The sequence below is a fragment of the Salvelinus namaycush genome, chromosome 27, assembly GCF_016432855.1.
Source record: "Salvelinus namaycush isolate Seneca chromosome 27, SaNama_1.0, whole genome shotgun sequence".
In the NCBI taxonomy this organism is placed as follows: Eukaryota; Metazoa; Chordata; class Actinopteri; order Salmoniformes; family Salmonidae; genus Salvelinus; species Salvelinus namaycush.
In genome coordinates this window covers 34,156,790-34,228,878 of record NC_052333.1, presented here as the reverse complement: position 1 = coordinate 34,228,878, position 72,089 = coordinate 34,156,790, and the positions used below count along the sequence as shown (strand labels likewise).

The 72,089-nt window shown below is 42.7% G+C and overlaps 1 protein-coding gene across 2 annotated transcripts; it reads right to left on the bottom strand.

The window, feature by feature from the left end:
- Positions 1 to 14,504: 14,504 nt before the first annotated feature.
- LOC120022754 (angiopoietin-1-like) lies at positions 14,505 to 71,212 on the bottom strand. Of its 2 annotated transcripts, none has more exons than XM_038966746.1 (9): positions 70,315 to 71,212; positions 48,844 to 48,999; positions 47,515 to 47,636; positions 46,230 to 46,462; positions 41,389 to 41,516; positions 40,303 to 40,404; positions 37,847 to 38,013; positions 22,336 to 22,466; positions 14,505 to 16,982 (listed from the first exon to the last, which is right to left on the bottom strand). In XM_038966746.1, exons 1-9 carry the CDS (start codon positions 70,726 to 70,728, stop codon positions 16,819 to 16,821), a joined length of 1,617 nt encoding a protein of 538 aa, XP_038822674.1. In that variant the 5' UTR covers positions 70,729 to 71,212; the 3' UTR covers positions 14,505 to 16,818. The 2 variants fall into 2 exon arrangements, with proteins under 2 accessions (XP_038822674.1, XP_038822675.1); XM_038966747.1 differs by having other exon boundaries at positions 41,389 to 41,513.
- Positions 71,213 to 72,089: the final 877 nt, after the last annotated feature.

Here is a 72,089-nt window from a genome sequence, read left to right as displayed (position 1 = left end):
TTTACAGACCAAAAAAATATCCCACCTTATCTAGCATATTTTGTTTTGTCGAAAAAAGCTAGATTTCCAACCAAATGGATGACAGATTTACATATTCTAAAATCCGCATAGAAACAATATGCGCATTTTCCATGTTGTTTTCATATTGTTGCAGATAAAAGTCACTGCGTAATGACAGTGCACATTAAAAAAAATACTTTTGTAGTTCAATTCACATTGAATAACAAATACAAGTTAAAGATGCACATAATTTCCTGGTTGCAAAAATTTCATTTTATGTGACAAAACAAGCAAGCAAGAAAGTCATTGTTCCATCTAAACCGCTGTGAAATATCTTTTCCATAACCACAAATATTGTATTTTCAGCTGTTTGAATATGGTGTACAAAACCAAAAGTTAAAGAAGCAAAAAATGACGCTTAAGCACGTGAAGCATAGAAATGGCACACATAGAACAGATCTACCGCTTCATAGATTTTCTATGTGAATTTGGTCAGGTCGTCCAAAAAATGACATATGAAATGGCTTTACACAGCATTTTCAACTCTACTAATGGTTTTGTCACCCAAAAAATTACATATATAGCGAATGTGCCCACTCTGGCATGGAAACGTGCTCTAACAAACAACTCGCAGATACAGTGCGGGTATAGCCTACACATGATGAGATTATTATGGACAAAAGTGTCAGATTATCGTTCATCATGTCACCAGAATAAAACCCCCGAAATGTATTGGAAAGAAACATCAAGTTCGTCATTGTGCAGTTTCACCATCCTGTGAAGTTCATAATATATGTCATCTGTAGACTAATAACCTGAATGCTTTCCCGAGTCTAGTGGGAGAACCATACAACATATAGGGTGACTTCCAGTTTACTTCGATATGATGGTTATGACATCAATATTTGCGCATTAAAGTGTTTCTTGTAGAATACATTTTACCGTCACAAAAATACCTTGTCTAGCGCATTTTCTTTTGTCGACATTTGGAAAGTTTACAGACAAATTTGCTGTTTCCTTCAGTCCTGTCATGAGATTTTTAATCCGATGTACTTTACTCGCATATAAAGGTTGGATGGAAACCTGGCTTGTAACCAAGATGTAGCTTCAATAGGATGATCATAGAGTACCACAGTATGAGTCATAATACCCATAAAATCTAGCGGTCACACAGGGAAATGGTTAGCAGATCCCAAAGGAATCCCCTAACATGATGTCTACTTTGGTGCTAATTAGCATTTTCAAATCTGAGAGTAAATTAGGCCAAATATATTGATAAAAGTCACCATGTCCGAGAGATTTACATGGTTATCAAAACGTCAAGTCGGGGTAAGCCCGAAACACAACTCTTATTATAAGTGTTTCGAAAAATTTATGGTGGAAAAACGATTGGAACCATTTCCCTGTTTGACCACTAGGTTTTATGGGTATTATGACAACTGAGAGGTCAAATCGCATTTAAAGGGCCTGTGTGTGGTTAAAACGCAGATAGTTTTTCCCCCTCCAATGCAAAACTCAAGTGGGGAGTTACATGCAGCTAACGTTGGCTATAGCAGGAGGCGGACAAGCAGTCAAAGTATTAGTGTTCTTTTTCAGCAACTCTGGCTTTGATATGACAGAAACTATAAAGATTAGCCTACATCATAACACAAAATTAGGATTGTTTTTGCTCAAATGCAATGTGTAGGTACTGTGTCCGGCTTGTGCAATTGCAATATTCGTTACTTTCAGACAGAGAAGGTTGTAGCCTTCATAATACACTACATGAACAAAAGTATGTGTACATTAATATGGTGTTGGTCCCCCCTTTGCTGCTATAACAGCCTCCACTACTCTGGGAAGGCTTTCCACAAGATGTTGGAACATCGCTGCGGGGACATTCAGCCACAAGAGCGTTAGTGAGGTCGGGCACTGATGTTGGGCAATTAGGCCTGGCTCGCAGTCGGCTTTCCAATTCATCCCAAAGGTGCTAGATGGGGTTGAGGTCAGGGCTCTGTGCAGGCCAGTCAAGTTCTTCCACACCGATCTCGACAAACCATTTCTGTATGGACCTCGCTTTGTGCACGGGGGAATTACCATGCTGAAACAGGAAAGGGCCTTTCCCAAACTGTTGTCACAAAGTTGGAAGCACAGACTCGTCTAGAATGTCATTGTATGCTGTAGCGTTAAGATCCCCGTTCATTGGAACTAAGGGGCCTAACCCGAACCATGAAATACAGTCCCAGACAATTATTCCTCCTCCACCAAAGGTTACAGTTGGCACTATGTATTCGGGCAAGAAGAGTTCTGGCATTCGCCAAAACCAGATTCATCTTTTGGACTGCCAGATGGTGAAGCATGATTCATTAATGCAGAGAGCTCTACACCATTCCAGCCGATGCTTGGCATTGCGCATGGTGATCTTAGGCTGCTCGGCCATTTCATGCAGCTCCCGACTAACAGTTCTTGTGCTGATGTTCCTTCCAGAGGCAGTTTGGAACTCGGTAGTGAGTTCTGCAACCGAGGACAGACGATTTTACGTGCTACAGCTCTCGGCAGTCCCGTTCTGTGAGCTTGTGTGGTCTACCACTTCATGGCTAACCGTTGTTGCTCCTGGAAGTTTCTACTTCACAATAACTTAACAGCACTTACAGCTCTAACAGGGCATACATTTGACGAACTGACTTGTTGGAAAGGTGGCATCCTATGACGGTCCACGTTGAAAGTCACTGAGCTCTTCAGTAAGGCCATTCTACTGACAATGTTTCCTATGGAGATTGCATGGCTGTCAGCTCAATTTTATACACCTGTCAGCAATGGGTGTGGCTGAAATAACCAATTCCACTAATTTGAAGGGGTGTCCACATACTTTTGTATATATAGTATATAAGAAAGGTCAGGAAGTATTGGTTTATTATACAGTATATATTTTTACATGTATTTAACCCCTTATTTTTTGCACTAAACAGTTTCCAGATACACAGTACCAGTCCAAAGTTTGGACACACCTACTCATTCAAGGATTTACCTTTATTTTTACTATTTTCTACATTTTAGAATAATAGTGAAGACATCAAAACTATTAAATAACACATATATGGATGCATGTAGTAACCAAAAAAGTGTTAAACAAATACAAATATATTTTATAGTTGAGATTCTTCAAAGTAGTCACCCTTTGCCTTGACAGCTTTGCACACTCTTGGCATTCTCTCAACCAGTTTTACCTGGAAGGCTTTTCCAAAAGTCTTGAAAGAGTTTCCACATATGCTGAGCATTTGTTAGCTGCTTTTCCTTCACTCTGCGGTCCAACTCATCCCAAACCATCACATTTGGGTTGAGGTCGGGTGATTGTGGGGGCCACGTCATCTGATGCAGCACTCCATCACTCTTCTTATTGGTCAAATAGCCCTTACACAGCCTGGAGGTGTGTTGGGTCATTGTGCTGTTGAAAAACAAATGATAGTCCCACTAAGCGCAAACCAGATGGGATGGCATATAGCTGCAGAATGCTGTGGTAGCTATGCTGGTTAAGTGTGCTTTGAATTCTAAATAAATCACTGACAGTGTCACCAGCAAAGCACCCCCACACCATCACACCTCCTCCTTCATGCTCACGGTGGCAACCACACATGCAGAGATCATCCGTTCCCCTTCTCGGCGTCTCACAAAGACACAGCGGTTGGAACCAAAATTCTCAAATTTCACTCATCAGACCAAAATACACATTTGAAACCAGTCCAATGTCCATTGCTTGTGTTTCTTGGCCCAAGCAAGTCTCTTCTTATTATTGGTGTCCTTTAGTAGTGGTTTCTTTGCAGCAATTTGACCATGAAGTCCTGATTCACATAGTCTCCTCTGAACAGTTGATGTTGAGATGTGTCTGTTACTTGAACTCTGTGAAGCATTTATTTGCGCTGCAATCTGAGGCTGGTAACTCTAATGAGCTTATCCTCTGCAGCAGAGGTAACTCTGGGTCTTCCTTTCCTGTGGTGGTCCTCATGAGAGCCAGTTTCATCATAGTGCTTGATGGTTTTTGCGACTGCACTTGAAGAAACTGTGTAAATATTTGTATGAACATAACAAGATTCAACAACTGAGACTTAAACTGAACAAGTTTCACAGACATGTGACTAACAGATATTGAATAATGTGTCCCTGAACAAAGGGGGGGTCAAAATCAAAAGTAACAGTCAGTATCTGGTGTGGCCACCAGCTGCATTAAGTACTGCAGTGCATCTCCTCCTCGTGGACTGCACCAGATTTGCCAGTTCTTGCTGTGAGATGTTACCCCCCACTCTTCCACCAAGACACCTGCAAGTTCCCATTTCTGGGGGGAATGGCCCTAGCCCTCACCGTCCGATCCAACAGGTCCCAGACATGCTCAATGGGATTGAGATCCGGGCTCTTCGCTGGCCATGGCAGAACACTGACATTCCTGTCTTGTAGGAAATCATGCACAGAACGAGCAGTATGGCTGGTGGCATTGTCATGCTGGAGGGTCATGTCAGGATGAGCCTGCAGGAAGGGTACCACTTGAGGGAGGAGGATGTCATCTCTGTAACGCACAGCGTTGAGACAAGAAGCTCAGTCCGATGATGCTGTGACACACCGCCCCAGACCATGACGGACACTCCACCTCCAAATCGATCCCGCTCCAGAGTACAGGCCTCGGTGTAACGCTCATTCCTTCGACAATAAACGCGAATCCGACCATCACCCTTGGTGAGGCAAAACTGCAACTCGTCAGTGAAGAGCACTTTTTACCAGTCCTGTCTGGTCCAGCGACGGTGGGTTTGTGCCCATACTCGACATTGTTGCCGGTGATGTCTGGTGTGGACCTGCCTTACAACAGGACTGCAAGCCCTCAGTCCAGCCTCTCTCAGCCTATTGCGGACAGTCTGAGCACTGATGGAGGGATTGTGCATTCCTGGTGTAACTTGGGCAGTTGTTGTTGCCATCCTGTACCTGTCCCGCAGGTGTGATGTTTGGATGTACCGATCCTGTGCAGGTGTTGTTACACGTGGTCTGCCACTGCGAGGACGATCAGCTGTCCGTCCTGTCTCCCTGTAGCGCTGTCTTAGGCGTCTCACAGTACGGACATTGCAATTTATTGCCCTGGCCACATCTGCAGTCCTCATGCCTCCTTGCAGCACGCCTAAGGCACGTTGGTGTTTTTCAGAGTCAGTAGAAAGGCCTTTTTAGTGTCTTAAGTTTTCATAACTGTGAGCTTATTTGCCTACCGTCTGTAAGCTGTTAGTGTCTTAACAACCGTTCCACAGGTGCATGTTCATTAATTGTTTATGGTTCATTGAACAAGCATGGGAAACAGTGTTTAAACCCTTTACAATGAAGTTCTGTGAAGTTATTTGGATTTTTACGAATTATCTTTGAAAGACAGGGTCCTGAAAAATAAAAAAGAGTTTCGGTCCTGGATGGCAGGAAGCTTGGCCCCAGTGAGTTACTGGGCCATACACACTCTGTAGTATGCACACTACTCTCTGTAGTGCCTTACGGTCAGATGGTCAGATGCCAATCAGTTGCCATACCAGGCGGTGATGCAACCGGTCAGGATGCTCTCGATGGTGCAGCTGTAGAACTTTTTGAGGATCTGGGGACCCATGCCAAATCATTGTTCCTTGGCTGAGATGGGAGAACAGTCTCCACAGCACTTCACCAATCTGGGCTTTATGGGAGAGTGGCTAGACAGAAGCCACTCCTGGAAGGCAGATGAAAGCACGCCTGGAATTAGCAAAAAGTCACTGGAAAGACTCTGAGGTCATAAGGCAAAAGATTCTGTTGTCTGATGAGACAAAAACTGAACATTGTGTCCTGAAAGCGAAGTACTACGTCTGGAGAAAACCAGGAAAAGCTCATCGCCCGTTTAACACCATCTCTACCGTGAAGCGTGGTGGTGGCAGCATCTCACAATGGGTATGCTTTTCAGCGTGACTGGGAGACTGTTAAGGATAGAGAGAACAATGAATGGAGCCAAATACAGGCAAATCCTTGATGAGAACCTGATTCAAAGTGCCAACAACCTTAGACTGGGGCGAAGATTTACGTTCCAACAGGACAATGATCCCAGGCATATAGCTGAAGCAACACTGGAAATGCTTCAGCACAAGAATGTGAAAGTTCTGGAGTGGCCCAGCAAAAGCCCAGACTTGAATTCCATTTCAATGTTTTTATTTTATTTAGTCATTATGGGGTATTGTGTGTAGATTGGTGAGCAATTTAAAAAAAATTGTATCCATTTTGAATTCAGGCTGTAACACAACAAAATGCGAATTAAGTTAAGGGGTAAAGAATACTTTCCGAAGGTACTGTTAACCTAAGATATCCTCAAATGTAGCCGCTACGTGATTTATGTTAGGTTGCTTTGACGGAGTGCCGTGTCTCTCCAGCAGCGCCCGGGGCATGGACAAGGGTTCTACACAACCCCATGTGCTACATTCACCTCCAAAACTTACTCCACAGCAATAATCTGAGCACTACTGCACATCCGAGTCACTGGCACCATCTGTAAAGGACGTCAAGCGGATTGCTTAGCGTGTCCCGCTTCGGCTCATACCAAGGCTCAAACCCAGGACCTCCTTTTTGCTAGCACATGTGACCGCCCTTCCATAGCACCTTACCAGTTGCACCACATGAAAAACTAGCTACTGTATTCAGCAGTGCAAGTAGGGACACTTCAGGCTCAAGAGAAAGTTTCACACATCTCCATGTGCTACATAAGCAGTTTATGGGCAAGGTATAAAAGCAATCCATGCTTTGGTTTTCATGTCCAAATCATCCTAAAGCAGGGAAGCATGGATTGCTGAGGGAAACGTATGTATTCATAAGAGTCTTATCACTCAGTGATGGGGTCATGATATTTTGTAGCTTAAACAAGTTAGAGCCACATTTGTATGAAGAAAACAGAACCCCCTTTTTGATATGTATTAATAATAAAAAAATGTTTTATTGAATATTAAAACATACAATATACTTACAGTGAAGCCGCCATCTGGCTCCCGAATGGCGCAGCGGTAAAGCGGTAAAATAATAATGGAACAGACTCCATCCAGAGCGACCAGTTTGTAAACTAGTGGCTACCGGATGTTACTGACCGAACCCTGGTTCTACGAACCAATCTCTCGTGACCCCATTTTCAAATCAGGCAACCCCACATGGTTTCGTGATCCCAAGTTTGGGAAACCCTGTCCTAAAGTATCTAAAATTGATTGTGTAGCTCAACAAAGTCACAGATGATTTGGACATGATACGCGTAAAATGCTAATATAGGTACCCTGACTTGAATGGGATTTGTGCCAAAAATGCTACAATGCCTGGGAAAACAAAACCAAAACATGGATTGCTGTCATCCCTTTTCCATAGACTGCTTACAGGGTAAGAACATCAATATGTCAGTTTGTAATTTGGGTGAACTATCCCTTTAAGCCTTGGTTTTGATCAAGCAGCATTGGTTCTGACCTCAAAATACTTTTCAAACTAATATTATTCCACGTTCTAAAAACTCAATTATAAATCGAGCATGAGCACTTGCAATCCACCATTTGCAAAGCATTGCATCTCTGCCAAAAGCAACCAGCCAGAGCCGCTGGCTGAGCAGAGATAATGGGGGAATTTTCTATACCGTAACATTTTCTATAGCTTTCTATACCGTCTCGGACATGGTGTCTTTAATTTTGGTGACACTCACAATAAACCAGGGATGCCGTTCTCAATTTCTCAACTCAATTACACCTACTACGCGACTATTGTCTTTGTCCTCTTTACTGTACACAGTAGACTGTAATTTACTGGGAGAATTGTGAATTGTGCTATTTTTGTTCTATCCTAATGTCACATCTGAGATAAACATTTTAAAAATCTATGAGAAAATTTGGGCTTTTATGAAAACTACAAATCTCTAGATAACTGATTAAAATATGGCCTATATAATCAGAAATCATTGTGTTTGATTTATATGCTGAATTTTTTTTTCTTAGGTAGCAATTTGGTCAAGTGAACTTGAACTTTTCCAATGTAATACTTCAATCAATCAATCAATCAATAAAATGTATTTATTAAGCCCTTTTTGCATCTGCCGATGTCACAAAGTGCTATACAGAAACCTAGCCTAAAACCCCAAACAGCAAGCAATGCAGACGTAGAAGCACGGTGGCTAGGAAAAACTCCCTAGAAAGGCAGGAACCTAGGAAGAAACCTAGAGAGGAACCAGGCTATGAGTACAGTACATGGCCAAGAAGTTCAAACGTTCATAGATGACCAGCAGGGTCAGATAATAATAATCACAGTGGTTGTAGAGGGTGCAACAGGTCAGCACCTCAGGACTAAATGTCAGTTGGCTTTTCATAGCTGATCAGTTAGAGTTAGAGAGAGAGAGCTTAAATTCACACAGGCACACTGGTGTATGGGTACTGTATGACACCTGATAAAGGGCCCTGGGCCCCTGTCTGCTACGTTATTAAGCCTTATGTGCCTCAAGGTACGAAGAGGATTAAGTAAGTACGCATTGCTGTACTGGTTCTCATCACTACGGCTACACTCAAGCAGTTGTCGTCCCCCAAGTTCTAAGGATAGATATCATTGGAAAGTAATGGTCAACTGAAAAAGGCTCTGTTTCAGTCATTTGTTTGTCCAGGGGAGAGAAAGGAATGGTTTGAATGTGGTTGTCAGGCTTTGGCAGCCTCGCTCCTTTAGTGCGTCAGTCCCGGGTCTTGTTGGTTGTCCTCTGTGAGTGTGTTCCCGTGGTAGTGTTCTGTGCTCGACAGCCTAATCCGTTTTTAATTGGGGCATGAGGTTGTCTTTGGATGAGGGGCTTCTCCTTTGTAATACGGGGTCTTGTAAAGAGGTGTTGCTCTGGGCATGTGATTCTTTGTCAACCGTCACACCTCGTTATCTGCGGCCACGCCAGGGTCTCTGTCAGGTCCAGAGCATTTCATAATCAGCCGCATGCTTTTCATCCTTCATGTCCACACGTGCAGCACATATATCATTTTTTATTGAGTTGGAGAGAGCCAAATAATTCAAAACACAACCCAATAGTTTAATATCTACATCGATGTGTAATAGATCTTGAAATGTACAGAGTCACTTGAAAGTTTTCACCTAGCAACACATACATTTTCATTGTTTCCCGTTTCATCCATCACATTCAGTGAAAACCCCCAAAAACAGTCATAACATCCCCCCCATACCAGTCTGGTGTTTGGTATTTTATTAGGATCCCCATTAGCTGTTGCAAAAGCAGCAGCTACTCTTCCTGGCGTCCACACAAAACATGGAACGTGACATAATACAGAACATTAATAGACAAGAACAGCTCAAGGACAGAACTACACCCCAAATTTTTTTTAAAGGCACACGTAGCCTACATATCAATACACACACACAAACTACCGAGGTCAAATAGGGGAGAGGCGTTGTGAGGTGTTGCTTTGTCTTGTTTTTTTTAAACCAGGTTTCAAACCAGTTCATTTATGCTTTGCAATGTAAAGAATGTCTTGGACATTGAAAAAAGGTAGAAATGTCATCATGTAATCAAACAAATAAAGAAAGGCCATTCCCAAATAAAACCCAGCAATGTGTCAAAGCGGAGCCCTAAAACATGACTCGGGGTCATTATAGAGGGGCTACCCAGGGTCTGATTTAGCCTTCTCTAACATTGGAAAGAGCAGCCACCGCCTTGCCTCACCTCGCTCAAGCGCCATTCTAAACCAACTGTCGTTTCCACTACCACAAACCATCCGTCATGATGAACACCTATTGAGTTCTTCAAGACGGAGAGGGGGTTCCGTAACCTCACCTCGTGTTTATACTCTTGTTCCTTTCTATTTATTTTGCTTAAACCAAACAGGAGTTTCTACTCAAAGCCGACGCAACCCAACGTTGCTCTAGCACAACATTCTTGTGGGTTTTCTCCCCATAGCCAGACAAGAATATCTATTACTCTAAAAACCAATAGGGTGTGCCAATAGCGACCACTTTATTAGCAAAAGTCAAGAATGTAAGATTGAGGATCGGTGGTGACCTTTTGATGTTTTCAGAGCAGTTTACAGGCAGACATTGGTGTCGCAATAGGATCTTGGATTTTTTTAAAGAACATTGTTTATTTCATGAGAGGTGCATATTTATTTTACACATGGTACAGGTCCAGCACAAGTGTAACAAATCTCTGAAGTACATCAACTTGATATGGTTGGTGTCTCTGATGAAATGAAAAAATAAAAATGTCTTTGCACATTTCCAGGAAAACAATGATTCTTTCATTTTCTAAGATCCGTTAACCAAAAATGCATGACCTAACACCTAATCTTTACAATTCTACAGAGACCACTGAGAAGGTTTTGGATTTCAGAGTCTGCTGCAATGAACAAGGGAATGACTTGGAATTTGTGTGTGTTGATGTCAATACTTGATGTAACGGTTTTCAGTAGACTTGCATGTTATGAATTTTATGAGCAGACTTTGTTTCAAGTGCTCGGTTAACCCTTGTCAAACCTGCAACTGATTCATTCTGGGATATCTGTTTTGATAGTCCCGTCGAAGAACCTTGGAGAAGGAGATGAAGGACTGTGGCTTGTCGTGGAAAAGTGCCCTCAAAAAGACTGAAGATCGGAAGCAGTGGCGCTCTCTTGTGTAAGCCTTGTGTCCCACATAGGAACGAAGAGGATTAAATAAGTTTTGATAGTCGGTTAAACCGTATCAGCTGTATAGTTTGCATCCAACCGTCTTACGCTGTATCTGTGCTAGAGGACGATCAGAAGCTTCTTCATTGACTCTGTTGGGTTTTGTATTGCAATATGTTACTGTACCTCAGCGCAGCTACAGACATCAAGTCAGTCATTCAGGAGTTAAGAGTGTAGGATCAGCATCAAGCGCATCTTGTTGCACAGACTCCAAGCATTGGAATGCCTTACAGACAGATGCCACAATCTCAAACAAATCTAGTAATGCTATTTGTTAAAAATTCCCCTTGTTTAAGGACCCCAGGGGGAGGACCCGAGACATTGTTATGCAGTAGTTGTTATTGAATCTGAATTTCTGGACCGACGTTGGACGCACACAGCGCTGAACAAGCTGCTTTTCATTGTCTACAAATAAGGTGGACTAATATTTGACAGATGGCCATTTCCCTCTGTGGTAAACAGCTGCCATTGGTTAAGTAAATGTAATCTATTGATGTGACTAAATTAGCCTCCTTCGGTAAATCAGATAACATTGCAGCGATGCAACTGCCTCTGCGCGTGAGCATGGATAGACGAGAGCACCCGTTCCATTGTTTAAAGCTAAATTACACTGAACAAAAATATATGTAAAACGTTGGTCCCATGTTTCATGAGCTGAAATAAAAGATTGCAGAAATGTTCCATATGCACAAAAGGCTTATTTCTCTCAAATCTGGTGCACAGATTTGTTTACATCCCTGTTAGTGAGCATTTTATGTGTCAAGATTATACATCTACCTGATAGACGTTTCATTACACAGGTGCACCTTGTACTGGGGACAAAAAAAGGCCTCTCTGAAATGTGCAGTTTTGTCACACAACACAATGCCACAGATGTCTCAAGATTTGATGGCTTTGAGAAGTCAATGTTCATTTCTCTACCAAAAGCCACCTCCAACGCCATTTAATTCTTTTGGCAGTACATCCAACCGGCCACACAACCATGCCAGCCCAGGACCTCCACATCTGTCTTCTTCCCCCACTTTTATGGGGAAAAGCTCACTATGATTGGCTGAGCCTGGCTCCCCAGGAGGTGGATCTATGCCCTTCAAGGCCTGCCCATGACTGAGCCCCGGCAAAGTCATGTGAAATCCATAGATTAGGACCTAATACATTTATTTCAATTGACTGATTTCCTTATATGAACTGTAACTCAGCAACATTTTTGAAATTGTTAAGTGTTGCGTTTATATTTTTGTTCAGTATAGATATCCCCCAAGAAAGTAAATACATCATTTTTATTCACACCCTTCAAACATGAAGGCACCCAACTGTTGTATCCAACTGGCTATACCCTATTTGGAACCCTTAAAGTACTTGAAACCAAAACGTTTTTTTACCTTGAACCAAAAAGGGTTCTTCTCCAGGTTAAACCGTATAAAGAAACTGGCGAACACATCATATAGGCTATTCGTAAGCATGTAACAGCAAGCGGCTCCATTTGTTTTGTCACTTATGACAGCAAAGTCCTCTAAACTTCTGTAGCTATCAAAAAATAAATGAACATTTTTTCCATTCTGAGTTTTAATACCAGTGGTTCTTAGTATTCTGAACATCATAACTTTTCAGTTTTTTTCCTTCAATGACATATCCATTCAAAATAATGTTTGAAATCTAAGTCGGAAGTTAGCAGGAGTTTTGACGTCTAAAAAGTTAATGAGGGGGCCAACAGACACATTTTGTTTTCATCAGTAGATTTAATTTCTTCCCGGTATTGGACCTCCTGTATTTTTTATGGGCCTAATCATAGAATTCCATATAGAACCCCTCATTAACATATAGAACCCCACACACGTTCATCTACTCGCACATTATTTCCAGCCTCCAAACAGTGGTGAATGGAAAGAGACATTTTTTACACAAAAAGGGTAATGACATTTGGCGATCGTCATTAGGCCAGAATTTATACGTCCCCTGCTGTCCACGCGTGTCTTTGTGTCGGCTACTCATCTCTGCCTTGGCAAAATGTCAGTGTTCTCATCTAACCACATCACATTGTGGAGCGTAGGCTATACAATCCGTTTTCAAGTCCATTTGCAAATTTTTCATTCGTCTGACATGCGGAAATAGCCTACAGTTTTCTTGACATTTTGTTTTAACTTAACTTATTGTGATTAGGCTCATACCCACGCTATTTATTTTGTCTGGACGCCGTACCAGACCGCCTTACTTTCACCCCTGGTTTTCATACAGATGTCTCAATTTCCGTTTTCCCTTTATTTTTCATATTCTTCATGTGAGTAGGTGGTCTCAGGGGGTTGAGATGCCTCTCTGTGTTCACACTGCAGGTACTGTCTTTCCTCTTATCTGATCTGGTCTGGGCCAAGCACTGTCTGCAGCCCAGGCACAGCAACCTCCCCATCGGCGCCCAACTCCCTCGCCCGCCCTTAGAAAACAGGAAATGATCCGTCTTCAGCACAGCTAACAGGCTGTGGAGGCAGGAGGCGGGGAGCGTTAAGAGGGGGGCCTAGGGTCAGACTACACTTCACCTAACATCCTGAATATGTGAGCCCCTAGTTGGACTTCTTTCTACTTCTGTCTACTTCTGAAGACATCAAAATCCTCTTTTTGAAGAAAACTTCCATGCCTCCTGCACAGTGGAATGATTCCCCATCCTTCATCGTCCATCCTGTATCCTGCACTTCTATAGTGGGGGGAGCCGACCTCATTGCTCCTGTTCATTGTGTGTCTGGACCCTTCCTCACCCCCCCCCCCCCCCAACCTAGCCCCTGTATGGAGGACATTCCAGTAAGGGTGTCAGGTCGGCCCAGGAGCTAAGGGATAAGCAGCTGTTTGCAGGCAGACGTAATTTGTTCAACCTCTGATTAGGCCCCAGAAATGTCAACTATGAAGAGACACCAACGGTGTCGGCAGCATCATTTGACACCTCTGTAATCTGTCATGGCAGAGAGCAGCAGTGTATTAAGGGGCCGAGTCGAGGTGGAGACAAAGGCAGCTGCCTTGCGCACATGGGTCCTCATAATCTCAGCACCATTTGCCTAATAGGAGGACTCACTCGTGTGCCATTCCTCTGTGTTTCTCCTCTATTTGACTTGGTGTGAAAGACAAGGTATTGTTATAAGAGAGAGTGGCGAATTGCCTCTGTTTGGTAGAAATGTAGGACCCCGCTGGGCACACACTGGTTGAATCAACGTTGTTTCAAAGTAATTTGTCAGTGTATTGTGACGTGGAATTAATGTGGAAAATACATTGGATTTAAAAAAAAAACAGTACTGGTTGTCAACCAGTACTGTTTTCATTGAACATTGAAATTAGGGCAAAACTTCAATTTAAATACATTGACTTAATTTGACTAACAGGTTGTTACATCAATCTAATTTCCACATAATCATAAGAACTATGTATACATTGAATTTGTGTCGAAAATTCCACGTAAAAAACATCAATATTTTTTTATGCTATATTCAATATATTAGGTGGTTTAAATTGTGTTGAATTTCATGTTTAATTAGACATATTTTATTTGACCATGTTCTCAATGTTGATTATAAAATGGTATATTTGAATCAATGTCATTGTTTCAACATTACTATCGACCTAAATAAAGAGGTATGTTGAGATAAAATTCCATGTCACAATACGCTGACAAATGATGTTGAAACAACGTTTATTCAACCATTGGGACCTGAGTGTGTATGTGTCAAAGGATGTTGTGGTGAGAGAGACTTGTGAATGAATACATTGTAATGTGACCCCAAAAGCGGTCTGTTTCGAAATCAGCACATCGTACATAAAAAAAAACGGCCAATGTATACCCAGATTGAAAACATTAGTGCATCACATGCTTTTTATTTAGTTTAACAACTTGACATTTTGACCACTTGTTACAAAAAAAATGTAGTTGAATTAAAATATCAAATCTACGGTTTAATGAGGTAAAAGCAGAGTCATTTAAGGCACGTTTCTCAACTCTTATTATTATTACTTCTATGGTTTATGCTCAATTTCAAAACACCACTGTGGTTCTGGAGGAATAAAAACAAAATGGAGTGGCTTTCCTCAGGAAAGTTATTTTACATATTCACTTAAATTATACAATTTTAGTATGTTAATAAACATGTCATTTCATAGTTTTACAAGTTCCATGTGTCTTTCCTCAACATGTAACCCACCTTTAGTAACATTGCATATTAAACCGTGCATTCTTTCTTGTTCTTTCATGCTGGTAGTAATGCAATACAAGTACACACAGTACACTTAAAGGAATCCTCCATTTTATGCCTCAGCCAAACGTTATTAAAACAACCGTTTCTAAGCTGCAATGATGAGAGAGAAAAAAACCTGTCTGGATCTGGGGTTCAGTGCGGTTGTATGTCTAAGCAAAGACACATTCGAAGGACGTTGTGAGGTGTTTCCAATAAAATGGGACTTATCTTTTGGTCAGTGGTTAGAGTTTCAAAATTTGGACAGACCACATTTCTGTCAAGGCCCTGTAGCCACCTCCGGTCATAAAAAAGTGATTATTCATAACATAACCTCTTCCCCTTTTTTAAAAAAAAACATTGCGAAAGCAAAGCAAACTGAGGAGTACCATTTGAAAGGAACATTTATGAAGCTATGATCCAATGGCTAGGTATTATTATTTTATTTATGTGGTCTGAATGGGTCAAATCATCTACACTTTGCTGTACCCAAATACTATATACTGTACAGTGTTTTCAAATGAAAAATCACAATCTGATGTTCAAAAGGTTCCAAAACGCTCAGAAAATGTATAATAACACCATCCATTTCTTTACGCTTTAGGGGGGTAGATGACAGCAATACTTGAGATGGAAAACTTACCATATTCATACAACATCTAGAGATAAATAGTGCATAATGTGCACTACCTTCAATTGGTTTGGTGTAACACACAATGTTGTCCTTCTTATACACAGTTTTACTAGTTACGGTATGGCAATGCTTTAATATTATATATATATATATATATATATATATATATATATATATATATATGCATCTGTATTCATTACAGTATATTATTTTTCATATTTAAATGAGGAAAGAAGATCACCACATTTTTTGCCTTGGCAGACATTGTTTGTCAGCCAATACCAAATGCAGATAAATCTCCGTCAGTTGCCAAATCCAATAATAACGTGGCATTTTGAACTTTGAAAATAATCAGCGCACTCTGGCAGGACAACAACTATATAAGTGGCAGCAAAACCATTGACTGAGCCAGGCTTGTTCTCAGAACTGACTTTGGAGTCCGCAGTACATATAAGACCAACATTTTATACTGACGGTGACCTTGTGACCTTGTGACTTTTCCTCTCCAGAAACGATCCAGAGTGACTTATGTAAAAAAAAACATCATGTCATTCCAAATGTATTAGGCTATATAGGAATAAAAAGCATGAAATACAAAACATTGTTCAATGTCCCAATGTCTTGGTGCAACACCTCTATAAAAATGCCTATATCTCCCATTTGGTTGTGAGAACATTCCAGATGCGCATAGGGAGTCGTGTAGTCTGAAGGCGTCTATGCAGTCTGTCATGTAGTCTATGGGTAGTTGCGTAGTCTGTCATATAGTCTACATATATGCAGACAAAGCTGCAATGTTGCAGTCAGTTCCCAAAAAGGAGAGAAGTCTACCCCAATAGTCCACAGGCCTGGGGTGAGAGTCCACAGGCCTGGGGTGAGAGCTGAACTCTACTTGAGTTCATGCGTCAAATATAAGAAAAGAGCGAAGCAGTTTGTCCTCCAACTTCGCAAGGAGTTCATCACTCACAGTTTAGCTCTATGATAAGACGAGATCCTCTCTCATTCCACAAGCCCTCTTCTCTCCAACCACACTTCCAGGCTGACTCCTGGAGTAACGTTACCAAGCAACAGCCAGGTGGTGTAGAGTTCCCCTCCGGACAAACTCCAAAGTCGTTATGGTGAGACGATAGTAACAGGGTAAAGCAGGAAGCATTCCTCCTAATATAGTTGTCCCATTGGCCTTACAGAGAGTGTGGGGAGAAACTCTAACGTTGCATCTGAAATGGTATCCTATTCCCTATATAGTGCACTAATTTAAAAGTATTGCACAATATAGGGAATAGGGTGCCATTCTGGACGCACTCGATGTCTATGAGAAGTCCAGCGGACGAATCATCATGGTTGTTGCTCGTAGCGAGTAGCTGGGACCCTTAAAGTAGTGCCACTTGATGCCATTTAGCTTCCCGACGTGTTGCCCTTTGGTGAAGTACATTCCGTTGAGGTTGGACGGGCCGCAGGCATCAAACCACCAACCTGGGCAGAGCAAAGAACAGATGGAGGGAATTAGATAATTTTATAAGCCCCTATGACAAAAAGTTTAAAACAACCAAAGACAGACATTAGTGTGTATGAAACGCCGTTGCTTAAAGCTAAAAGAAAGCAGAAACTTTACACCAGAAGGTCCTAGACTGTAAACTTTGAGTTTCTCTATTCTGGTTCTGCAATGTTGAACCTTGACAGAATGCCACAGTAAACTCCAACAGCAGCAATGGAGCAGTTGTTTAGACATAATTGCAAAGGTATTTAAGCATGTTAACCCTCGCAAGGCTGCCGGCCCAGACGGCATCCTAGCCGCATCCTCAGAGCATGCACAGACCAGCTGGCTGGAGTGTTTACAAACATATTCAATCTCTCCCTATCCCAGTCGGCTGTCCCCACTTGCTTCAAGATGTCCACCATTGTTCCTGTACCCAAGAACGGAAAGGTAACTGAACTAAATGACTACCGCCCCGTAGCACTCACTTCTGTCATCATGAATTGCTTTGAGAGGTTAGTTTTAAGGACCTGTTAACTCTCAATGGTATTTCGAGAAAGAGTAGATGTGCATAGGCTCAAATAAGCTCGGTTGGGATTGGCATTCAGAAGAGTTGAAATTCCCTGCATATAATGCTGTTTGTATGTACTTTTTTTATCCTCTTACTAATTTCTCCCTCAAAGGTAATGTATTGCTTTACCCCTAGCACCAAAGAGCACATGAAAAAAAGCAAGACAAATATTTTATTTTCAGGTTGGCACAGTGTGGCTGGTGTGGCATGTGTCAATCGATGGGTGGTATATGGTGGGGCACAGCCTTTCCCCTCAGGTCTAAATACCAGTGCCAGTGTGAGCTGTGACATTTCACAGAAGACCTAACACTGGGTCCCACAGTTCGTACTGTTGTTCTTGTCTTGGCATGGGGTCAGGGTGGCAAAGGTTTTCCCATTGGTTCTTTGTGACTAAACCCATGGGGATGTATTTCCGATTTGATCAGTATCCTCTGTGTTTCCAGTGCTGAGCTTTTACTCTCTTGTAAAAACAGATGCCCCTGCTAGAAACACTTGGTGATCTGTTTCCAGACCGGATAGTCTTTTGTCATTGTCACCTCAGTACACTAGTGAACATACAGTAGGACTGGGTTAGGTCTGTTCAGTATGACTGAGCTTGTGTGTACAGTACCTTCAGAAAGTATTCACACCCCTTGACTTTTTCCACATTTTGTTGTGTTACAAAGTGGGATTCAAATGATTTTAATTGTTATTTTTTTTGTCAATGATCGACACAAAATACTCTAACGTCAAAGAGGAAGAACAAGTCTAACATAGTGTTTTCTTTTCCAGTAATTAAAAAAAAACTATTATCTCTTGTTTAGAGAAGTATTCAACCCCCTGAGTCAATACATGTTAGAATCACCTTTGGCAGCGATTATAGCTGTGAATATTTCTGGGAAAGTCTGCAAGAGCTTTGCACACCTGGATTGTACAATATTTGCCCATTGTTCTTCAAAAAATAATTAAAGCTCTGTCAAGTTGTTTGTTGATCATTACTAGACAGGACATATTTAAGTCTTGCCATAGATTTTCAAGATGATTTAAGTCAAAACTGTAACTAGGCCACTCAGGAACATGTCGTCTTACTAAGCAACTCCTGTGTATATTTGGCCTTATGTTTTAGGTAATTGCCCTGCTGAAAGGTGAATTTGTCTCCCAGTGTCTGTTAGAAAGCAGACTGAACTAAGTTTTCCTCTCGGAATTTGCCTGTGTTTAGCTCTATTTCAATCATTTTTATCCAAAAAAGAAAACTGACAAGCATACCCATTACATGATGCAGCCACCACCATGCTTGAAAATATGAAGAGTAGTACTCAGTGATGTGTTGTGTTGGATTTACCACAAACATAACGCTTTGTATTCAGGAGAAAAAGTTAATGTCTTTGCCACACATTTTGCAGTATTACTTTAGTGCCTTATTGCAAACAGGATGCCTGTTTTTTATTCTGTACAGGCTTCTTTCTTTTCACTCTGTCATTTATGTTAGTGTTTTGGAGTAACTACAATTGTTTTTATTTGAACCTTTATTTAACTAGGCAAGTCAGTTAAGAACAAACTCTTATTTTCAATGACGGCCTACCGGGGAACAGTGGGTTAACTGCCTTGTTCAGGGGCAGAACGACAGGTTTTTACCTTGTCAGCTCAGGGATTCGATCTAATAAACCTTTCGGTTACTGGCCCAAAGCTTTAACCACTAGGCTACCTGCCGCCCTCTAACCACAAGGCTACAATGTTGTTGATCCATTCTCAGTTATCTCCTATCACAGCCATTACACTCTGTTACTGTTTTAAAATCACCATTGGCCTCATGGTAAAATCCCTGAGTGGTTCCTGTCAGAACCAACGCTGGAGATGAGAAGCAAGTATGGAGAGTGAGATTAAATTTTGCACAGACATAGGACAGGAACAGCATCAGAACTGGGTAACACCACGACATACGACAATTAATGCAGAAGCGGGGAACAGAGCTGGGGAACATACAGATATAGGGGAGGTAATAACTCTGGTGATTGACTCCAGGTGAGTCCAATGAATCGCTGATGCACGTGACGAGGGAAACAGGTGTGCATAATGATGGTGGCAGGAGTGCGTAGTGCTGGGCAGTCTGGCGCCCTCGAGCGACAGAGAGGGAGAGCAGGAGTGACACTTCCCTTCTTCTCCGGCAACCGAGTTAGGCAGGGTGCCTGTATCATAGTAGTGACTTAGTGTATTGATACAACATCAAAAGTGTAATTAATAAGTGCACCATGCTCAAAGGGATATTTAATGTATTTAATGTCTTTAAAAAAAAATATATATATATATATATATATATTATAGGTGACCTTTGCGACCCATTGGAAAACTTCCCTGGTCTGTGGTTTAATCTGTGCTTGAAATTCACTGCTCGACTGAGGGACCCTAGAGATAATTGTGTGTTGGGTACAGAGATGGGGTAGTCATTTAGAAACCACGTTTAACACCATTATTGCACACAGAGTTAGTCCATGCCACTTATTATGTGACATGTTAAGCACATTTGTACTCCTGACAAAAGGGTTGAATAGTTATTGACTCAAGACATTTCAGCTCAGATTTTTTTAATGAATTTGCAAATAATTCCATTTTGACATAAGGGGTATTTCAATTTAATCCAAAAGTAATCCATTTAAATGAATTTAAAACAACAAAATGGGGGTGTGAGTCAGGGGGTGTGAATACTTTCTGAAGGCACTGTTTGTTTTTCTCCTCTTTGGTTACTAATGTGTTTCTTGCTGTTTCTACTTCACTGATAATATATACATGTTATTACAGTGAATATGGTAAAAACAATCTATGTCAGTGCTCTGCTAAACACACTGCTGGATTGTGAGACTGGCTTGTTGAATTAGGGGAAATACGCAGTCCTTAGATCGGGTTGGACAGAATTCCCCGATCCCCGATATTGTCTTCTCTTGCCACTGACCATAAACGGTTTACAAGCCCAGTCCTCCACTGGGGAACTGTCATACAGTGAGTAGGGTCACCTTGTTCCACTTACACAGCCAGAGAATTAGAGTCATGTTGAATCTCCCTGACACTTGGTACCCGGCCCGTGGACATTTATGGTGCTAATCTGAAACCCCAAATGTGTTGTAGTGGGAGTGCAGAAGTTAGGAGATGCAGTAAGCTCCACACACGCCTCATTACGCTGTACTGTGGTACAGTGCCACCTGCACAGGTCCGTGTTAAAATGACACAACCCAGTCTCAGGGTTTGAGCTAGGAGGAGTCAGGCTAGTCTTGTAGTGGAACCAAGTTCTCTACAACAATTGACCAGGATGCATTACAAAGATAAATCTTCCTTTCTGCCATGATGTAGTGGTTTGTGGGGACTCTTCTTGTGCCATCTCTCAGTGTGGTGCATTATTGGGTCTCCCCTACCACATCACTAAATAGTACATTATTGGGTTCTCTTTGTACCATGTCACAGTGTGGCAGTGTTGGGGAGTAGTGAACTTTATGTATACTGAACAATAATACAAACACAACATGTAAAGTGTCCCATGTTTCATGAGCTGAAATAAAAGATCCTAGAGCTTGTTTCTCTCAAGTGTTGTGCACAAATTTGTTTACTTCCCTTTTTAGTGAGCAATTCTCCTTTGCCAAGATAATCCAAACACCTGACAGGTGTGGCATATCAAGAAGTTGATTAAACAGCATGATCATTACGCAGGTGCACCTTGTGCTGGAGACAATAAAAGGCCACTTTAAAATGTACAGTTTTGTCACACGACACAATGCCACAGATGTCTCAAGTTTTGAGGGAGTGCGCAATTGGCATGCTGACTGCAGGAATGTCCACCAGAGCTGTTACCAGAGAATAGAGTGTTAATTTCTCTACCATAAGCTGCCTCCAACATCGTTTAAGAGAATTTGGCAGTACATCCAACTGGCCTCACAACCGCAGACCATGTGTAACCACGCCAGCCCAGACCTCCACATCTGGCTTCTTCACCTGTGGGATTAACTGAGACCAGCCACCCGGACAGCTGATGAAACTGAGGAGTATTTCTGTCTGTATTGAAGCCCTTTTGTGGAGAAAAACTAATTCTGATTGGCTGGGCCTGGCTCCCCAGTGGGTGGGCCTGGCTCCCAAGTAGATGGGCCTATGCCCTCCCAGGCCCACCCATGGCTGCGCCCCTGCCCTGTCATGTGAAATACATAGATTAGGGCCTAATTAATTAATTTAAATTGACTGATTTCCTTATATGAATTCTATTTCAGTAAAATATTAAAAATTGTTGCATGTTGCGTTTATATCTTTGTTCAGTATAGTTCAACTAGTAATTTAACTACATTTAACTACATGTAGTAGCTTGGTGGTAGTTGAACTCAATTCACATCTTGATAGTGTTTTCAGTAGTTAATTACGCTTTTTTTGCCATGTAGCAGTGTAGCTAACTACTGGAACTATACACACTTATTATTTTGCCAAAAATACAATTAAATATGGGTAAAGTAGGCAAGAATGTTTTTGTTTTTTCAGCATCAGACCTGCCTAATTCTCACTTCAAACATAGTTTTTGTGTTTAATAGGCTAAATTACACATTCTGTTAACATTTGACCCCAGAGTGATATGGTCTTGCAATATGTAGTCTGACATTCAAATTTAGATATGATAATTTATCACTAAGTATTTTGTAGTTACTTTTTCAATGTAACTTTAAGGGTAGCTTTACTTTTGCTTAACTTCTTCCATTGTGAAGTCATTGGTAGCTTGGTAAACAATATTTTCAACAATGCAGTGTGGTGCACTATGGGGACACCCTGGTACTTACCCCCTGTGAGCATGAGGGCACACTTGCAGATGCAGTTGTCGTTGTCCATGTCTTTGGTGCTGAAGTCTGCCCCGTGGATCACCAGACTGCTCTGCCTGCCCGCTGTCCCACTGTGACTCTTCAGGAACAGTCTGAGAGGAGGAGGTAGAGGATGACAAGAAAAAGGGGACAAAAAAGAAGATGGCGATTAGAGGGAGAGAAGAAGACATAACACACTGGAAGAGACCTCCCGAGAAAGTTGCACTTTCAGCAGTGATTGCCTGTGTAAATCTGTTCTGCAAACAGTCTCTCCGCCTGGGTCAACATGAATGAAATAAAGAGAGAGAATTGTAGACAAAGTTGTCTGGGAAGCACCTGCAAGCCTCAGAGCAGCTATTTACAGTACAACAGGAGCAGAGAGACCAACGACCAGGTCATTAAGGGCTGACCCAGGTACAGCCCAATGAGGCACCATCATGTAGGCTACATAACTCCCCTCCCACTGATCCTTGTCATGTACTGTATGTCTCAGATACAGTGTCCCTCCTTGTGTGTATGCAATGCACTATGCCCACTGTCTTCCCTCCTGTGCTCATACAGTACGGTGTGATACATTCTTCTCTGTCAGAATTATCAGAGGCCTGCTGCGCTTACTATGGCAGGCCTTTTGGTGGAGAGAGAGCATATTAACCCAAAGACGTTGTATGTTACAGTATTGCAGGCCTGCTGCCTGCAGGGCTGCTCAGTCTAACCTACACATGTGGTACCTGTAAATCAACCAAGGCCCCAGCTGTACTGGTGAAAGACATAGTGAACCAGCGGACACATACAGGAAGGGCAGGGTGGACCAGTATCATGGAACCCCTGTCTAGGGGCACCGTGGCTGGGGTGGGTTGAGATGGATGTCTCTGGAAGGTTGGTTGGGTGGAGGGGTAACATAATGTTGTTTTCTCGTGCCGTGTCGCTAGAATAGTATGTTTTGTGGAGTTCTATTTTTAGGTTGAGTGACTGGCATTGCAAGGCCACAAGGCATTGTCTATTGATGAGGTGATTTGGCAAGCGTAATCTTACATCTCAAAGTTCAGATTTGTGCAATGATGTCATTAGCATGCTTGACATCAACTAATGTTGGAAGCTGGTTGAATATTTATTCCATGATCAAAAAGAGTCAATGACTCCAAACCATACACCTTGGTGTCTTCCTCATCGATCCACCCACTCCATGACTACCTTTCTCAGATCCAATCACCACTATCTTTCTCACCACTCAACCCCTAACAATTCTCCCCAACTGGGAATTGAATAGGGTCTAAGAGAGTCAAAGGGTGGCTACTTTGAAGAATCTCAAATATAAAATATATTTTGATTTGTTTAACACTTTTTTGGTTACTACATGATTCCGTATGTGTTATTTCATAGTTTTGATGTCTTCACTATTATTCTACAATGTAGAAAATAGTTTTAAAAAAGGAGTAGGTGTGCCTAAACACACTTGAGGGTGTGTCATTGTGAATTGTGAAATCACTCTTGGTAAGAGAGCAGAAATGCTGTAGTGTCAAGCCTCTCTTTCCTGCTGTGACCTGCATCATTAGGAGCTCATTCTGTGGCCTGCCTTTCTCTAACCCACATTATCACACGCCTAAGAGTTTTCTCTCACCAAAGATGGACTCTCAGAGCCAAGGAACTCTGTCAGAGGACCATGCCAATGTGTCTGCTCTGTGCTCTGAAACATGTTCTGTTAAGCAAAATCATTTCCTGAGACACATTGCCGTCAATCAGAATGGACAGGGGAGTAGGCGGGTAACAAGTCTTCGTCAAGTTTTGTTTTCTCCTATGAGAACGGTTGGAAAGGCTTTTAAAAATATATATCTATATAAAGTACCAGTCAAAAGTTTGGACACACCTACTCATTTAATGGTTTTTCTTTATTTGTACTATTTTCTACATTGTAGAAGTATAGTGAAGACATCAAAACTATGAAATAACACATATGGAATCATGTAGTAACCAAAAAAGTGTTAAACAAATCAAAATATATTTGATATATATACACGTAGAGTTCCACATATTTTATTAGAGAAAGTGAAACTTAGAAAAACCAAAAGAATAAACGAACCGTGACGACAATGCAGTGCTAACAGGCAACTAAACATAAACAATATCCCATAACCCACAGGTGGAAAAAATGCTACTTAAGTATGATCCCCAATTAGAGACAACGATAGCCAGCTGCCTCTAATTGGGAATCATACCAAAACCCCAACATAGAAAATAAACCTAGAACCCCACATAGAAAATATAAACTAGAACAACCCCTAGTCACGCCCTGACCTACTCTACCATAGAAAAGAAATGCTCTCTATGGTCAGGACGTGACACTCAAACTGTAATTGACTGACACATCTGCTTGTAGCTGTGTGGTTTCAGGTTAGATTCACGAAGTGGAGACACTGGTCAGTGGTGTGTATTCTTGGAGCAAGTCTTTTAACATGAACATGACTCCTGTATTTAGACAGCTGTGTAAATGGATGATTTGTACGGAGCGAAAGAGGAAAGAAGTGACTGTATCACTGTTGGGAATTCAACTAAGCCACTAATCCAATACTGTATTATGTAGTGGAGAGTCATAGCTCTAATCAGTGGTTTTATCTGAATCAAAGGTGGGTTGGATGAACATGCTGAAATTAGACATGGTAGTGGGGTGATGAAATAGTGTAGGGAGTTGTGTGTGTGTGGGGGGGGGGGGGGGGGGGGGGTGCACTTGTTTTCCTACATTATCTGGACCCCAATATCATAACATTTCACCTTAATGTCCTGAAAAGTGATGGAAAGCAATAACTTTTTTTTTTAAAGTTTTTTTTCAGGTCCTGAATTTGTTCAAATGTATTTTAAGCTTAAGGGTTAGGGTTTTGGGGTTAAGGTTTAGGGTTAGGTTTACGGTTTTTGGGGTTAGGGAAAATATGAAAAAAAGAAAAAAGGTACACTCCAAAAAGTCCTGAAATTTCACGAAAACACAGCTGTGTGTGTGTGTGTGTGTGTGTGGGTGGGTGTGTGGGTAGTGGAAGGGTGGGTGTAGTGAGTCTTCATCTGTGACACATGCTGAAGAACGACTCTGACCCTTTAAGACTACAGAAGTTCTTGCAGATACTCTATTATACCTCTCATATCACAAAACACAGCTTGAGTTCCTGGCAGTTTAACTTCTGTTCCTGACCCACACAATCCAGGATGTAGCCTGCTACTGCTCTGATAAAGAACAGACACAAGCTGTGTATTTAGAAGACATTTACACAGCCTTTCGACCGCACACAGAAACATCGCCAAGACATGTCATAAAGAGGGATTCTCCGCATGACACTCGTCCGAACCTTAAAATAGTTTTTGTCTGTATTTACTGGGTGTGTTGTGTATTTACCAGATAATCCACCTCAATTGACATCTGCATCCTGTCATGTCAAGTCCGTTATGTGCTTAACTGATAAGTAGGGTGATCCAAGGCAGCAGTCTTCAAGAGGAAAAGGCGGGTTTTCCTGCGTGAGTACAGTTGTTCTGCTGTCTCTGTTTCTCGGCAGAAACGTTTAGCGTGTCATGTAACGGGCTGTATTTCATCTCCGGGGTCAAACATCTGCGCAACCGATGCGGGCCCTTACAGACTTTGAAGGCCAACTGTGCCGATCTGATTGGCTCTTGTTGGAATAACTCGAGCAAATTAGATTGGCCAAGGCTCATTAATAAGCACAATGTTGGATTGTGTGGGATTGTTTTGAGCTTTCTCAATGACAGCCTGAAGGAAGAAGTGTTGGTGTCTTGCCATGTCATTCTGCTAATATCCAAAGGGGATGCTAATATCCAAAGGGGATGCTAATATCCAAAGGGGATGCTGGTTTGTTGGTGTTATTTCTTTGCTGGATGTTGGAAATATAAAACATTTATACAAATGCTAATAGTATTAATACTACACATCATTATTACCGCTTTGTTGCAGATTTGATTTCAATCGCAATACGGAAAGGACTCTGGAGTATTGCAGAGTACAAGTGGGAAATTACCAAAATTGGGATCAGTTGAGGATCATTGTTTTATGATAATACATGATCATTTGAAACTTGAACAATTATCAAGCTTTCCCAAAATATATCCTTGGCAAACTAATTCAATTACATCTATTTTCAAATAGAGGATTCTATTGTGCTAAACTACACGGTATGCATCGACTAGTCCACTGCAGTCTTTAACAGTCCACTCCAATATGCATGAGGGAATGCATGAGGGCATCCCTATCATTACCGCAAAGTTTGCAAACTTGCAACACCATGTTGAGAGACAGTGGCGGTCGGTGCTGTTTAAGATTAGGGAAGACATTCTTCTTTTTTTTGGCGCATGGCCATATTTATATGAATCAATCAAATGTATTTATAAAGCCCTTTTTACATCAGCCGATGTCACAAAGTGCTTATTCAGAAACCCAGCCAAAAAAAACAAACAGCAAACAATGCACATGTAGAAGCACAGAGGCTATGAAAACTCCGTAGAAAGAAAGGAACCTAGGAAGAAACCTAGAGAGGAACCAGGCTCTGATGAGTGGGCAGTCCTCTTCTGGCTGTGCCAGGAGGAGATTATATGGGTACATGGCCATTAAGGTCAGATTGTTCCTCAAGATGTTCAAACGTTCATAGAGGATCAGCAGGGTCAAATAAAGGTCACAGTGGTTGTAGAGGGTGCAACAGGTCAGTACCTCAGGAGTAAATGTCAGTTGGTTTTACATAGCCAAGCATTCAGAGGTCGAGACAGCAGATGTGTGTGTGGGGTGGGGTAGGGTGGAGAGAGTCGAAAACAGCAGGTACGGTACAAGGTAGCACGTTCAGTGAACATAGCCGCAGGCAGAACAATTGAAACTGTAGGTGGACTGGGAACAGTAGGCAAAATTAAGAGGGGAAAATAGACCAAACTATTAGGGTGAGGCACATGGGCTTATTACACAACACACACTTAGTATTACTTTCTTAGCTACAGTATACATATCTCCCTGGCATATTACATCATTTATGCAGCAGCATGCAAGACATTTTTGGACTCACCTTGTTGTGCTGTGCTCACTTGAACAGGAAGGTGGCGCGGCGGTTCTTCGTGGGCAAATTTTGTCATCAAAGTCGGGCATTCTCTGGATTTATGGTGCTTTCAAAACAACTGGGAACTCGGAAAAATCATGAAGATCAAGATCATGATGACGTCATTGATCTTCAGGTCGTAGCTCTAGAAAGGGGCCGGATTTACAATTCCGAGTTGGATGACGGTTCAAAACGTGTTTTCCCAGTCGGAGCTTGTTTATTACCAACTTCCCAGTTGTCTTGAACTCACTGAAGTCAAGTTTTCGCAATTCTGAGTTAACAGTTGTTTTGAGCACGGCACAAATCATGATTCATTGACAGCATGGCCAATGTTGAATGTTTATCATTTTAAACTTGGAAAAGAGGATTGGATTGAGGTCTGGGCGTTGACTAGGCCATTCCAAGACATTTAAATGTTTCCCCTTAAACCACCATTTTGCCACCACCATGCTTCACTGTGGGGATGGTATTCTTGGGGTGATGAGAGGTGTTGGCCTTGATGGCCAAAAAGCTAAATTTTAGTCTCATCTGACCAGAGTACCTTCTTCCATATGTTTGGGGAGTCTCCCACATGTCTTTTGGCAAACACCAAACGTGTTTTTCTGGCCACTCTTCCGTAAAGCCCAGCTCTGTGGAGTGTACGGCTTAAAGTGGTCCTATGGACAGATATTCCAATCTCCGCTGTGGAGCTTTGCAGCTCCTTCAGGGTTATCTTTGGCCTCTTTGTTGCCTCGCTGACTAATGCCCTCCTTGCCTGGGTCAGGAGTTTTGGCGGGTGGCCCTCTCTTGGCAGGTTTGTTGTGGTGCCATATTCTTTCCATTTTTTAATAATGGATTTAATGGTGCTCTGTGGGATGTTCAAAGTTTCTGATATTTTTTTATAACCCAACCCTGATCTGTACTTCTCCACAACTTTGTCCCTGACCTGTTTGGAGAGCTCCTTGGTCTTCATGGTGCCACTTGCTTGGTGGTGCCCCTTGCATAATGGTGTTGCAGACTCTTGGGGCCTTTCAGAACAGGTATATACATACTGAGATCATGTTACACTTAGATTGCACAGAGGTGGACTTTATTTAACTAATTATGTGACTTATTTAGGGGCTTCATTGCAAAGGGGGTGAATACATATGCACGCACCACTCTTCCGTTTTTTTTATTTTTATTTTTTAAACAAGTTATTTTTTTCATTTCACTTCATCAATTTGGACTATTTTGTGTATGTCCATTACATGACATCCAAATAAAAATCCATTTAAATTACAGGTTGTAATGCAACAAAAAAGGAAAAATGCGAAGGGGGATGAATACCTTTGCAAGGCACTGTAACAACCTCATGGTAGCAACACAACATGGTAGCAGCATAAAACATGATAAAAACATTATTGGGCACAGACAACAGCGCAAGGTGCAAGTAGGTAGAGACAACAATACCTCACACAAAGCAGCCACAACTGTCAGCAAGAGTGTCCATGTGTCACACCCTGGCCTTAGTTATCTTTGTTCTCATTATTATTTTAGTTAGGTCAGGGTGTGACATGGGGAAGTATGTGTTTTTGTATTGTCTAGGGTGTTGTATGGTTAAGAGGGTTAAGGAGAGTAGATGGTTTAGTGTTGTGTGTAGGTGTCTAGGAAAGTCTATGGTTGCCTGAATGGGTTCTCAATTAGAGACAGCTGGTTATTGTTGTCTCTGATTGGGAGCCATATTTAAGGCAGCCATAGGCTTTAGCTGTTGTGGGTAATTGTCTATGTTGAACGTTTGTTGCTTGTCCCTGCACTTACGTCATTAGCTTCACGGTCGTTTGTTGTTTTGGTTTGTTTTGTGTATAGTGTTCGTTTTCGTGTTTTTCCTCTCTTCTAATAAAAGAAGATGTATTTTGCACACGCTGCGCCTTGGTCATCTCTCTCTCCTATAGACGATCGTGACACCATGATTGAGTCTTTGAATGAAGAGATTGAGATAAAACTGTCCAGTTTGAGTGTTTGTTGCAGCTCATTCCAATCGCTAGCTGCAGCGAACTGAAAAGAGGAGCGACCCATAATCTAGCATGGGTAGGATGGTCATCTAAATCAGCATTAGTTTGGCAGCTGGGGTGAAAGAGGAGTGATTACGATAGAAGAAACCAAGTCTAGATTTAACTTTAGCCTGCAGTTTTGATATGTGCTGAGAGAAGAACAGTGCACCGTCTAGCCATACTCCTAAGTACTTGTATGAGGTGACTACCTCAAGGTCTAACCCCTCAGAGGTAGTAATTACACCTGTGGGGAGAGGGGCATTCTTCTTACCAAACCACATGACCTTTGTTTTGGAGGTGTTCAGAACAAGGTTAAGGGTAGAGAAAGCTTGTTGGACACTAAGAACGCTTTGTTGTAGAGCATTTAACACAAAATCCGGGGAGGGACCAGCTGAGTATAAGACTGTATCAACTGCATATAAATGGATAAGAGAGCTTCCTACTGCCTGAGCTATGTTATTGATGTAAATTGAAAGGAGCGTGGGGCCTAGGATCGAGCCTTGGGGTACTCCCTTGGTGACAGGCAGTGGCGGAGACAGCAGGTTTTCTGACATTATGCACTGCACTCTTTGAGAGAGGTAGTTAGCAAACCAGCCCAAAGACCCCTTAGAGACACCAATACTCCTTAGCCGGCCCACAAGAAAGAATGGTCTAAGCACCACAATATTGCTTAGAATCGAGGGCAATGGTGACATATTGAGGACCTTTAATTAAGGTTGCAGTGACATCCATAACCTGAGCGGAAACCAGATTGCATACCCGAGAGAATACTATAGACATCAAGAAAGCCAGTCAGTTGATTATTGACAAGTTTTTCCAACACTTTTGATAAACAGGGCAAAATAGAAATATGCCTATAACAGTTAGGATCAGCTCGATCTCCTCCTATAAATAAGGGATGAACCGTGGCTACTTTCCAAGCAATGGGAACCTCCCCATAAAGGAGAGACAGGTTAAAAAGGTTGGATATAGGCTTGGCGATTATAGGGGCAGCAACCTTAATGAAGAAAGGGTCTAAACCATCTGACCGAGATGGTTTTTTGGGGTCAAGTTTAAGGAGCTCCTTTAGCACCTCGGACTCAGTGACTGCCTGCAGGGAGAAACTTTGCAGCGGGGCAGGGGAAAAAGAGGGAGAGGCATCGGGGATAGTCGCATTAGAAGGGGTGGGAGATGAGGAAATGTTGGACGGGCAAGGAGGCATGGCTGAGTCAAGTAGGAATCCTGACTTAATGAAGTGGTGATTAAAGAGCTCAGCCATGTGCTTCTTGCCAGTAACAACCACATCATCATGATGACTGCTAGCTAAGATTTTTAAAGTATGATGTTGACATGAGTACAATCAGTCCAATCAAAGCTACTGTACATATAACGTGATTTGACGTCATTTTATCTGTGGCCAATGACCTTGAGCCTTCTTGGACGGGCACTTCTAATGTAACTCTATGGCAGCACCCAAGGGGCTAGAATTTTCTAGCTCTACCCTTAGACTTGGCGGTGACGTAGCGTCCCCATGAGTGACAGAACACTGAGCCAGTCACGGCGCAACACTCTGTATTTTCCTCTGGCTTGCCGCACCACCACAGAAAGCACTGAGCTAGGCTGAAACACCTGCATTTTGGAGCTGCCTTACTCAACGAAACAAATAAGAGACCATGTTTGTATGCGGCTTTATTAACTCAATGATATATCTTTTTTTTTTTACATTGTTTGAAAACTGATATGTGACACGTATTAATGCCAAAATAACATGCAAAACAGGCAAGCCCCTAAAAAATTTTGGCTCAAAATATGAGCCTTTTGCCCTGAATGACGGGTCGCCACTGGCTAACGTCATAGTCAACATAGCTATTAGAAGTTACGCATTAGTAAACCCGCTACAATCACGTAGTACAGTATACATTAAGTCATTTAGCAGTTACACCGGCAGGCCCCGGTGGCAATAAATTAATAAAACCAAAAGCTTACCTTGACTTGGAAGAGTTCCAGTGTTGGATAGCCTCTGTTTGAGCCGGGTGTTTGAGTAGGCTACATTAGCTAGCTGCAGTAGCTAGCTAAGTAAATAAAAGTAAAAGTGATTTAATTTTTTATTTTATTTAGCTTGCTCTTTCTCTTTCTTTCTGCTACTTCTCCTAAATTTTTGAATATATGAATTTGATCAAAACTGTTCAACTAACATCTTTCTCTCTCTTTGAGTCAACTACTCACCACATTTTATGCACTGCAGTGCTAGCTATCTGTAGCTTATGCTTTCAGTACTAGATTCATTCTCTGATCCTTTGATTGGGTGGACAAGATGTCAGTTCATCCTGCAAAAGCTCTGATAGGTTGGACGAATCGTAATAATTACAGTGTATGTCTATGGAAGGGGGTGAGAACCATGAGCCTTTTTGTAGTTAAGTCAATGTTCCCGGAGGAGGATGGAAAAGTAGACCTTCATTGCAAAACAGTATGTTTTAATCAGCTATATGGTGACATGAATATATTTACTATAGTTTTATATAAAAAGGATAACTTTTTTAAATATAAAATCAAATTCATGGAGTAGGATGGTCCTCCCCTTCCTCCTCTGAGGAGCCTCCACTGTCAATAACACTTTACTGCTCGGCTGCGAGGCTATATTGGTCATACAAAGTATGTAGAGTTTGCTCATTCTTGGCTGAATTACATCATGATGCATCAAGATAGAATTGTTGCGATCAATCCCACTTCTCTTCTGTGTCAACCACTTGCGTTAGGCCTACATTAAACCTGCATGTACGCAACATAAGAACATTGTTGTTTATTTTGCAGTGCAGTTTTGGATTGAATTCAGCCTTCTGCCTGCAATGAAGCCAGTAGTCATTGCGTTCCTGTATCTGTAAGGCTGTATCAAACCACCCAGGCTCAGCCAGCGACAGTTAAAGTTAACAGAGACCTCCACTCCCCAACGTACTATAAGTCATGTGTGCCATAGGGGTCCATACATCAGGGGTTCTCAGTGAAGGTGGCATTCATCCCTAAACACTGCAAAATAAAGAACATCATAAATATGTCTTTCTCCTCCGCACCAGTGAGATGTATCAGACTGTGGCTAAACACACGGTGGAAAGGCCCCCACTGACACTTCTACAGCCCGCCTATTATCTGCCCGCCATGTCCCATTTCAAAAGGCCCCGTGTTATCCCAAATGGGGGATGTTGCCGTTTTACTTTATTGTATGTACTGACATTCTGAAGGGATTCCCCCAGAGATGTCTTAAGCACATCGTAACATGTAACCTACAGGTGTACTTTTGTTATATACAGTATGTCTGCCTGTACAAACGTTTATTTTGTATGTGTGTGACATAGAAATAATCGTGGCAGTCTTTCAAATGGACTTCTTTTATCTCTTGACTGACACAGTTCTGGGAGTGAATGCTGGCTTCAATCCTTTTATCCCAGTCTGAGAAGGAGTTTGGAGACGACCAAACCTGCTGAGGTCCAGGCAGTGCATGCTGTCGCACACCTGGCAGTCATTAGCCTGCTGAACTGCAGCCTGATTGGCTCATAGCAGAGGTTAATCACCATGCCCAATGGACCACGTCCTACCCAGAGGTGTCTGGCTGTAGCCCATTCGCTCGCCTGCCGCTGGGTGTCATCATGGAGACAGACGAACATATGGACACACACACACACGTATGTGCACACACACTCACCATTTTTTACTTTACAAGTTGTCAATGATTATCATCGCTGAGGTGGATCATACTGTATGCATCTCTGTTCATTTCTCTAAACTAAAACCTTAAACCGCAACCCAACAAAAGGTTAATAAAATATCTGAATAATACTACCGCCTCTCACCTAAATCATCTTTAGATTTTAGATTCACAACATAACGTTGAACACCTTAGCATTTGATTTACAGACAGACAGTTTTCTGCCTGCCTCCCCTCAGTCAGAATGCAGTGCGGATGAGTGTTGGATGAGTAAACTGAGCTTCAGGAGTTAGGAGTATCAGGGATCCCATCTCAGTGTGAGGCTAGGACAGAGGGGTCACAGCCGAGCTAGAGAATCCCTCCTTTGCCAAGTCCTCCTCCAAATCCCCACGTCAAATACATCTGAGGGTACTGTCTGATTCCACCAGGGATCTTCCCATTACCATATGGAGAAATCCCAGGATTTAGGGAACTTGGCTGGTTGAAGAGGAAGGATATTTAATAACGATTTAACAGTCAGTTGAAGAGTAAACATAACATAATAGGGCCTTTCTCCAACGGAGAGGATTTCGGCATACATGCGGAGAAGGAGAGCGTTGAGCTGTAAACCTCACTTGTGTCCGTGCATATGTTCAGTAACTCCCACACCGCTTTTTAACATAGTTCTATTTCAAAATGTTCTGGAGATTATGGTTTTATTCAATACTTAAATCACATGTAACGTTAAAGCACAACTGCAATGAAATATACTCAGACACACATTTACTGACCCAAATACAGCATGGTGCATGCAAGCAGAAACCAACATGACATTTGAATCCTTGCAAAGATTCTATTCATAATGTAGTAAAATAAATAATCGTAATTTATACTGTAGTTAGTACACCTATGGGCATTTGAAAGTTAAGGAAACTCTAAATAGCTTATAAAGGATTAACAAGTAGACTAAGCAGTTACATAATTCAATACTTCAATATGCATTGTTAATATGTCAAATGTTCCCCCTGGACCACTGTGGTACAGGGCCACCACTCAGATCCATGTTGAAAAGGATGTAAGCCATTGGTCAAAGCCCTTCTGTAGTCTGTGTCATGTAATCAACTCTGACCCCTGACTGATGGCTCTGACCCCTGAGAAATAACATGTATCTGGCACTATCTCATGCCTGGCCGTCCCCCGCAAACACTCTCCCCGACCACCCAGGCCCCCACGCACGCGCACGCGCACGCGCACACGCACACGCACACACACGCACACACACACACACACTCGCACACTCGCCCTCTTCGAGCCTTCAAAATGATCTTATTAAATAAGATTAGACACAAATCTATTATGAATAACATCTGTCCACAGATTGGCAGTGTAAATGGTTGTTCCATTCCCCTCCCTGCCCCTTTGTAGTAAAAATGTATTTATTCCCATCTTTCTGATCACTCTCCCTCTTTTGCTCTTTCTATCAGTCTGTATTTCCTTTCCTGCTCTTTCCTCCCTCCATCTTCCTCTAATAAGACACCTAACAGGGTCTAAGACCTCATTTTGAGGCCCATACTGTAAACGTTGATAAATGAGTGTTATCAATCGAACGTGTTGACGGAGATCATTACAATGCCATTTGCAGGTCTAGACTAAATTACTGTACAGCCCACTATTTCAGTTGCAACCCACTATTTCACCAAGCTAACAATTTCAGTCCATTTTATAGACTGTTCCTTTGTATTGTTTACAGAGAGACGTAGGTTATAGCAATTACGTAAACGTGATTCACAATGGAGCGAAAACCCCCCCAAAAAACGAATTTTACAAGCTTGTTCACGCATGGTTCAGTGGGAGCTGTGTAGTTATGAGTTACAAGGTCAGCCCGTAAATACTCTTTCAGCAATGTCAACGGTATTTGTAAAGTATAAGTTAAGCAGCATTGTTGACGCCAGTTTAAAGTATATTGTAATATGGGCATGGTAGGCATTGTCCTTTTGGGGTAAAATAAGACATTACATAATGGGAAAATACGTGGGAGAAAAGCATTAGGGAACAAGAAAGTTAGCTGCACACACTGACTCATATTTAAAAGACAGAACAAGTGAAAATATTTTCACAAACACTGTATTCCCTTGCTGTAAAATTGATACTAAGATGCTGTTTCATGTTTATATGGATGCAGGCTATTGCCAGTACAAACATTCTTAAGCACGGCTTCAACACAAAAGAAAAGGGAAGAGTAGCACAGACTCTCCGAGACTTCTGCGTCAATCCCATAATACTGTGTCATCTGGAAATGACTATTGCCGCATTCAGATGCTAGTCGGAACTAGGAAACTCTGAATTTCTGACTTGCTGATTCGTTGAAAGCCGCACGTGTATAACTACAACCAGTTTGCAGGTCGGAAATGTCAGAGTTTCCTAGTTCTGACTAGCACTTGAACGCGTCATTAGTCACACCATGAGAAGAGAACCAGGCCAATTTCCCTTCTTCTCCAACTACTCACTCACAAATATGTTTTGAATAACCAAGATCTACATTGCGAAGGATTGATTTAATAGCTTTATTATATTGTATTTATTATGCTGTCTGGATACTAAATAAAATAGTGTTGGTGAGTATTACTCAGCCTCTGTGCTTTGGAAATCATTAAAATAGGGGGGACAGTAATAAATGTGACAATTAGTCCTTGCTGTATATGATTTAGATCAAGGATTAGAATCCTATATTTCTCTGGGCAATAATTGCACTTCTTTCAAACCAAGTCATTTCCGTCTGGCTTTATATTTAGATGCAACCAAGGAGCTGGCAGTAAAGCAAACATTACCTAGCAAAGCTCGACATTGTTTATGATAAATGGGCACACTTGTGCATCGGTGGACTACAGCTTTAAATTAACATCTGCGGTATCCAATGGGTGCGTGTGCGCGTGTTTGTGTGTGTTTGTGTGTGTGTGTGTGTGTGTGTGTGTGTGTGTGTGTGTGTGTGTGTGTGTGTGTGTGTGTGTGTGTGTGTGTGTGTGTGTGTGTGTGTGTGTGTAAGTGAGTGTGCATGACCGTGCTACTTTCGTTTACGTGTCTTAACAAACGCGTCTGTCTGCGTCAGTGGAGATTGTACTATTCCAGTAAAGCCCCGACCACCGATGCCCAAAATAATCCAAAACCAAACCAAAATGTCATGCTATCTTTTGCTACAATCTGTTGCTTCTCAGTACAATAAATACAAATTGAAGAACATGTCGCAGATTGTTTGGGATTCTGAAGTGGAGGTGCCAGAGCAGAGGAGAACAGAACATAGATAGCAGCTTTGTTTGTGGCCTGGTTGGTTTTGGCCAATGTCCTTGAGAAGCAATCACACAACTATTTGAGAGAACAAATATATTTATAGTGAACAGCAGGCCGATTAGATTTCTCCACTCAGAAATCTAGCAGTCCGAGCGCCGACGAGCCTTCCTTCCCTTAACTAAAGCCCACTGTAGGCCCAAAGACGCCTATTCCGGCCCTGAAGAAATAAACAACCACTGTTTCACCCATCGAAATAGCAAAAGGTTACAGTATGTGTGCGTGAGGGAGAGAGAGAGGAGGAGAGAGAAACAGTGAAAGAGAGAGAGGGAGGGAGAATACTATGAGTGCAAATAAATCACTATCCCTGTTCAAGTGTCCTTTTACATACACTGTCGACAAACATACCTGCATTATCCCCCCTTGAAACGTATCCTACATGGTCCTTCTCTGCACTTAAACAAATCTTTCCTTGTCAAATACTGACTATAGGGAGAAGGAAGTCAGTGCCTGTGCGGTCAGTATTAAACTCTGAGAGGTAAAAAAGGGATGGAGTTATCCAATCTTCACAATGGGACATATAAACCTGAATTTAGTCTCAGCGCATAACAAAAGAAATCGGTTGACCTCTCCCTATAGCGGTACCGTAAAATCCATTTCTGTAGCCCACAGAGAGTGTGCACCTAACACTTTAAGAGGCAGACTTCTTAAAGTAAATCCTGTCGTCACATAATCCAAGGCGTTTCCACAAATTAGATATGACAATCGCCTCACTCTCAACCCGACCACACCATTTTGTCCAAAAATCTGAACGCTGCGAAACACCCTTCCCGGCAGCATAAATGGCTGTAACGCCTTCGGAAAACAAACAGAAATCAATCTGAAGTTGAAAAAAGGACATTTAGAAACTGAAGTAGCTTCTTATCAGAAGGGGCTACAAATCTGACGAATCACCTCAATTGGAATTGTCAGACCATCTCCTCTCAGAGACCTTTGATTGCTCGGGAACTTTCTGGAATGTTCCAGTAGTTTTCCAAATCTAACGAATCCAAGCGTCTGCCACAGTTTGAAGCATATTTAGCGCTCTTGAAGAAGCAAAAAGTTTAACCCCTTATTCAAGGACCAAGTATCAGTTGCGGGAACACTTTACTGTACGTAAATATCTGTTATGACATGATACTGTTAAATGAGAATGAATTTCCAAATCTAACGAATCCAAGCATCTGCCACAGTTTGAAGCTTATTTAGGGCTCTGGAAGAAGCAAAAAGTTTAACCCCTTATTCAAGGACCAAGTATCAGTTGTGGGAACACTTTACTGTATGTAAAATATCTGTTATGACATGATACCATTAAATGAGAAGGAATTTGGACTGGATAATGTCAGCAATGTCTCCATTTTAGATATCAGGCAGTAGTGGCAACATGAATTCAAGGCTTATCAAGATACACAGATACAGCTCTTTAATAGTACCTGTAGTTGCGTTTCTCACTATCGATGTGAAAACGGTCGTACAGGGAGAAGGCCTGGTGTCCGTCCCAGTCGGTGAGCTCCACACGGAGGGCATACTGCCTCTGGCTGGTCAGCAGGTATACAAACTCATTCCCCAGCCAGTGCTCTGCAGAAACCGTCCCAAAGCCCTGCGACAGAAGAAGAAAAGCAAGAGGAGGCCAGAGTCATCACTAAGGCCCATAGGGAATCTTACTGTAAATTCCGGGATACAGGATAGAAGTCATTCCCGATCCCTTCCAAGGTCTTCCTGGAAAAGATGCAATCTCTCCACCATGGAATTTTTTTCTAACATTTTTGTGATGTCATCATCAAGGACTGCTTCAGGATTGACACCTAAACAAATGCAACACAAAGCATGAAACCGCACATGAATAACCCTCCCTGTTTATGAGAGCGTAAATTGGGACCAGCTGAAAAAGGCACACAAAGCACCTTTTCCACCCTTCCTCTCCCCACCCAAACCAAACGCGTAATAAACCCTCTTTATTACACAGTCCATAAGAATGACAACAGATGCACACAACGCCACGTATGCCTTCTCAACAATTACACCGTTTAGATATGATCACAATGACTCCCATTGTGGATAAAGTGCTTTTGACAGCAGCAGTAGTAACACACTTGCAACGGGGAGAATTAGAAACTAGGATGACATGATGGCTCAAAGAGACTGGTCTGGAGCTCTGGACTGTTCCATTAATGATTTGCGGAAGGGTTGGGGGTGGGTTGAAGGGGGAGATGTGCCGAGAGCCTGTGATGACTAGGAGAATGGAAGGAGGAAAGTAAACATGGGGCATTCCTCCAGCCTGAGACATGTCCTGCTGTGTGGGTGGAAGGAGAAAGTGGCTGGGCCACGTCCTTAACTCAATCTGACTTCCGATTGATCTGCCTTTTAGCGCTGTCCAAGGCCTCCCCTTGTGATTCCGTTTCACCTCTGGAAACCTGGCTTGTGGTTGGGATGGTTGGACTCAAACAGTAGTGGTTCCCCCTTATTGTTCCACACCAGAGTGTTCATTTACATGCAAACTTGGCTGAATGCATCTACCAGGAATTTCAGAGAGGAGGTTTGAAGTATTGTTGCTTAGAGAAGTACACATTTTCTTAAAACGATAAAGATTGATAGAAAGTGCTCTTTCATAAAGTTTGCCATACATTCTGACAAATACTAACTTAGACAAATACTTACTTAATAAGGTATTGCAAATTGTCAAATTGTGTCTCATACCGGTTAAAGAACGCATGCACCATTTCTTATCCTGCTACATATACTCTATCTAGTACTGCTAATGTAATTATAAACATTACGGTCATAAGATCACATACTTGACGACTAATAGTAGGGGTCACTGCCAGAGTGCTCTCCATCCTCCCACAAAATAGGAATAGCCCAATGAAGTTCGCCCAAAAGATTTATGAATCCTTCAAGTGTTTTGAATTTACGTGCAAAAGCCCACAGAGACCAACAGCAGTGAGTTGAATCACACAATAAAACAATATCAATCACTTTCAGGCTCTTCAAGGAAGGGTCTCTGAGGGAGGCAAAGGACCACACCGATGGTGTGCCAGTATTCTGTGGCGGTGCTAGGGTCTGTGATGATTCCATTGCCACTTGTATTCCACGCTCTCCGTGCTTGGCTAGGGGTGCCATGGCTCCCTCACCAGCTGGACTTTCTGTCCGTACCTCTTTACCCTACAAATGAGCCCAACCCTTTTCACCCTTGTCAAATCTATATTTACCCTCTGCAGATCATCTACTACCATGTGCTCAGATTGGTAATTAAAACACCCTCCACATTTAATCTGGTCTCCAGCTGCTGTGATACCTACGTTATGTGAGTATACGCTACAGCTAATTGGAATGGCAATGGGGGTAGCTCATCGCTCCTAAAAGCAAAACAGAGCTTAGCCTCTTAGTACACCAGTCGATATCTATTCCCGTATCGAACGGACGATGATGATCACAACACCTTGCACTGTGACGTAAGACTAAACAAATGTATCGTTTTCGGACTGCTGCTGTCCTGTTTGAAATGAAGAACAACAGTGTGTCACGGCCAAGGGTTGGGTTGGATTTCGCGCCAGCCTCCGACACCCAAGCTGGAGTCTCTAATCTGAGGGCTGAGGAATCCCTCCCTGTGTACAGATGTACCAGAGATACGGCTGGTGATGCCGGGTAGGACACATTTTGTAGGAGTGTTCCACATGGGCCTGGCCACTCTTGAGAATACAAGGGAATCCTGCCTCACTCTTTTTCAACATGTTAAATCAAAGAGAGAGAGAGGCGAGAGTACACCCATTTGTTATGATTTACTGTGCCAGAGGATGTGTGTTGGAAACAGACTCCTCATTCATGCATGGCTTTATCTTGTGCGCGTGGTGCTTTAGAGTTGGGCTGTTTGTTATTCTTCTCGTCTTACCGTCTTGTACTCCTTCCACGTTTTCTGGAAGTCCACGCTGCCATCCTCTCTGCGCTGGATGATCGTCCATCCGCCGCCAGCGGTCTCCATGTTACAATGTACCTGTAAACACACATTCACAGATGGTCATTAAGTTCTCAGGCTGCCTACAAACACAATCTACATGCTCTTATCTTACAATTTAGAGCACAAATATAGACATGATTGGTTAAATATGCTGTTGTGAACCATCATTCTAAAATACAGCTGGCCTAACTAGTGATTCCTTTCTATGAATCATCGGTTCCAGGACACAGTCCTTCTCACGTATCATCAGGGCGAACTATTGTGAGTCCTCCTCAAATGTAATCAATGTGTCCTGATCCTCCAACAACTCCCAGGAGGTGACCCCAATCCCAGGCCTGGTGCAGATACAAGTGGACGGGGCCAGTGGAGCAGGACACATACCAGTGGACACCTGGATGGAACATGACCCTTAACCCTTGGCCGCTGTGTAAGCTGATAACAGGGGTATCTATCTGCTGTGGTGCTATTTGTTTGAGTAGTGGAGAAGGTCTGGAGGAGGTCTATCACCTCGGACAAGATCCCAGCTGAACACACAGTGCCCAGTCTGGGTATAATTAAGTAGGTATACCCCCTGACAGAATTATTCTCCGAAACCAGACACGAGGCTTTCTCCTTTCTCTCCCCCTCATCCCTCACTCCTCCGCCAACCTCCCCCCCCGTACCTCCCTGCCATCCGTTTGAGGCCTGGCAGCACCCTGTGTAGGTGGTGAACACCTGTTTCACCCCCTCCCCCGCCACCCTCTTGTAAACCCTGGCACTCATCAGGCTGCCAAGTGTTTATTTTGAGCCTTCGATTATTCCTGAAGCACTGAAGCAGCCAATAACTATCATAGCCCCACTTCACTTGCTGCTCTCAAGTGGGTCAATGTCTTTGGCTTTCTTGGACAGAGTTGAAGCTCACTCTAGTAACAAAAACACGCTAAACTCCATTAAACACCCATCAAAGAGCTGCCTAAAGAGATGAAATGGTAGATATTTTTACATGGCAGTCTCTATATGAAGTTCTGTCTGGCTGCCTACCTTTTTGGTCTCCTGGGCATTAATATGTATGGTGTAGACCCCATTCTTGTAGAAACCAGCCTGGTACAGATCGGCACAGTCCCGAAACTTCTTCTCTTCGTCCACCCGCTTCGTGCTGTTTGGGACTACTGAGGAAACATGAGATACATATTTGGTATCACAACTTCAGGCTGTGGAAATTCAGGCTGGCACTGGAAACACTTCAGAAAATAGTACTTCTAAGCTAAAAAAAACAGTTGCTCAGAGGTGGTGTTTGAATGTTAAACTGCCACAGTTAAATTACCTTCAGACTGTCAAACAATCTATCAACAAGTATCAACAAGCAACTTCCATATGTCATTATTTTCAAATTATATATTTGACTGACAGGTGTCAATGAGGTTAGTAAAAGCACTATGTTCAGCACTTGGTCACTGTTATCTATCCATTACCAAAATACACTGACTATTCCAAACATTAGGAACACCTTTCTAATATTGAGTTTACAAGATGTCGAAACCGTTCCACAGGGAGGCTGGCCCATTCTGTCTCCAATGCTTCCTATCGTTGTGTCAAGTTGGCTGCATTTACAGTACATCCCTGTTAGTGAGCATTTCTCCTTTACCAAGATAATCCATCCACCTGACAGGTGTGTCATATCAAGAAGCAGATTAAACAGCACGATCATTACACAGGTGCACCTTGTGCTGGGGACAATAAAAGGCCTCTCTAAAATGTGCAGTTTTGTCACACGACAAAATACGACAGATGTATTTTACTTCAGCTCATGAAACATGGCACAGCACTTTGCATGTTGCATTTATATTTTTCGTTCAGTGTATATACAAGTATGTCATTTTTGATCCCGCTATTTAAATAAATAATTGACGACCTTTAGTTTCATGTCACATATGAGCCATCAAGCAGTGGGGTTTTTGTAATATCAAAACCGGCAGTGTCCATTTATCATGATTACCATCTTTACATTCCAGAAAATGAATATGTAAGTAAAGTGACACAGAAGCCGAACTACACGGTCTCTGTGTGGATATCCATATAGCTCATGATAAAATCAGAAGGTGACTGGATGGCTTATTAGCAAGACAAAAGCAGTTTGTCAAGTGGATGATCTCCCGCCCAGAGAGAGGGCATCCGATTTTGACAGGCCTGTTCAAAGAGGCAGCTGTGTCTATTTCCATCTGTATATAATTATGGCGGCAATATTTTTGAAACCAAACAAGGGGCCTAGGACAAAATACTACAAGCTATACATTTCAAGTTCCTGTTATAACAAGTGGTTTATATTTACCCTCCAAGTCCTTGTTATATCGATGGAAATTCCAATTCCAAAACGAGGGGGCGCATCTCAGTTTTCACACCATTGTTTTTACTATTGGGATTGTTTACGCAAAGGGGATGTCACTGGAAAGCGAAACGTGTCAGTGATCCTTAGACTCCACTTTGATCCCCCTTCCTCAGCTGAACAGTCAGTGGAGACACAGGCTGTAGGTTAGGCATATTATTTTGGCCATTTTGATGAAGTATTGAGTGTCAGCGACAAGAATATCCCACCGTGACAGGTTGACAGAGTAGGACCTTGCTCTGCGGAGTCTAACACAACTAAAGGCCGGCCCTGTCGTGACGCAATTTACCTCATACGGGGAGATGGCAGTACGCATTAGAGGTGGGAGAGATCGGTGTCAAAGGGGAACCTTCTGACTCACAGTCTGTCACAGCGAGGACAAATTTTACAATAAACGGTGCAGTCAAAATCTACCAGAGACTGGTGACTCCCTGCTATAGGAGAGGCACCCTTGAAGAGCTTGCAGCCTGGCTCTGAAAATATGAGGTATTTCCCAATATTTATTTACTGACACATTTTTTTGTGGTTCAGTGGGGACTTGTATTCAGCAGGGGGTTCATGTGAAAAGCACAGCAGGGCTGGGTGTTTGCATAAATCAGTACCCTTGCCAAAATGAGCCCAAATGGTCCCAGAGAGGCTGTGACGCAGATCTAAAAAGACTCTCATGAACCTACATGGACCCAAGCAGACCCGAGAGGCCCCTCAAAGACCCCTGGGGATTGAATAGGTCCCTTTATACATCTCACTGTGGACCCAGAAGGCACCTCATGGAGTCAAATGGCCACACGTGGACACAAAGGAACCAAAATGGACTGTGACAGATCTAGCAGACTCAATTAAATGTGAAAGGATGCTAAAAACCAAATAAAATTGACTCAAACCCGCAAACAAATATCCGAGGGAAAGACAAGCAAACCAAAATAGGGTCAATAGAAGTCTGGAATAAGTCCATGATAGATGGTGCCATTACACACCTCATGGATATTCTCTCTACTTGCTCCAGAGTATCTTTGCAGCGTCAGGTGTCACTTCAAGACAAATGAGTATGCTTAAACATGAGCATAGTTCAATCACAAAAGGCCTTAATAGAATTAATAGAAAACATCTGATGATTTACTGTACACTATGTACAATCAACACTGTAAATGCCATTTTGAAGCATTTCATAGGACTCTGAGCTAAATGCGGATAATTAAAATAAGATCATATTCCCTCCAGACATGGCTTTCCCGGCTGTAAAAATGATTGATGGCATTCATTAGGTGGGATGATAGAATAGTGTGAAAGAAAATCGTATTTAGCGGCCAGAGATTTTGAAGAGCGTTCCAACACTGAGGTCAATTACCACTACTAACGGTATTTGGCTCAATGCTCTCTCGAAAGATTTAGGTAATAATGACGACCCAAACGTGAGCTCAGTGGCATCTGGCTGCATCAGAGATGGTTGGATTAGAGTTCAGAGCATAGTACAGTGGAAAAGGTATTGAAGAGTATTTCTGTCTGTAATAAAACATTTTTGTGGGGAAAAACTCATTCTGATTGGCTGGGACTGGCTCCCCAGTGGGTGGGCCTGGCTGCCAAGTGGGTGGGCCTATGGCCTTCCAGGCCCACCCATGGCTGCATCCCTGCCCAGTCATGTGAAATCCATAGATTAGGGCCTAATTCATTTATTTCAATTGACTGAACTGAAACTCAGTCATATCTTTGAAATTGTTACATGTTGCATTTATATTATTGTTTACTATAAATAAGCCTAAATATAAGTATATAAGTATGTTTCTGGACAAACTTCAGTAACAATGTTTATGGGCATTTTAGCATCTAAACCTCCTTTTTTTAAATGTTCCCCATAGTAACTGTCAGTGATGATTTGAATCTGAGCATTAAAGGAAATGCTAGGGGTCAGTTTTCAAAACAGAGCCTAACTCGAATAGACGCCATCCAATGGCACGAAAAGCTAACCTTTCCCGAACGAAAACACAAATCTGTTTGGTAAACAAACAAATCCTCCCCCCGAAAATCCTCCCCTGCAACAGAACGTCATCACATGTAGATTTAGACACCGTGGGGAACGGAAGTGTTGCAACCTCCTCTAGGAGCCATTAGAGGTTGAATTATTCGGTAGGGGTGAAGAGGTGACCCCAGCGCCCGGCTAGCCCACATTGCCACCGTGCAGGAGGATGGCACCAACCACGGAGCCAGGGCGTCCATTGTTTAATTTCACTCTCCTCTTGTTAAAGCAGCCACCAATCAAGTTGGGAGGCTGGATGCCCCAGTGACCCAAAGAAACACCCCAAGCTGACAGGGAGATAACATGGCTGACTAGGTGACAAGGTTGCAGAGGTGTTTACTAAATGGATTGCTGGCAACTAATGGAACATGGCAGACGTGGACGTCTTTCCAGGTCAGTTAATGACTTATTTTTCATTTGGCGAACAGCTTTAGCGACTTAAGAAACCCTAATAACATATTTGGGTCACAATATGGCACGGCACAGGGATTAGTTAATACACAGGGATTAGTTAATATGACCCAATCAGTAGGCAGCTTTAACGGCACTCAAAGGACCATCTGCCATAAAGTGTTCCTACTGTCAGAGGTATGAAATTAAGCCGCTAGGGAGTCTTTTTGCATAGAACAATAAAGCTATGAAGTAGCACGTGATAATCATGTCATGCACAAATCCACTCTCCATGTCTTAGATATCTATTCATGCCTGCTCATTTCCTGTTATACGGGTGAACAGCCACAGGAAGCAGTGTGGGGTCTTGGGCCGTCACAGCGGGAAGTAGGAAACATGAACAGAGTGCAAGGTTTCTCGCTAGACACTCCACCAATCCCAGCACACACATTTACTTGAAATCTCCTGTGACTGAATGTGATCGAGGGAAGCTTGGGATCAAGTGGGTTTGGGATTGTGCTGTTGTGTTGAGATGGAAGGGGTGTAATGCGTTCACTGCATTGACTAAACATAAGGCTCATGTTGCTGTCAGGGTCAAGAGGTGGACCGACGGGTCCCTTATTATCGCCACGGGGCGACACGAACGAAGAAAAAGAGTGGATTACTCAAAATGGTGGCTGTTTGGCATTTCACTCAAGCGGTAACCACAGCCTAGGCTGTCACGGTGAAGCGTGATACGCCATTACCGTAAAGAGAGCACCACTCCGAGCAACTAGAGTGATGAGTGCTTCTGGGAAAAGAACGACCACTTTGGCTTCTCCCTCAAGCAGAGGTTAAGGGCATCACTGTGCCTCTCGGTATGGAACCATGTTTATCGTATTGGCATCATGGCAGCTCTTCTTCTCTCTCATCTTTGGGAGCCCAAACAATTTCCAAGCACCTTCTTTTAAATAACATCCATTTCAAAAAATGTAATACCTGTAATAACACACATGCACATGTTTTGACTTTTCTCTTCAGGGTGCAGCTGAGAGCTGCATCTTCTTGAAGGACAATACAGTGTGAAGTCTGTCAACGCGAGACCCTTAGCTACTATACCTCCGTCCTTGTTGCAGAGGCTGATGAGGTTGTGCACTGTGTCCATCATTTCCTGCTGCTGCCTCTGCATGGCGGTGCTGTTGCCCGTGGCCCTGGTCAGCTGGGTCTCCAGCTCACGGATCACCCCGCTCTGTTTCCCCACCAGAGCCTGCAGGCTTCCCTTCTCCTCCCGCAGCGTCCCCAGCTCCTCCCGGTGACGAGACTCCATCTCCTGCATCTTCTGCTCCATGAACCTTGGGAGGCGGAAGACCCGACATAGGAAGGTTTGTTAGACCTGTAGCTTTAGTATATAGATGACTGTAAACTAAAGCTATAACCAACTTTCGGATTAGTCCTCTATTCGCGATTCGGTGCTTACATAGTTGTATGGTAGTTGCATAATTGGTACCAAATAATTACTGGTGTTTCTTTGTGATTGTCAAAAACAGTCGAATTCCATCACTTTCTAAGTTATTTTCTACATGCCTTCTTTTGATAGATCAAGCAAGTGAATTATCATTCCAAATCCGCTTCCGGCATATCCCCTTCTCCCGACCCTAATGTTGTGAACTGTATAGTCTGAAGGATGATATAGTCTGAAAGATGATACAGGCTGATGTCGTATTGATGAACAAATTCAGAACTACTCCGCTTGCATTAAATTGGTGAATAAAATCAAATGTTTAAATGGGAGGTGATTTCATAATTGCACAATCTTTTGAAATTGCTCCCAGTAAAGGATCCTCTGTGGAGGCTGCTCTTAGAGGACGGCTCATAATAATGGCGGGAACGGAGGCAATTACCAGCCATTACCACGAGCCCATCCTCCCCAATTAAGGTGCCACCAACCTCATGTGGAACCCATGTCTATAAACCTTGAGCGCAGCTCTCAATTATAGGAATCAGTATATATATATATATATATTGTTCAGAAGACATATGAATGGAAGAATTCAGTACAGCTGTGTTACTGTATTTACAGTAAGCACTGGGGATGGGAGGGAGCTTTTAAGCGGACGATGAGAGACAGTCCCACCGGACCAATCAACAAACTGGACTCTGGAAAGCCATCCAAAAGCCACATTCGATTGCTCCCATTGCAACATCATTAAAGTGCAACTTTCAAAGACCAGCTCATCGAGGAAAATATGGCCTCATGAACTTCATACGGTTATACATCACGGGATTGGGTGTCTCGTTGCACATTGAGTTGATCTGTCTATACATGAGTTTGTGTCTGGAGTCATGAAAGGCATGATGTCTTTAAATGAAGTTTCGCATTGTGTTAGCGGGCCTGTGAGTTTACCCGTTCTTGTCGTGGAGCTTTCTGATCTCGTTGGTCTGTACCATGAGCTGCTTCTCCAGCTTGTTGGTGGACAGGGAGTTCTCGAGCAGCTGAATCTCTAGTCTGGAGGTTTGGTTCAGAACCTATCCCAGGACAGAAATAGGTTAGCGGTATCCTGCCTTATAGAGGTGTTCCAGCAGAACAAAATGTAGGTGAGATGTAAATCATCAGCTCCTCTTTAGGAAGAGGTAATAAAGTATAGGTTTTGCATGAAGAGAGGTTGTTCTGACATGGTAATACTCTGTGATTTTGCTTAGCAAACCTTTATTTTTTGGCACGTCAACAAAAATCGAACCCACAAGTATCACTTTTGTCCCCTTCCTTCTAAAGCTCCAGAAGTATCAAGGGAAGTTGAAACCTTAACATGCATATGCACCAGTGGCGGTCAGTGCCGTTTAAGATGAGGGAGGACACTTTTCTGTTCATGAGCATGGCCTTATTTCTATTACAGCATGTCGGATGACTGTCATTCATATTCCATTCACCCAGTTCAATGTAACAGCGACAGGTTTAGGCTACTACATGATACTCACATTTTCCTTATACCCATCATGAGGTTGCTACAACGGACACAGGTTGAGAGACAAATTTGAGGTGACAGACACTGACACAAACAAGAGTTTCTATTCTATTTTTCAACAGACTCGTCAGAATGCATACACCCCTGATCACGCGTAAACACACAGCCACGTCGTATTTCTCTCTTGCTTCTCCTTCATTTTGGAAGAAATACATTTGTTCAAAACTGTTCAACTATTGTCTTTCTCTCTCTTTGAGTCAACTACTCAGAACATTTTATGCACTGCAGTGCTAGCTAGCTGTAGCTTATGCTTCCAGTACTATAATAATTATTTGATAACTTTGATTGGGTGGAAGTCAATGTACCCAGAGGAGGACAGAAGCTAGCTGTCCTCCGGCTACAGTACACCATGGTGCTACCCTACAAAGGGCTGTTGAGGCTACTGCAAAATAGTGTGTTTTAATCAATTATTTGGTGACGTGATTATATTTAGTATAGTTTTATCTAAAATTGATAACTTTTTAAATGTTTTACCATTTTTATTTTTATGAAATTCACTGAGGAGGTTGGTCCTCCCCTTCCTCCTCTGAGTAGCCTCCACTGATATGAACATCACATAAAGAGAGCGTAGGTATTTACATGTCATCCATATTTTCTTTGGCCAGTTCCCCCTTTTGCCTTTTTGGGGTGGTTTAATGTGGAATAGCTGAGTCTATGGTGCGTGAGATTGTTCCCGGCAGGAGTGCGAGGAGTTTAGGGGGATATAGTACCTGCGTCTCTACATCCGTTAGCTTGCGGGTCTGCTCGGCCGTTTGGGACAAGAGGTTGGTGCCCATCTCCAACATGGCGGCCGTGTGGTTGTGAACGGCACTCTGTTGCAGCTGGGCCATCTCTGTCTTCATGCTCTCCTTTATGTCGTTTTCAATCTGAAGATAGATTATGAGAGGATGGATGAGACACAGAACGGAAACAGACTAAAACAGATGGCCCATAATGCAGACTCAACAAAACTGGGGTATGTTGAAAAACGAAAGTAGCAGAGGATAAACAGACGCTGTAAATCACACAGACACAACAAAATAGAGATACGTCTGAAACCAGTGACAGCTGAGAGACGGCGTTCGATCACTTTACAGTTGAAAGAAACAACAACCCTGACAAATGGCTACCATCCACGCTGATCAAGATTCAAATCTCATACATTCTGTAACCATTGTAACATTCCCTCACGTGGACATTTCCAAGGCCTTCTTATCAGTGTCTCTATGTCATAGATCAACTGAGTTGATTCTGTCTTTCCACCACATTATTCTAGCACAAAACCTCTTCTTTGGGGAACCACCAAGGGAAGAATGAGCTTCAGAATATCGGTGGATCCAGATGTAGGTAATTAGCTAGGGAGGGAAGAGACAGAGATGGACAGATACTCACTGGTGCTTATCTTGAGAGCACTCTTTTATCCCCCAAAAGTGAACGAGTGACAAGGCCGGGACAGGGGTTAAATCAACGTCAGTTCATGCACCTGCGGTGATGTTCGGCCTGTTACGTTTCACCATCTGCACTGGCACTTTTGAAAACATTCATGAATGATCTCGACGGCCTGTTTGATTTGGTCAATCTGACAGTGGCCTTTCTGAGCTCACTATCTAATAGGGTATTTTCAGAAACTCACCAGCCAGTTCCAAACATTACAGTGTTGCATGCGCTGATGCCCTTACTCAGCAACTGTTCCTGGTACACACATACACGTCGTTGAACGAAAAGAACAGCACACATGGAGACGTCACCAGCCCGAACTCCACTACTCACTCGAGTGTGAAGGATTTATGTTGTTGCCGTGCGACTCTTAAAGAAAGCATTTGTGACATCGAAGTCTCTCACTTCATTCTTCCATCCCTGGGAAAATACAGGTTGTTTCTGTTGTCACATTAGCCGTGATGTCCGATGATACCCTATGACGACATGGTTCAAGGAACCGTAAATGTGTGGCCTCCAGGGACCTGAATGACTCACGTTAAAAGGTCCTTAGTCCTATTCTAGAAAACACAGGCACTGGGATAGTCTAGACTTTCATGCGCAGACCTCATGTTGGATTTCATGCCCATTATAGCTAGTGCATGAGTGATAGTTTAAACTTTGAAGACCGTAGAAGTTTCATCATTAACCCTTTACACAAGTGGGAATGAACATCTATGGGATACATTTCAATGTTTCACGAAGAAGAAATATGAAATGCATATGTACACGCATGGTAGCAATTGAAAGGGAACCATTTGGAGATTGTGGAAACAGTTCACCTCGCACCAGACTGAATCCAAACATTACGCTGTTGATTTTATGTTCATTTTACATTTACTGTACGTTTTGCTGCATTTGTTGATAACGAAACCTGAAAACACGCTGGATACAGTCAGTAACATGATGCGAATTTTCCTGGAACATGTGAGGCAGGTGCAACACGAGACATGTGAAAGGAACATCTGGTGTCTCCAAGTGGCCACATGACATACCTCTCCAAAGTGGGCACAGTTTCTAAGTCATTTCAATGCGCTTTTATGACTCAAAGAAGAATCTTCAACTATAAGGTCCTTTTTTTTATAGCTCTCCTAGCTGTGCCGTTGAGAAACTAGAGCAAGCACACTTGTAGTAGTTTTTTTTCTCGGAACACAACCCCGTATCCCCGCCATCACACAACTACTGTTGTTTTCACGCAATCTAAAAACGGCCTATTATAAATCGCAATCTGGGTCATTGAGCGATTGTTCTATTGCCAAAATGACTGGCTAAGTTATACAATATCATCTTACAGTGTTAGGCATTCACAGGGCAATTCAGAGAAACACATCGTCCTTTTGGTACGCATAGAAAGGAGTCATGTGTACATCCAGGTGAGTGTTAAGCGGCACATTTTTACAATAGACAAACATAGACTCGTTCTGTTCAGAACCACCCATGTCGTGTTGTAACTGTACATCGAACATAGTGATCATAAACATGGACGCTGTATATGACATGACTTTTATGATATGGAAATGTGAAGTGCACATTTGGACTTCACATTTCCATATCATACAACTCATGTATGAGTTCATGTAAGAACTCATTGTATGACATCAAAGTGGCATTTATTCTAATCCTCAACGTCTCATCTTTCAAAACACATCGAGTTCTCTTAATTTACAGCATTTCCCTCACTGAGACAACACAACGTGTGCAAAGGTTGTGCAATTAGAGGGAGGGATGGGGGCAAATTCTTGTCTCATGCGGTGCTCTAATTCAGAATGGCTTTCAGTCAAAGACCATAAAGCCCTGTAAAGCTCAGAGCCTGAGCACTGACATCATTTATAGCGTATTACTCTGCAGGCTCTTATCAGTGCCCAAATCTGCCATTTGCAACCCATATACAGGTACAGTATGTTTGTAAAGGGCAAAAAACTGTAGAAGTTTCAACTTTAAAGACTGTAAGGTATTAAAAGAGTATTATGTGTGTCTTCAATTACGGTTTGTAATGTGCACAAAACTAACATATTTGAATTCCCACAGTTGTAAATAATACATGGTTTGCAGAGGAAAAAAACAGTGAATGAATCGCTTGGCAAAGCCAATCCCAATACAAAATAGACAAAATGGAAAATATGTATTTAGCTACAGTACATAAGTATATTTAAGTATATTTGGCTGAATCGGCGTCAGTAGAGTGAGAAAACCATAGCGGCCGTCGACGGCCTTTCTTTAAATTACTATAGCGGCGCCAGTGGCCTTGTTTTTCTAACAGTAATATCTGTGTCAATATTGCAAGATGTACTTGCTAACAACCTGTTGTAAGCAAGTACATGGGTTGTCATGGGTTGTCATGCTTCCTAGGTGCAGATATTTATAGGCTATACATTGCCTTGTTTTCCTATTATTTGACAGCTTAGCTGCCGTGTTAGGGTAGTAAATGCCTGTGCAGTGGAGCTCATATGATGAGTTGGATGTTTAAGCAATAAGGCACGAGGGGGGGGGGGGGGGGGGGGGGGGGGGGGGTGTTAAATGGCCAATGTACAACGGCTAAGGGCTGTTCTTAGGCACAACGCATTGCAGAGTGCCTGGACACAGCTCTTTGTCATGGTATATTGGCCATATGCCACAAACCCCTGAGGTGCCTTATTTCTATTATAAACTGGTTACCAACATAATTAGAGCAGTAAAAATACATGTTTTGTCATACCCGTATACGGTCTGATATATCACGGCTGTCAGCCGATCAGCATTCAGGGCTCGAACCACCCAGTTTATAATTGTTTACATAGCCAGCTAACAAGTTGCTTGTTCTATCCTGTTTCTACCAATGCAATTCATTTGGAAACTGTCCCAGCTTCGTAACTAATCAGCTAACATTGGCGAACTCTGTAGTTAGTCTGTCAGGCAAGAAAGCAAGAGTTGATTGGAGGAGAGAGAGTGTGTGTGTGTGTGTGTGTGTGTGTGTGTGTGTGTGTGTGTGTGTGTGTGTGTGTGTGTGTGTGTGTGTGTGTGTGTGTGTGTGTGTGTGTGTGTGTGTGTGTGTCTGGAATGGGAGGCTTGTAACTGTATCAGACAATTTATTATGGAAACCCCTTATTAGGAAGAGAGTATGTGTATGGTTGAGAAAAAGAAAGAGAGGGAGGGAGGAAGAGAGAGAGATTATGTTCTTGACCACAATTGTATCCTATTTGTTGCTCCTCTCCTCTCCCTCTGTTCCTCTGTTCCTCTGTTCCTCAAGGTCAGTGAAAGCGAGGGAAGTGATGTGGAGAGTCAGGGCTCAGGAGCAAAAGGCAGGGACGAATAGGAGTTAGAGATGATAGGAGGGATAGAGATGTGTAGCAAGAAGGGCAGTGAGAGAAGAGTGGAGGGAGAGAGAGCAAGAGGAGGGAGAGAGGAAGGGAGAGTGAAGGAGGGGAGAGAGGAATAGGTGAAGAGGAGGGAGAAACGAGTGGAGTGGGAGGGAGAGGAGGAGGAAAAAGAGGAGGGAGAGGACAAAGCCGAGGGAGAGGAGGAAGAAGAGGGAGGGGAAGAGGGAGAGCTCATCCGAGAGGGAAGCCTTCCATGGCGTGTGTCTGTCCCAAGTCCCACCATTCACCATATTACCACACAGCCTGGGCCTAAAGTGAAAGTGGCAGGGGTTTTGGAGTTGTTTTTAAAAGTGCTAGGAACTTACATCTGTTCCAGAGCTTGTAATGGAGTACAACAAGAAAATAGGTGGGGTTGACCATGTTGACCAGCTGAGGAGCTATTACAATGTTGGACGCACAGGCAGAAAATAGTGGAATGTCACTTTGTGATATGGCTACAGTGGCAGGAAGAGGGGAGCCAAGACTGTGGCACCAGGGCGCGTGGACTGAGTTGTAACTCATTTGAAAGCAGGTGAAGTTTGAAGGGCGCATGAGGGGGTGTGTGGGGTGTGGTGTGCATCCGGAGTGGACGCAGGGCAAAGAGTGGGAGTTGTGTAGAAACCTCCTTTGGGTGTTCTACGTGTTCTGTGCCCTTTTGCAGGATGGGGCCGTGCTTCCAGAAGTTCCATGACATGTTGTAGGCTAAATGCAAAACACTAAAGTGACAGTGTGAAATATGAATTTGTCCTACAAATCTCGGAACAAGTTGTTGTGTTTTGTAGCGTCTCTCTTGATCTTTCTCTATCTAATACTGCATTCACTGAATTGTTGTCAAAGCAGGCTACTATTTCTGCATTTTGTGTCAGGCCTGGTCTGTACTAAATCTTATTGAGAGAGGTTACATATATTTTTTAAATGGTCTCTGAATAGTTGTTTGAATGTTTACATTGTTGCAGAAGTAAGAAACGTTGTCATTCCACTAGCCTACTTTGTGTGGGTTTTGAAATACTCTCTGAATATTGTCCTCTGGTCGTATGTATAAGTATTATATATTATACTTGGTACATTTTAAGTGAGTAATTTAGTCAAATTTACTACAATTGTAAATACTTTTTGTTGTTGTGTTCAGTGTTAACCCTTTTTTAACCCTTGGTTAAATGCCAAAGTCTGATTTTCATGACATCTGACCAGACAAAAAACATAAGTCATCCAAAAAAATGCACTCAAATTCAATTTGAAGCAATGCAATGTAATTTGGTTTTTTGATAGTGAGTGTCTTTACACAATGGAAGACAACATGAGTGTTATTGCTATTGACATGAACGTGGTGTCATATTAAAGAAGAGGTTGTGCTCTTTAAAACTAAGTTAACTTGTAAGTGTCATTTGTACTTTGTTTTTGAGCTACTGTATGTCTGTTTGTTTGAAATGTGTGAGAAAATGTGCTTTATTCTGAAAATTCCCAGTAATCTACCACAGCGTTCTAGAATTATCTTGGGGTTTAAAGGGCTGAAGCTGCGAGAGTGAAATCACTTTAAATGTGTATAACATATTCAAAAGATTGGCACTTATAAATAGGGAAATACTCAACTGTCATATTGCTTGCCTATATAAAGGATGGATTTCAACGTTTCGTGAACATACAGTACAATAACACAGACAGAGCAGAGACAGATCAATCCTAAAACTGTGACATCTTTCTACCCATCAGCCATCAGAAAATGTCTGCCATGTGGAAATAGTCCTTCAGTGCAATATCCCTGTCTTGGCGTTCATATAAAAGCTAAGTGTAGCATTGTTTCAGGCCCACTTTCAGATACAATAGAGCTGCTTTGGCTGTGAAGTACAACAGACTGATTTAAGTGTCACACTAGGGTACAGGAGTTTGGAAAGAACATGAAGAGTCTGGAACCTACATGGTCTGGAACACCGATAATATAACGTATTGAAACAGTCTGAATCGATAACCTCAGGCTCATTGCACGACTTAGATGGCAAGTATTTATCTTTGGAGACCCGTGCCTTTAATGGTGATATACTGTAGTACTCTTCAATGCTTCACGAGCAGCTTGTACTCTTTATAGCAGTTTGCCAATCCGTTAAAACGAATCTGTGTAAATGTCTGATATGCCTTGCTTGCACCCTGCGTAAGTCACCTTGAGAGACCCCGGTGGAAGTGACACCGGTGGCCCTCCAGAAACTTAAGCTCAGCGCTCATCGACATATGGCCAGTCTCCCAGGGAATGTGCCTGACTCAGGACTCAATCTGGCGAGGGTCATAAACGGAAAGTACCAAGGAGAAACAAGATTACACAAACACGGCCCATCATGTAAAAATACCACATGGGAAGAAGCAAAGTAGCCCAATGTGGGTGTTAATTAAGTTATTTGGCTGTGCTTTTCCAGAGAGTGAACAGCAGAGGATTAGAAAGCAGGAGAAAGTAAATAGTGTCCTTCAGTGGTAGAAAGTGAGTAGAGAGGCAGACCCTTGTCGGGAATTGGGAAAGCGATGATGAAATACATAAAAGTGCATGATATGCATGCAGTGCTGGTGCGCTCCACTCTCATGAGGGTTGGTTAAATGCCAAAGTCTGATTTTCATGACATCTGACCAGACAAAAAACATAAGTCATCCAAAAAAATGCACTCAAATTCAATTTGAAGCAATGCAATGTAATTTGAATGGAAACTACAAAAAAAAATCAAATATATGTTCCATCTAAATACAGCAAACAAATACAAATAGCTGTAGGCCAATGAATCACTCTGATTTTTTTATTGAAATTCACATTCGTTAGAGAGGAATCTTGGCTATTATCTGAGTCAGAGGAACCATGTTTGGGACCAGTTCAGCTTGGCTTAGCAGCAGCTGGAGGACTTGGTTAAACTCCACACGCAGCCCATCGGCTGAGGGTCACTCCAAATCCGTCAAGGTTAGCCATAACTGTGGTGTCAGGTTTAACCTCTTACCTGGACTGTGGATCATTATCAGAGCCATGAGTAGAAAGGTGGTAAAGGTTGTGTGATTGATTTACGCATTGCTTGTTGCTTACTTACACCATGGCATTGTTGAATACTCCTTTCTCATTGGCTTGAAGGGCATTCTAGAGAGTGCATTATTGCCCTTTATAAACTGGGTGGCTCGAGCCCTGAATGCTGATTGGCTGACAGCCGTGGTATATTTAAGCAATAAGGTCCGAGGGTTGTGGTATAAGACCAATAAACCACGGCTACGGGTGCTGTTCTTAAGTATGACACAACGTGGAGTGCCTGGATACAGCCCTTACCACAAACCCCTGAGGTGCCTTATTGCGACTATAAACTGGTTACCAACGTAATTAGAGCAGTAAAAACAAATGTTTTGTCATACCCGTGGTATACGGTCTGTTACACAACGGCTGTCAGCCAATCAGCATTCAGGCCCCAGTTTGTAATCAAATCAAATCAAATCAAATGTCTTTATATAGCTCTTCTTACATCAGCTGACATCTCAAACTGCTGTACAGAAACCCAGCCTAAAACCCCAAAACAGCAAGCAATGCAGGTGTAGAAGCACGGTGGCTAGGAAAAACTCCCTAGAAAGGCCAAAACCTAGGAAGAAACCTAGAGAGGAACCAGGCTATGAGGGGTGGCCAGTTCTCTTCTGGCTGTGCCGGGTGGAGATTATAACAGAACATGGCCAAGATGTTCAAATGTTCATAAATGACCAGCATGGTCAAATAATAATAATAACAGACCGTATGTGCTCTGTTGTAGCCTAGCTTATCTCTGGCTCTGTGGGTGTCTGGGATACATTTCCCACTGACGGGCCCCAACCATCTGAGAAGCCTCAAGTGGATACGGTAAAGGAGCTATTACTGTTGATTAGCACCTCACTCTACAGCACAGGGCACCTTGAGACTGATGCCAGCAAATGTGCTAACGCCTTCTTATCGCCAAAGGACAGTGAAGGGGGGATTTAATACGCTCTCTGAAACCTGTGGTTATAATTCACTCAATGCCCAGGACTTTTATGAGTTGCTTAAATTGAGCTTGCATAGCATTCTTTACAGACAGCATACATATGGAATATAACTCTGTCTCATTGCCCCAGCTTCAGCCAAAATGTAGTGGGTTGTTTGTAGATAAGTCACTTTGAGACAGTGAGTGAGATACTGAGAGGATACGAATTAGGAGAGCAACTCAGGCTGAAATCAAAGTTAACTTCTACAACCTTTACCTCACAGCTAGATACCAGGCATCTCTCTCTCTCTCTCTCTCTCTCTCTCTCTCTCTCTCTCTCTCCCTCTCTCTCTGTCTCTCTCTCTCTGTCTCTCTCTCTCTCTCTCTGTCTCTGGGTGCTGATTCCAGGGCTTAACTCATTCATGGACAGAGTGTGACTGCCATGTACCAAAACGAAATGGCACCCTATTCCCTATATACTGTAGTGCACTACTTTTGACCAGAGTCCAATGGGAGTTGCACTCTATCCAACCAGTCCACTGCCAGGACCCAAAGCTGTCCTCTCTGTTTCTCTCCCTTTCTGTCGGGATGCTGTTGTGTTGTGTTGATTTCGTTATCCTTTTCCAAGGACATAGTTAGTCTTGTGTACACAGCCTGAAACCAAACCAACCATCTCCAACCCAAATCATTGTATATACAACCAGAGCCCAAAAAATCATTTGTCAAGTAGAGCCAATATACCACTTTCTGTCCATCAAAAGCTCCTAGGCTCAACAAATTGACAAAAGTGAGAAGTGTGCCCACTGGTGAAAACTCTAAAGACTTGGCGTTTTCTTTTGTTTCCAAAACTCCCTAAAATCTATCTGATTTAGAGTATTGTGCAGTAAGGAAAATAAGGACTTCCAAATTCCAATTGGCTCCTATTTTTATGCTTTTGGGCAAATGCAGATTTTCCTATTTAATTGACTTATCTAACAGGATTATTTCCATTCAAAATGAGACGATATGAATTAGGAGAGTGACTCAGACTGAATTCAAACTTCCTCTACATCCTTTACCCTCACAGCTAGCTACCAGGCATTTACCAAATAGTGACGCTACTTCTCTCTCTCTCGCTCTCTCTTTCTCTCTCTCTCTCTCTCTCGCTCTCGCTCTCGCTCTCTCTCTTTCTTTCTCTCACGTCCTCTGCCTTAATGTGATAGAATGGGAATCGATCAATAGGCCCCTGGTCAGCTGGAATAGAAGTCCAGTGCTTTGACTCATCACTGAAGCCTTGTAAGGAAAGCGGTAAATATTTGAAATGATCAAAAACAAATGGCATTTTCAGGAACTAATGTGGAAAATTCAGAATTTTATCAATTTGATTTAAGACAATAAATCTCTTCCCCATTTACCAGGAGGGGGGGGTTAAGGGTAGGCCATGTCGTAAAGGTGGGGTTTTAGGAGGGGCAGAAATATGGTGATGGACTCAGAGTCATGGATTGCTGGAGGGAGTTCCAGAGCCAAGAAGAAACCCTGGAGAAGGGCCTGCCACTGAAGCTCTGGAGCTTGGACCTGTGGATGACAAGGTGGCCTAATGGGGTGTAACGAAGTGAGCGTGTAGGTTGGCATGTATTACTGTTGTGTAACAGCTCATACCTGAATCATTGTGTTTAAACTACAGTGCATTTCTGTGAAGGGCAAGCACAGAGCAGCCAGTGCATGTTTCAATACCTGGAGATATCCTACATAAAATCCATTAGTACAATTATGTACACAAAATGATCATGAGAAAAGTATAGAGAGCACGTTTGATCAAAATATAAATTATACAACACTTTATTTATCTTTGGACTGAAGAATTGAATCCAGACTTGATCAATTAGCATATTCCTTGGTGGGACATGTCAAGTATTAAGTCAAAGGTATGTATTTATGTTTGAGTCGCACAAAATATATTTGTATGTTTTAGTAATGCAAAATATAGGTCATTCACTTGGAGAGGAACATTTTGCATAACTTGAAACAGATTAAAGATTCAAAAGTTTGTAAAGACAAAGGTCAAACGTTTAATAAATGGAAAAAAAGCCTGAGAAAAGTAAAACTAAATCTGAACATAACTGCCAACAGTTTTCTGTTCTTTATGGGAAATTGAATCTTACTTCATCCATCAGATACATTAATTCTTCTGTGATTGGAATCATTTATCTGGTTCGAATACTTTGCCTATCCATCTACTAGACATGTATTATTAACCCATGTCAGAGAGATCTCACACATCAGTTCAAGGTCTTCAACATTTGGTATCATGTATTAAACCAAACACATCCTCGGCAACCAAGGTAACGCGCTACTAAAAATGTACAGACGGGTAAAACGTTTAAGATCGGAGCCAATTTCACAAGAAAGCCCAAAATAAGTTAACATAACCAAGAAGCAATTAATTTTTGATATCCTGTCTTATAAACATGAACTTACTCGAAATATGACAAGAGGGACGGAGAAAGTGTTTGCTTTGAATTTCAGCTCTCCTCTCTGAACGGCCGCAGGGATCTCGTCCAACAGAAATGTTTACATTTCTCTTTCAGATTCGGGTGCTGTGATGTGGAAGGCTTGCTTGTTATTACAATCAAGATTCTGCAAATGATTTTTTAGAGTTGGTCTAGACAAGGATTATTTGGCTATCTTATATGACCATATTCCAGTAGCAACACACGGATGAATCTCCAAAATCCTTTACTACTGAGTTTTCTATACTTGCCCCATGTATAGTAATACATTTGTATTTTCACCCGGTCCGAAAAACTAGATAAAGAACAGTAGTATTCTATTAATAACTCATAATATCATTGAATGATAGGCTATTATAATAATAACCATATATTGCTGTTTTCCTTCCTTCTGTTGAGCTCAGGTCACTGAGCATCATTCAATCTGAATTCATCAAGAGAGAAAATAAATATTTTGCATCCTTGATTGTGTGTGGATGTCTATTTTCACAGATCCTTGAGTTTCAAGGAGCTCTCTTATGTCAAAGCAGGCCCTCAAATGACCCCAATTAATGATGTGTATCTGGACGTATGGGAGAGGAAACATATGCATTCATCCAAGACATGGGAACGGAGAAACAAAACCAAACAACGAAACAAATTCAACAAATTCAACTGCCCTGGTACTGGACCCCTAGTTCTCTAGTTTTCCGAGGAATTGAGCTTGTCATTCTCTCAAACATGGGAACGTTTCCACTGGGCTTCATCCAAGTAGGAACGCGGCCGATTATGGCTGAGTGAACCCTCCGGCACTGCCGTTTCAATCTGCCGTAGAACACAGAGGAATATCAACCCACGGGACGTGGGTGATTAGATCCAAACATTTGGGGTATCTTTATCTCTGCCAGCACATTTCAGACATAGATGGAATTAGTTTGCCTCAAGGAAGCCATAATAAAGTTGGTATGTGTGCACTCTCAAAGTTTGTGAATATAGTAGGCCTTTCTCATCACATGATAATAACCACGATATTCCCTCCCTGCCAGTGTCAGCTAAACATCTATCAGAGCTGATGCCTCTTCTATTCAAATGTAACTGCCATTTAATGCCAGGTTTTGTTACATTCAGCGTCATGTCCATGTCTATCTTTCCCCCTAGCATCCCGCTAAGTGAAGAGGCGATAATTTCGAGACTCTCAAGTCATCCAGGGTTACCCTCGCAAACAGAAAAACCTCCTATATAAACTCCCAAGTCAAAACCGGGGCCCCCCTTCCCTCCTTTGCTATGGATACATCACACAGCCACACTGTTACATCAGGTCTAAATGATGAGACACTCCTTCTTTGCCTCCTCATCCCCATCTCACAGCTAGACTGGACCATGTATCATCTGCAGCTGTGTGAGTCTGGACTCTGGACAGGGGGCTTTGATGTCATGCGTCTGTGCTGACAGCGGTCGTCATCGTGCCCCGGGGCAGTATGGGGTGGAGGGGCGCAGCGGGGGGGGGGTCACTGGAAACAGGCCTTTTTCCCTCGGTTGCGGTGCCTACTGAACAACAGTGTACTGAAAACAAAGCAGCAGGAAGAGGTACAGTAGCCCTCACCAGATGGAACTGCTTTGGTCTGACCTCAGGTCATACCAGTGTAACGAAGGGAAAATGGATGCTAATGGCCACTGAGGCAGTGTGTCTCTTTTCATAGGTTGAAATGTCTATAATATTCAGTATTTACACAATCCAAAATGTCACAAATCATAAGATATGCCATTGTTCCTGCAATTGTATAGCTAGTTTCAAATCCTAACCAACAACCCAGAGATCATGTTGTGTAAAGTAATAACTATGAATAATAATAATAATACGTTTTTTTTCTTCTAATCTGCAATCCACATGTCAACATGGAGAGAAAGCAGTTGCTTTCAAGCAAAACCCAACCCTTGGAGCTGTGGAAGCTCATAGTCATATCATATGGAATATCCCCAGGCAGACCAGACCAGACCTGAACAGTAGAGCTCGGTTTGAACCATGTAACATCATCATAACTCAGCGTGGTTCTCTCCAGTCACTTACAGCTCTGACTCCTCAGAGGGCCCCGAGCGGAGCAGCAGAGGACCAGAGCATACGCAGCACAATGTAGCCTTATCCCTAGGCTTTCATCTGGCTGGACCTCTGTTTATTTTTGCTTTCTCAGACTGAAGTGCAAAAGAAGTGTGTATACACACAGTGACAAGCAAATGATCGAAACCAGCGCACCCCAAAGACAAGTACTGTAGGACCATCATCCCCCAGCTGAGCTGAAGTATAAGGGATGCTTAGGGATCCTTTCCGCTAGACCAAGGTTACCATATTATAGTATGCTATAGAATACAATACTCCAAAATCATTATGTAATATTTGAGAGCCCAATTTTTGCAATGAATCCTCTTACATTGGAAAAATGTGACTACCAGTAGTCACCTACAATATAGCATTATTGAAATGTCATGAATAAGTAAAAAAAAAAAAAATAAGGTCAAGTAAAGTCAAAGAAAACGCTATATTAGTATGCAGATTGACACTATGACATACAATACTATACATGAAGAAGTTTGAGAACTTAATGCATAATGTTTCAAGCTCAATGAATGAGTTCTGGGGGCCGACAGAGGCAGATCCCACCTGACCATCTATGGACCACCATTAGTCAGACTGAATCTCAGCCCCTGCTCCTCCAGTCCATCCAAACACAACCACTCCAGACCTGCTGAGGATTAACCCACGCAAACCCAGCCTGCAGCTCCCACTGGCAGCAAAGTCCACTCAAACAAACATCTGCACCCATTTATGAGTAAACAGGCGTCAAGCTCCATTAGTTTTCCAGCTACAGGCATGTGTTCTGGGGCTGTCTTGTTGAGTGATTCTCTGGTCGTGGTCTGCATCAGTCTGGTAGTGACTGAATTTCTACCCTCGACAACAGTTACACCTCTTGTTGAAACGATCTCTTTATCCCTGCAATTTACTAGAAACACTTACAGTATCATAGTACAAGAGGTCAGTTTTATCCTGACCCAACAAAGCTTGCTAGGGCTCTATCATAAGGGTAATTGAGACTACATTTAGTACAGTTATTCTCTAAAAGGTCAGGGTGTAAAGGTGGATTGACCTTTGACTCCTATTTTAAGCAGAGTTCGAAAATGATGTGACAGGGAAGAAAAGGGGGAATGGGGGGGGAGGGGCAAGCACACTATCGACATCTCACCAGTCATCTCCAGTTGGATCTGCCAGCCACAGCCCTGGTATTGTGTGGAATGTGAGAAACCTGGCTTGAGTCCCAGACAAGGCAAACACAGTGCTGGACAGGGTTAAGACATTCTCCAGAGCTGTTCCTATGTTGTGTCTGTGTGTGTGTGTGTGAGGGGTGTGGATGAGGTGCCACGCCGATCACAGCTCTAAACCGTTAACCCGGGACCCAAACATGTCCCACACACAAGACAAATCCACCCACCGCACTGGAAGGAGATGTGAGTGGCTGACCGTGTTGTGCAGTTCCAGACCGTATGTTAATATATCATGAGATATGGACTACAAAGAATTATTCATCGAGCAACTTTTCCCTAAGCCTTACCAACACATAAGGCAGAACAAAGAAATGACTGAGGTTATTGCAAAGTGTGACATTGAATCCTGATGTGCGATTGGCCCAGATCACAACAAGAACAGAGTAAGAGAAGGAAAACTCATCTATTCTTCATTTACTGATCCAACTCCGGCTGTGAGGGAGTGAAACTGCTTATTTGTTACCCAATATCTCCCACACTCTTTCCCTCTCTCCCCACCTTCACTTGCTTCTCTTCATTTGTTTCCCCACACTCTTTCCCTCTCTCCCCACCTTCACTTGCTTCTCTTCATTTGTTTCCCCCACACTCTTTCCCTCTCTCCCCACCTTCACTTGCTTCTCTTCATTTGTTTTCCCCACACTCTGTCCCTCTCTCCCCACCTTCACTTGCTTCTCTTCATTTGTTTCCCCCACACTCTTTCCCTCTCTCCCCACCTTCACTTGCTTCTCTTCATTTGTTTCCCCCACACTCTTTCCCTCTCTCCCCACCTTCACTTGCTTCTCTTCATTTGTTTCCCCCACACTCTTTCCCTCTCTACCCACCTTCACTTGCTTCTCTTCATTTGTTTCCCCCACACTCTTTCCCTCTCTCCCCACCTTCACTTGCTTCTCTTCATTTGTTTCCCCACACTCTTTCCCTCTCTCCCCACCTTCACTTGCTTCTCTTCATTTGTTTCCCCCACACTCTTTCCCTCTCTCCCCACCTTCACTTGCTTCTCTTCATTTGTTTTCCCCACACTCTGTCCCTCTCTCCCCACCTTCACTTGCTTCTCTTCATTTGTTTCCCCCACACTCTTTCCCTCTCTCCCCACCTTCACTTGCTTCTCTTCATTTGTTTCCCCCACACTCTTTCCCTCTCTCCCCACCTTCACTTGCTTCTCTTCATTTGTTTCCCCCACACTCTTTCCCTCTCTCCCCACCTTCACTTGCTTCTCTTCATTTGTTTCCCCCACACTCTTTCCCTCTCTCCCCACCTTCACTTGCTTCTCTTCATTTGTTTCCCCACACGGCGGATGCTTTCATTACTTGTTATTTATCTGCTTTTCTGTTTGTTTATTCAAAGCCTCTCGCTTTGACAGAAACTATTCCATTGCTTTTTTTCATCACCAGTTGTGATGTTTTGATTTGTAATCATGGAAAAGTTGAAGAAGCTGAACTCTCAAATGAGGTGAAATGGTGTCCTTAGGAACTTTGGCAAGTGGCCCCAGTGCTGACAGACAAAAGCAACCACTCACAATGCAACATCTGTAGGACACAACCTCTAAGGGGAGTAGGGCTCAATGGCAGTGTTTTGGGATGCTTCGGGAATTTCCCCGAACTCCACGCAGGTCAGTCTTATCTCTCAGATGAATAATTGTCAGATGGAACAGGATTCCAATGGAATTTGTAGAGGATAAATGCTGCAGTAAGCTGGAAGATTGTCTGGACCCGAAAAAAGTTAGGAAGAAATAACGGCATAACATTACTGTACGTTCCTTCTATTCCCGCCGCATGCCAGTAAACAGAAATAGAAAGCATAGGCCTACATATCGTTCCTGTGATCGCTGTCCCTGGAAGAAAACACAGCTGTTAAATTTGAAGGTACACATTTATATAAAGGCAGAGTCTTGTAGGGCCTCGTGGAATTTTACAGGGCTGAAATGAACCCGAACGGGCTCCCCGATGGACAGTTCAGAGAAATATGACAGAAACTTAACAAGCCAGAGAAATTATGACATGAGTTATAGTCTATGTCTTATATAAATAATAGAAAGCAGTGATATACCACTGGGTTCTTTCTAATCACAGCTGGATTTCAACGATATGTTGTAGTACACTGAGATAGCAGCATTTACTGGACCACTGACTGAACAATCCATTTTTATAGTGTTGTATAATATTCCACAATGGCTACTATCTTATATTTGGGTCAGAATCACTCACACATACAGGCTTCGCACTGTAATGCTGTACGTTTGGCAATGCTTGCGAGCTATAACTTCTAAAGACGAGCGTAGCGACTGAGACTTTAGCAGACACTCTTATCGTGAGGGACTTACAGGAGCAATGATGGCTAATTGCCTTGCTCACGGGCACATCGGCAAATGTTTGACCTAGTCGGCTCAGGGATTTGAACCAGCGGCCTTTCAATTACTGGCCCTACGCTCATAACCGCAAGGCTACCTGCCACCCAAGGTATGTTAATTCCTTATACAGGCACACCATACTTAGCCATTATTCAAAACAAGGTCAAATGTCATTGAGAACGGAAGTATCCAAATATCAGTTCCCCTGACGTACAGTATAGGCCTATGGTAAAGCTATCTATATCACCTGAGTGACATGCTGCAGCACACTCACTCTTATGTATAATACCTGTGGTAATCCCAGGAAGAAAAATGTGTTCCATTGAAGAAATTAATATACTCGGGGCACAAGGAAACCCAAACATAATACAGGACGTTCTCAATTGATTTCACACATATGCTGGTGAGTGCAGGGCAGTAAGTAAAATGTATTTGAGCGGTGTATGACAAATGACTGGCACTCCTAAGCAAATACAAAAATAGTATTGCAATTAAAGCTCGATAAATCCTGTGCAAAGTGCCCACTGGAGGGTAATTCATTGAAATGAATGATGGAAGAGACACTGAGACTCAAGAGACTCAAGAGACACTGGAGAGACTCTCAAGACCGTGGGCATTCATTAACTCCCCGATTCATTTTGGTTGCCTAACCATGGCGTAGAGTTAAAAAGACTTTTCTGCCCAATATCAAAAGTTCTAACAGGTTCGAAGCTAATGACCACAATGAAATACGATTTCTGGAAAAAGAGTTTGAAACTAAGTGAGCTGCCATATTGACCGTGACAAACATACTAAATGCCCATTTCCTGAAAAGAACAATAACCATGTCGGCCTCAACGTTCACATCCATGTGGGAATACTGTGACATTGCCGTAATGGACTTCCTTATATATCCCCTTGACATGCTGTAAAGAAGCTCTGTTCTCTTTTCACCTTCTCTGCTAGTGCAAGTGAGGCAAAGATTAATTTATGGAAGCAGTAGCAGAGTACAACAGCCCCTTCTGCTATTTCCGTGGTCTTGCAAGTTCCGCAAGGGACAGGAAGGAAGCGCTTCTCAGTCTGTTGTGCGTCCACTAGCTCGCTGCATCGTCCGATTTGTTAGTTTTGGCCCGCATTATTTGCAAAAAGAAGCTTTGATACAGAGGAAGTCACCCCTAAAATAGCTTAGTCTTTCCTTGGCTCTTTAGGCAGGCGGTGTGGCCTTCTGATGGCATTAAGAAATATTCACCCTTTGGCTGTATTAACCCCAAGAGGTGAAGGGAAACTAGGAACTACCCATGTTGTGCATCCTGATCACACTAACCATGTTCAGTTTAAAGGCAGAGCAATGGGAACACTGATATTGTCTCTCCTCTTTTAACTTCAACCGCTTATTCTGGCAATGCCTCCCTCTGAAGAAACATTGGTTTGAAACCCTTTCTACGCTCTGCACTAAAGTGAACGTGTGAAGATCTATCACTTTCACTCCCGAGGAGCCGGATTGTTTTGGGGGGGGCTCCTTGAAATGGACCTTGGTCCAAGTTTCAATGACTTGAGTTGTCCTTGAAATATTGAGGAAGTGGAAAGAGGATCTTGAGTGTATCTCTCCTGTAGCCGATTTATATCATTCAAACGTTGACCGCATCTGGAAGTGATCAGGTGAGCGATACGAAACATCTCGCCCTAAGTTATTTTCACTTTGATTTCATGTTTTTTTTTTTTTTCAAAAGGCGAAACTCGACGATCTCTCTTCTACAACTGACCGTGCACACGTTCACAAACCAGGCAGTGATGGAATGGAGCGGGGATGCATTAAATGGCTACTTTCCAGCAACAAATACCCAAAGATCACAGGCAATCTGGTCCAATTCCCCCTTCTTTACAGGCCTGCTGGGGAAGTAATCCTTGGACAAACAGAAGCCACCTTTGACTGCGCAGGAATGCTATCAGTGCCTGCTCTTCCCCGGGCCGACCAGACGTCCACGGAGGGGAATGATTGGGACGGCCTAATAATTCCCGAACAGCTGCTTGCTGCATCCACCCCCCAACAGTTGAGCGGCCATGGATTGAGGAGTGTGTGGTATCCTTTGTGGATTCTTTCATCAGGGGTGGCTGGAGTAGCATTAGGGACAACTCTCCTCTTGACAAGCAGTCAAGGCTTACGTGATTAAGATAGATAGACTGGCTGGGACTCTTAATCTTCTGTCGGATGAAAAATGTTAACAGCATCCTGATGTTCCCGCACCTCCATAATTGGGCTGAATTATCACTGTGTGCTGCCTCTTAAAACGTCCCCTCTAATTCTTATTATGTTGGTGTCGTCCGGTTACTGTAACTTCTATTATCAATCAACTTTACTGTTGACAAGATTATTGCATATTGTTCTTTCAGAATTTTGAAGACATGCTGGATGCAGGATTTTTCCCCCTTTGTTTTTACCCCCTTGTCTTTCTCGCTTAAGATGAGTAAATGTCAGAGGTCTGCAGAGAACGCAAATGTGTCGGGGAAGAAACACGATGGTATTCGTGGTGATGGCAGATGCTTTCGCACACTACCATTTTTACGTTTGAGGAAAAGTTATTCCAGCGGTCTCATTAAGTCTAGAATTCAGTCTACAATTGCTGCTGTACTGTTTATATAGTACCATCACGGACTGTTGAAGTCTACTGAACAAAGATAAAACCAGTAGGATTCAATGTCCATGTGATTTCATCTCAGACTCCTTTTTACTCAGGGTGACCTTACAGTAGTCCTACACTGTAAAAAAAACTTGCTTAATCAGCCTTATTCCGCGAGTTGATTGGACTTCAAAAGGACAAGAATTTGAGCTATGTACTCAAACTCTGCTCAAAGTTGGTTCAGCTATAAGGCCAAATGTGCCCAAATATTGAGCAAACTCACAATCCTAAAGCAGCTGGTTGACTTATAATGTGTACATTGAATTAACTTCAATGTTACTTTGTTGAGCAAACTCACAATCCTATTGCAACTGCTTGCGTTACAATTGTACATTGAATCAACGTAATATATATATTTTTTACAATGTATAGTCATGGTCCTCATTATGTGATGTAATTTCTCTCCACTGAACAATCTTTTGCATGCCAATAGTTTTTCTTAATTTATAGAGGTCATTATTCCCACAACCATTTACAGCTTATCTCACGTTTTAGAGCCGTTTTTTACCACTGAAATTCCTCTTCCCAGATACGAGATAAACCGAGTGATGCATAGTGACGTGTGGAGTTTCTGAGCAAAAGCCAACCATTTATTTGGGAATTGATATGTACACACCTCTATGTGTGTGCTTTACTAGTGTGAGATACAACATCCAGTAAGAAGGAATAACATCTCTACTACTTTCCTAACTACAAACTCAATCAACAGTTCATTGGAATGAAATGTTGGGTCATTTATAAAGAACGACCATTTCTCACAACCAGAGGAGTGGAAAGAATACATTTCGGAGGTAGATGAAAAGCAGTAATACCGTTGAGAAACCTTAAAGCCCCAATAGCTTTAAAGATGGTGCTACAATTACTAGTGAGCAGAGAGCACAGCATGCTAACGGGTATTGATGATGTTCAGTGAAATGAATCCCACAATTCCAGAGAAAACAATCAAATCTATTGTGCACTACGTGCAATTATTTGTTCACTTTGTGCCAACATTTTACAGACAAAAATAAACGATTGTGTGTTTAAGCAATTTATCATAGATTGGCCCTCCTAATCTCCTCGTAAAGTCACATTATTGTGAAAAGTACTGCAGGGCTGCTTTTCCCGAATGTAGAGTTTGTTTATTTGACTCGTGTATTCATTTCAGAGAGATAGTTTATCTTTTCTGTTGTCAAGTGGTATCAGTGATGACTTCACAATTCATTAACGTCACAGCGAAATCATATTCCTGGCCCTAAACACCTGACTGGCTTTACAAGTTGGAGGGAAAGGATGTGGCGGAGTCGTATGCACCACAGGCATACGGTGGTGCATACGGTGGTGCATACGGTGTTGCATACGGTGGTGCATACGGTGGTGCATACGGTGTTGCATACGGTGGTGCATACGGTGGTGCATACGGTGGTGCATAATATGGTCTCTTAAACCCCTGATAGAGAGTGCATTCGCTTAGTTCCCTCGCCTACAATTCTTGGCAAGCCTATCGGCAAGTATATTTGTTGGTTGATTGCATTCCCAGTTGAATTCAATGAGCACTGCATTGCAAAATCATTATTTCTGTTCCCCGCAATACTGTACCTTACCCAATTGTAAAGTCACATTAAGTATTAAAACTTGATCTGCCCTTGCCTGTTGAAAATCCAATTTGAAGGTTACCCATGAAAATATACAGAGCTTTGAAATAAAGATGTATACAAAATTTTGCAAGGCAAAAGATTACAGAACAGAAAATTGAAGATGTATTACCTTTAACTAGTTTATTCCCAATAATCAGTACGTTTTCACTTTTTTTCATTTTTTTTATTTTTATGTCTTTCATGTTAGTAAATCCTTTGCTTAGAAAATATCTGACGATTCCATTAACTTGCTTTCTTTATATTCTAAAGCTAGAGTGTGGACTAACGGTAAGTCCTGGGTAGCAGTACATAGAGGGAGCATTCTTCCGTCGCACTCTAGCAGTGGTCCTCGTAGGCTTCCTGTCATTAAAGAGACAGCACACTGGAGAACTCTGGAGGACTGACATACTACGACCACGCATTGTGACGGATGCAGCGCGGAACGAAACTTGACATCTGTGGAATTTGCTCAGGGAGCACAGAGTTTTTTCGGAGAAGCACCAAATACTGATCTTGCACAAATAGATCAATGGTTAATATATACAGTTACGTAACGAAACAGCTTTGTGGATGTAAATTGTTTATGGATGTCGGTTATTTTGTCGCTATGGGACAGGCGTACAAAGGCTTTTAACTTGATTCCTCTGGAGATTTGTTCACAGTTTTACACTTGTCATAATAATCATTCATCAATTCTAGATCCTCGCCAAGATCTTAAACCATGAATACCAGAGTCGTCGAACACAGCTCCAGCCACGGAGCGCACAGATGTATCCCTGACAATACTGTAAGAACTTTCATTAAGACAACCACAAGGAAACTCCAATTGAAAGCCAGAGAACATCATTCTCAAACACACATACATTTAAAGGGGTCACACAAAAAAAAACATCAGAGCCAGACACTCGCCCTTGCAGCCCTTGCATAAACACAGACCGCTTCAATGCATACTCGGAAAGTAAACATGAAAGAACACCTGCACAAGCTTCCAACTATGACTCCAGTCACCGCATTGCATTGCTTATGACAGTGTGACCACTTCTCCCTTACCTTCTGCAGCCACTGAGTGTAGTTCTCCATGACGTGCTCCAGGTGTTGGATCTTCTGGGAAGCGAAGTCCTCTTCCAGTGGTGGAGCGTCTCTCTGCAGCGCATTGGCGCTGTTAAACTGCGTCGCGGCTTTCCCTTGTTGGCACGAATTCCCTCCGCTGCCGTCGCCCTCAGGTAGGATAAAGGTGTAGGTGCACTGTCCATGCTGGACTCTGTGGTACATCCGATTACTGCTGCTACTACTTTCACTACTACTACTACTGCTGCTACTCGTGCTGCCACCTGTGCTACCCTGTCCTGCGCTGCTGGCACTGCCATCTGTCCCTTTTCTATGCTCCCCCCCGCTGCAGCCCACTGCCACCAGTAGGGCTGCCAACGAAAGCAAGTGGTAGGCAAACTTGTTCCACAACATCATTCCAGCCTGGGGGAAAGGTTGAAAAGTAAAGTCCTTTTATCGTTGGCTTCTGGATGACTTTTCTTCTGTTTAGCGGTCAGTCTTGGGCCAGTATTTCCTTTAGTGGATCAGAATGCTGTAAGGATCCCAGTCGATGTAGAACATGTGTCATCCATCCCCGTGCTGGACCTCCTACTGTGAGAAGGTCTGGAGGGCATCTCCGGTGTGCTCACACACACTTACACACACGCTCATGTAATGGGCTGCTGGAGCGCTACGTGTCCGGTCAGAAGTCAGCCAGAAGTCCAGTCGTCCAGGGCTCGCCGCATACACGTGTTGCACCGTGACACCTTGTGTGTTTATATAGATGGTCCTTGTTAACACTGTATCAATGTAGCATGCGCGTGTGCATGTATGTCTACATGTGTTAAATACAAGGGTCGGTGCATACGGATAGTGTCGTCAGACCTCCTCTTGTGTGACTGCTCTGCTCTTCCTCCTCCGTCTCTGCTCTGGTTTCCCTGTGTGACTAAACGACTGGAGCGAGGCTCACTAAAGAACAGCCCTAGGCTTCCAGCACACTCTGAGCCTGCCCCTCACAGAGACTGCAGAGGAATGTGTGTTTATGGACGAGTCTCTCTCTCGTGTGTGTGTGTGTGTGTGTGTGTGTGTGTGTGTGTGTGTGTGTGTGTGTGTGTGTGTGTGTGTGTGTGTGTGTGTGTGTGTGTGTGTGTGTGTGTGTGTGTGTGTGTGTGTGTGTGTGGGTGCGTGCGTGCGTGGGTGGGTGCGTGCGTGCGTGCGTGTGTAAGGCAGAGAGGGACCCCAAGCACAGAGGATGTGCTCAGACTGCGAGGCTTGGTTTACACGCTCTCTGACCTGAGGCTTGTGTGGTAGCCCTGCCCCTGTACACACTCAGTCTGTTCCCGTCTCCCCTGCACTACAGTACACAGCAGATGCCACAGGATTCTCACTGTCCACCACTCAACTATATAACACTCAACGATATAACACAGGGGTTCACAATGCTGTGTTGTATTTCCGTGGTTTTAAGTAAATCGAGTTTTATCCCATTTAGGTGGTAAGAGAATTCAATGTTTACATACTTATATTCATATTGAGTGAAGTGATATATCGTATCTAATGTAATTCTTCTCCTCTCACCAAAAATAGCCACAACATGGTGCGAAACTCTGCGAAAGCTGTCAAAATACCAATCCAGGAGATCTCTCCGTGTTTTAAGGAAAACAAAACCGAAATCCAAGGGTAGACAGAGGAATGTCTTCATCGGCAGCCAGCGAGGGAAGCCGAGGGAATAGTGTGGTGAAAGGCCCAGGGTCAAAGGTCAAGTCCCTATTATGGACCAGTGTCCTGACATCCCTATG

Coding starts and splice junctions, on each gene's coding strand:
- LOC120022754 (XM_038966746.1), bottom strand. CDS start 70,728: ATGATGTTGTGGAACAAGTTTGCCTACCACTTGCTTTCGTTGGCAGCC. Junction 47,637..48,843: donor TAACGGATGTAGAGACGCAG/GTACTATATCCC, acceptor GTCCTGGGATAG/GTTCTGAACCAAACCTCCAG. Junction 16,983..22,335: donor TGCCCTCATGCTCACAGGGG/GTAAGTACCAGG, acceptor TGCTCTGCCCAG/GTTGGTGGTTTGATGCCTGC.